The sequence below is a fragment of the Dipodomys spectabilis genome, unplaced genomic scaffold (assembly GCF_019054845.1).
Source record: "Dipodomys spectabilis isolate Male_0828 unplaced genomic scaffold, ASM1905484v1 ptg000014l, whole genome shotgun sequence".
NCBI lineage: Eukaryota > Metazoa > Chordata > Mammalia > Rodentia > Heteromyidae > Dipodomys > Dipodomys spectabilis.
In genome coordinates, this window is record NW_024870691.1 from 906565 (window position 1) to 978653 (window position 72089).

Sequence of the window (72089 nt, forward strand, 5' to 3'; positions counted from 1 at the left end):
TATTAAGCCTGGCTATCCATTAAAAATTTTACTGGAGTCCCCTCCACTTTTAGCGTTACCCTGGGTTCAAGGAGGGTAACTGAACCCTGAGGTCCCTATTCATTATTAGCAACATTGTTAACCATTAGTGTCCAGGTTCTATGCAGCTGGCACTGCTTTGTTCAAAGTTCCCTTTTCTTAGGACATTCTTTGGCCTAATGCCTATTTCTTGGCAGTAAGTGCACTGATCTCTGCATAGTCCTCGACTATTTGGGCCTTGTAGGGTTTCCTTCCTTGCAAGACCATGTATAATTTAGCCAAAATGGTATGATTGCAGACTGCTGCCCTGAGACCCGCCATTAGAATCTTGCGATAGACCCATTATCTCCCCCTAACTTCTGCTGTGTTTTAGTCCCAACCGTTGCTTGGAGCCTGGTTAATGGAAAAGATGCATTGATTAAATTAGGATTAGCAGTAGGCTGCCCATCATCACCAGGAACTAGTTTCTTGGCCTCGGTTTGAATCATTTCTCTTTCTTTCGAGATGAACAAGACCCAACATAACTGCTGGCAATCATCCCTGGTCGGCAGGTGCATGAACATTACACTATCTAGGAGAGAAATCAAATCTTTGGGATTATTTCAAAATTCTGCATTTTGTGTTTTCCAATTATATAAGTCACTCATTGAGAAGGGCCAATAGTGAAGTCGGGGGTCTCCAGTTTCATCCAGTCGTCCAATTTCTCTGAGCGGCAGAATCACTGTGGTGTCAGGGAGTCTCAGGCTGGCAGCTCTCTGAATGTGACCACAAGTTCTTACTGCTGGCCCTTCCAAGTTGCTGCTGGCTCCTTGATCCTTGCCTCCTGCTGCCTCCCCTTGCTCCATGGGGAGTGGAGGAGGCAGCAGTGAAGGATATGGGGGGAGATCGGAGTCTAATGAGAGAAGAAGATCCTCATTCCCTTCTTGTAAAATGGGGTATTTGGGGACTGAGGGGGTAGTTGACGTATCTTTTATTGATGCTAAAATCTTGTTTTTATCCACAGAAAGGGGTAGAAAGGGAGACAGACACTTTGGGGGGTTCTTAGACCAAATTCTGCATACTAAAGTATAGGGAATCTGATCAGGGTTCCCTGTGCTATCTGTTAAAAAAAAACCCTTCGTTTAACCTTCCAAATAGTATTTAGACCAAAAGTTCCTTGGTGGGGGGGCATTCAACCTCAAAAGTAGGCCACTCTGACTTATACAAAGTAAGTAATTTTTTCTTTTTTAACTTCAACATCTAAATTGTTAACTCTTTCCTTATCATCTTTAAAATTAGCTGTCAGAAAGGTAAGAGGTATACTTTGGTTCTGACCCATTTCAACATATATCAATCCACACACAAGACCAGAAAAAAGGAGGAAGGCAATTACAAATGTCACAAAATGAAACAACTTGTGCTTTCGGGGATTTAGGATATAACCACAACTCAGAGTGTCCCAAGGAGAAAAGTGTGGATTGGTTGGCCTGTCTACAATCCCAAAGGGGTAGAGGGAGATACTTGATGTTTCAGCAGTGTCATCTGGTAAAAGACTACCCTACTCCCTCTTTGCTTCAAGTGGGCCAACTTTCTAAGCCAAATTTCGCCCTTCGAGGAGGAAGACAAGAGCGTCTGAAAGAGAAAGTAATTATTGTTGGACAAGGAACAGAACAAAGAGTAACAATTTTAAATGGAGGCGAATAGGGTTTCCAGGCATCATTCATTTCACATTCATCAGAATGAATGTGAAAGAGGAAATGTTCCACGAAAGCCACAATACAGACAGACACACAGACATTAAGACAAGACACATTAACAGCATGTGAATGGTAGTCTGTCAGACAGAAAGTGATGGACTACAGACAGGAAAACTCCCAAATGTCCGCACTAGTGGACAGTCTACCTTGTAAGCTATCAAACAGAAATTGGTAGGCTACAGGCAGGCCCAAATGCCCGCACTAGTAGATAGTTTACCACCCCAGGGCATCCAGAGGATGTCTCCCACTGGTTCTGTTGGCTTTTTTGTGTCATTTCTGGGTCAAGCCCATGGTTATTTTTATAATTCATACTTCACAAGATGGTTGCTGGTGTGTAATGGAGTTACTAGGCCTTCCTTGTGCCTCTTTAAGCCTTAGGCTCTTCAGATTTCATATTATTACTGTCTCTTCATACATGCCTGAAATCACTATTTCAAAGTAACACAAACAGAAAAACAAAAATACCCTGATAAAACCATCACAAATCCTAAATTATGTGAAAAAATTCACAATATAAAAAATAAACCTGAGGAAGAGGAAAAACAATGGCAGAATAACAACAGAAAATTACACTAGCTCTCTCTAATGAAACAGAGATTTAGAGTCCTAGCAGGTACTCCACTTCTAGAGGATCACACCAAGTCAGCTATAATTATATGTAGATATAGAATCCAAAAGAAGATATTATACTGTCTTCACAAGCACACAAAAATCTAGGAAAAGTTACCCAGCCAGGAAAGTGACTGCTATGACTGTGTTGGCCAACATAATCAAAAGCACAAATGCAGTGTGGAAATAAAAGGTCCACGTGGGAAAACATCACGAACAGAGTCAGTCACATTTAAACACAGACACAATTCACCTTATCACTGGACAGTCAGAACTGTCATTGGAACCACAAGTATTAACATCACAACATCTCATCACAACTGATCTCTTCTCCTGCACTTAATGGTCTAGACAAAAACCTAATTCCAGAAAAAAAAATCACAACAGAAGACCAAAGCAACACCTGGCAAATCAACCAAGAACATAGATAGTCACCTATTAAGATCATAGATCCCCCAAATGAAAGCCAAGAAATCTTCCAAATGGACAGAACAAATCAGAAAAATATGAGGAAAGTGATGCCAACGTAATATAATTCACACAGTAAATAAAAAGGCATTAGAACAGACAATCAAGGACCTAGAAGATAGTTTTCAAAATACATTACAAATACTGCTGAAAAATATAGTTAATGAAAAGATACAAAACCTCTACAAGGAAACTTGTGAACAAGATTAGCCCTACCAAAGATTAGCAAAATAATTCATGGAGACTCCAAACAGAAAGAAAAATAAATTCTGAGAAAGCAAGAGTGTCCAAGGAAAAAAATAGATACCTAGTTACACGATATGAGAGAAGTCACAGCTAAAACCCATATCCTCCAACCCCCCACCCAAAGAATAGTTTAAAGAAAGTCCATACAAGATCTAAAAAAGGCTTTACTAAAGAGATAGAAGCCCTAAAAAATAACCAATTATAAAAAAGGAAATAAAAAACAAAATAGAATGTCTCCACAGAAAAAGATGATATAGAAGATAATCTCAGGGATCACAGACAGAATAGGTCTAACAGGAAAGAGGAAATAATCATTTAGAACAAATCCAAGAAATAAGAAATGATCTTGCTGGAAGTTCAAGATTCAGAAGATCAGATTGGGGGAGATAAGTATCAAGAAGATGAAGAGCAGGAAACTAAATGGATGGGAAACATATTACAGAATTCTAGCAAAGATCATTCCAAATATCCAAAGAGATAGGCTCATTCAGAGAAGAGAAGCCTTTAGAACACCAAACAGAGAATACCAGAACAGAACAAACCACCACCACGTCATAATCTATTAGAGGATCATTAGAGATCAAAGAAAGGATTCTTAAATCTATCAGGAGAAAAGACGGATTATTTATAAAGGATATACAGTCAGAATAAATACAGGTTTCTTAGCTGATATGGTCAAAAGGAGAGCCTGGCATGATATATGACAAACATTAAAAGCAAGCAACTACCAACCATGATTATGGTCCCAAGCCAAACTCTCCTTTACATTAAAAGGATATGTAAAAATATTTCATGACAAAGAAAACTTGAAACAATGTATCTCTACCAATCAGCAGTATAGAAGTTATTCAAATATATCCTACATAGAGAAGATCAAGAAGAACAGGAACTGGTTATATAAAATGTTCCCTACCTGAGAACAAGGTAAATATATTAAGAGTAGATGAGGCACAGCCCCTAACAGCAGGTGCATAACATAGCAGGACTTATCAGATATTTCACAGTCTTAACCTTTAATATAAATGGAAATAATTTTCCAATTAGAAAACATAGATTAAATATTAGTATCAAAAAAGATGCATTCTATCTAGTATCTACAAGAGACACATTTTATTGACAAAAACAAACACATACTTAAACTGAAAGGCTGTAAGGAAAATTTTCAAGCAAATGGACACCATGAAAAGGTCACAGAATTACTAACATAAGATAAAATAGAATTCAAATTAAAATTAGTAGGAAGAGACATTATATATTGATAAAAGCAACTCTCCATTAGGAGGATATAACAAGTCTAAATATCAATGTCCTGAATCCTAGAGCACCCCCACTTCATCAACCAAATACTACTTAACCTAAAAACACATCTCAACACATCATTGTTATCAATGGATAGGTCATCTAAGCAAAACTCAACCAAGAAACTGAAGACCTAAATAACTACATTGACCACCTAGCCCTAACAGATATCTACAGAATATACATTCAGTGTCAGAATATAAATTATTCGCAGCAGCTCATGGAAGAGTCTGCAAAATAGAACATATCCAGTGGAAGAGTGCTTGCTTTGCATTCATGAGGCCCTGGGTTCGATTCCTCAGCACCACATAAACAAAAGAAAAAAGCCGGAAGTGGTGCTGTGGCTCAAGTGGTAGAGCACTAGCCTTGAACTGAAGAGCTGTAGGACGACGCCCAGGCCCAGAGTTCAAGCCCCACAACCAGACCCCACCACAAAAAAAAGAAATTTTATCTAAATTGAAAAAAAAATTAATCAAATTCCCAAATCTTGTCAGAACACAACAGAATAAACATAATTAAACAGCTAAAGTAAAAAAAAAATTCTCAAACCCATGAAGACTGAACAACACATTGCTGAATGACCAATGGGGCACTGAATACATTAGCATGAAAATCTGAAAGTTTCTGAAATTTAACAAATTGAACACACAAAATACCAAGCTCTCTGGGACACAGAAATGCAGTAATTCGAGGAAAATTTATAGCTCTGAGTGCCTACATCAAGCAATTGGGGAAATCTCAAGCCTGTATATTAATTATATACCTCAAATTTCTTGAAAACAGGAATAAGCCCAAACTCATAGCAGTAGACAGAAACAAACAAAAATATTAAATCAGAAATAACTAAATAAAGACAAAATAAAGCATAAAAAGATCAACAAAATAGAGTTGGTTCTTTCAATAAATTAACATACTTGACAGACCCTTGACAAATCTGACTAAGAAGAGAACTCTTATATATAGAAAGATAAATAGAAAGTCCACAGATTGGGAGAAGATTGTTACTTGCTCTGCAACAGGCAATGGCCTCATATATAAAATATATTTAGATCCCCAAAAGTTAACCCCCCCAAAAAAACAAATCCTCAAAAAACAACAACCTTGGGCTGGGAAGATGGCTCAGTGTTAGAGCGCTTGCCTTGAATGCCTGAGGCCCTGGGTTGGATTGCTCAGCACCACATAGGCAAAAAGAAAAAAGCCAGAAGTGGCGCTGTGGCTCAAGTGGTAGAGAGCTAGCCTTGAGCTGAAGAACTGAGGGGCAGCGACCAGGCCCACAGATCAGGCCCCACGACCGGACACCCCCCCCCAAAAAAAAGAAACAACAACCCTCTGAGTAAGTGGACTTAAGATTTAAAGAGAGACCTCTCTGAAGCAGAAATATGAATGGCCAATAGACACATGAAGAAATATGCAACATTTCTGGCCATAGAAATGCAAATCAAAGCAACATTGTGATTCCACCACACCCCAGTTAGAATGACCATTATGAAGAAAACTAATAACAACAGATGCTGGGCTGGTGGGGATGTAGCCAAAAAGGAACATTACTACACTATTGGTGGAAATGTAAACTTGTTCAAAAACTCCAGAAAGAATTATAGAGATTCCTCCAAAGAGTTCCCCTATAACTCAGCAAACCCACTCCTGGGCATTTACCCAAATGACCACAAACAAGGACACACTAAAGCTACAATCCAACTATGTCCATTGTAGCATTATTTACCATAGCTAAGAAATGGAACCAACACAGATGCCCCTGTGTAGATGAATCTATCAAGAAAATGTCATATATGTTCACAATAAAAATTCTATGCTTCCGTCAGAAAGAATGACATTGCCCCATTAGTAAGGAAATGGAATCACTTGGAAAACATAATAAGTCAAACAAGCCAGACCTAAAGAATCATAGGCTACATGTTTTCATTCATTTGGAAAAACTAGAATATGCTTAGGATATTCTTAGAAAAGATCACAATATCTTAATAGCTATATGTATATCACCATAAAAAATGATGCTTATTGAAATGAGCTCCAAGAAATGAATACAAGATAATTTTTTGTTCTAATTTCTTTTTATTTTATTTTTTTGTGAACATACTGTACAGAGGGGTTACAATTACATGGGCAGGAAAATGCATACATTTCTTATCAAGCATTGCAGCCTCCTCCTTTGTTTACCCTTCACATCCCTTCCCAGCCTCCCCGCCCCCAACCCCTCAACTAATAAAGCTCGTTTTTGACATGACAACTTGTGCTTCTCATTATTGCAACAGGTCCACTTGTATCCTTAAACGACTTGTTTTTCTCCATCCCCTCCACAAGTTATACTGACATCAAATATAGTGAAAGCAAGAGTTATACTGTGGGTGAGGGACATACAAAGCAACAAAGAGATAATCTTATAATTGCCTTAGAAGCAAATGCATGAAAGAAAAAAAACATTAAAATACATATCTAAGGGTTCATTTTCCTAACATCACATTGTCTGACCTTTTCTGCTTGACTCATACATATACTAGATATTGAAAATAAGGGAAACCATGGGACCTATGTTTCTTTGGGCCTGGATTACTTCACTTAATATATTTTTTTCCAAGTTTTTCCATTTCCTAACAAATGGGGAAATGTCATTCTTTCTGGTGGAGGCATAGAATTCCATTGTGTATATATACCACATTTTCTTGATCCATTCATCTACTGAGAGGCATCTGAGTTGGTTCCATATCTTAGCTATGGTAAATAATGCTGCAATAAACATAGTTGTGCTGGTAGCTTTAGTGTGGTCTTGTTTGTAAACATTTGGGTAAATGCCCAAAAATGGGATTGCTGGGTCATAGGGGAGTTCTATGGGAAGTCTTTTAAGGAACCTCCACACTGCTTTCCAAAGTGGTTAAACAAGTTTACACTCCCACCAACAATGCAGTAAGGTTCCCTTCTATCCACATCCCCTCCAGCATCTATTGTTGTTAGAGTTCTTGATTTTTCCCATTCTAACTGGAGTGAGGTGGTATCTCAATGTTGTTTTAATTTGCATTTCTTTTATGGCTAGGGATGTTGAGCATTTCTTCATGAGTCTGTTGGCCATCCTTTTTCTTCTTCAGAGAACTTTCTCTTCAAGTCTTTAGCCCACTTATTTATTGGGCAGTTGTTTCTTTGAGAATTTGTTGTTGGGGGATTTATATTTTTGAGTTCCAAGTATATTTTAGATATGAGACCCTTATAGTGAACTGTTTTTAGTAATTTTTTTCTATTTACTTTTTCCCCTTTGGTTTATTCCCGTAAGTCACTGTTTTTGATTTCTGTACCCTTTGTCTTATATATAAGTTAATCTGATTTGGGGAAGGGAAGGGAAATCACAGAAATGGTGGGACAAAGATTAAACAAAGCAACAGTGATATACACTAGACACTATGTTAGAAATGAAGTTTACAACTTTGGGGGAATGGGATGTCAGGGTTGATGGAAGCAGGAAAAAATGAGGAAGCAGTAACAAAAAATGTACTCATTACTTATGTAACTGTAACGCACTTCTCTGAATATCACCTTCATAACAAAAAACACCGAACAACCAATAAGAGAACTCACCCAAATATAGAAAACTAGAGAAAAAATGAGGCATCACAACATAAATAAGGAAAATTGAGAATATTATAAGAAAATACTTTGAAAACTGTATGCCAATCACCTGGAGAATCCTGGAGAAATTGATGCTTTCCTATTCTCGAGCTGAGCTAAGAAGTGATACACAAGAAGTAATGAAAATTAAATTTCAATAAAAAATTTCCCATACCAGAAAAATCTAGTACTCAATGGATTTATCATGAAATTAAGGGCTGAAAAAAACTTACAATACTCAGATTTAACTCTTCAATGGAATAGAAAGGGAAATGGAATTATTAAACCTATTCTATGAAGCTAGAATTAGACTCTTTCCCAAATCGGTAGGGACTCATCAAAGAAAGAGAACTATGAACCCAACTCCTTGATAAGCATTGATGCAAACTTCTCAATAAATTTCTCACCAAACAATTTCAGCAACTAACAAAAAAATCATATGCTATGATCAAACAGTATTCATCCTAGGATAAAATTGGATTCAATATACTTGTCAATAAACATAACACACATCATCAGTAGAAGCAGGGAAAAGAACCTCATGATCATCTATATGGGTGTAGAAATAGCTTTTAACAAGCTCCAATACCCCTTTATGATTAAAGGTCTGAGAAGCTAGGAATGCATGGAAGTTTCTTAAATATAATAGAGTATATGTATGATAAGAGATAATAAGCGTGTTCTTAATGGTGGAAGCATGAAGACATTAAAACCAGGAATGAGAAAAGGATGTCCACTCTATCTACTATTCTTCAATATAGTAGTGGACTTTCTAGCAAGAGCAATAGGCAAGAGAAAAACATAAAGGGGATCCAAATAGGGAAGAAGTAAAACTATCCCTTTTTACAGATGAAATGATCCTGTATTTAAAGGACACTATAGCTTCCTCCCCCACGTTAGTAAAGGTGTTGCTAACCTTCAGCAATGTAACAGGGTATAAAACCCACAACAATCAGTAGTTTTTCTGTGTTACCAACAATGGGAAGATCCATGATGAAATCAAAAAAACAACCTCATATGTATTAACCTCAAAATAAAATAAAATCTATACAAAACAAAACAACAAAACTAGGAATTAATAAATTTAACTAAAAATTTGAAAGACCTCTGCTCTGAAAACTTTACAACACTAAAATAGGAAATTTAAGGAAATTCAAGGAAATGGAAAGTCTTTCAATGCTCCTGGTTGGAAGAATTAACATCGTGAAAACTGCAATACTGCCCCCAAACAATTGACAATGCAATACCCATCAAAATCCCAACAATATTCTTCAATGCAGTAGAGAAAGCAATCTGACTGTAATAAGAAATTACAAAATTACAGATGAAACCAAAGGCTTAGAAATGAAATCATGGGCCAATTTACACACACACACACACAATGGAATTCTATTCACCCAACAGAAAGGATGACTTTTCACCAGTCTTAAGGAAAATGAAAGTCTTGGGAAAATTATACTAAAAGAAAGGAATGCACACTCAGAGCAATATAGTTTTCATAGATTCATTCATTTATGGTAGCTAGAAGGTGCCTACAAATCTACAAGTACAAGACAGATTCTACATCGTCCCAGATAGAATGGCCATTTTCAAGAAAACTGACAATAGCGAATGCTGACAGGGATGTAGCCAAATGGGAACTTATTACAAAAGGTGGGAAATTAAACTTGTTCAACCACTCAGGAATGCAGTACAGACATTCCTCAAAAGACTAAACATAGATCGCCCTTAAGACCCAGTAATTCCTGTCTTGGGCAGTAATGCAATAAATAACAAGCAAGCTCACATGAAAGCTACCAGCATAACTATGTCCTGGGCCCCGACCCAGAGTTCAAAGACTGGAAAACAAGTTACCACTGCTGGTATTTTTTCCTGAAATAGGAACCTTTTTTTTGGGGGGGGGGTCTGGTCATGGGTCCTGAACTTTGGGCCTGAGTGCTGTCCCTCAACTCTTCAGCTTAAGGATAGCGCTCTACTACTTGAGCCACAGCGCCACTTCCAGCTTTTTTTCTTTTTGCTTATGTGGTGCTGAGCAATCCAACCCAGGGCCTCATGCATATAAGGCAAGCCCTCTACCACTGAACCATCTTCCCAGCCCTAAATATGAATCTTTTGACATAAGATACCAAATCATTCTATTTGTAGCAGCTAGGATAGGACTTAAATGTAGTGGGTGATAAAATGGCTTCTTTATTGAATGTTAGGAAAAGATGTAAGCAGTCCAAGAAAAGGGAGATTTGTTTTTGTTTTAGTTATAGGGGCTTGAAATCTGGGCTTAGGCACTGTCCCTGAGCTCTTCAACTCAAGGTAAGGGCTCTACCTTTTGAGCCACAGTGCCATTTCTGTTTTTCTGGTGGTTAAATGGAGATGAATCTCTGAGACTTTCCTGCCCATGAGGGCTTTGAACTACAGTCCTCAGATATCAGCTTCCTTAGTAGCTAGGATTACAGCTGTGAGCCACTGGCACCTAGCTAAAAATGGGAGACTTTTATAAAATAAAATCTACCACTTCACCTGTGTCTAAACCTCAGATATCACTATTAGAACACTTCATCGTTGACTCATTTCATCAGACATTTGTAAATTTTCTCTTTTCCTTCATGTTGGAATACTGCAGTCAATATCAACTCAGCTGTGGGACTGGATCAATTGTATGGTAATTGCTAGCACCTAAATCAAGAACATTTACATCAAAACAAATGAAACCCTCATTTGGAATAATTGTTTTCTCTTTTTATTACAAATCTGTGCTTTATTACTTCCTAATGTGATATTGGAACTCCTAACAGAGTGATGATATTTTCTTTTTCTTCAGCAATTGGCCTTCTCCCAAATGTGGTCAAATATTTAAGAATTCAAAGATTTCCATTAAGCTGATGTCTAAGAAAATGTGCATTTCTTGAATGTGGTCTGCTGTCGTCTTCTTACATGTACAGGACTTCTATGATTTATTTGTCCTACAAGGAATACTATTTTCCAATCTTTGTGTGACCAATTTTAATCTCTCTGATCAATCTTTCTGACCCTCTCTCTGGAGTCTCATTTCAGTCTGCCTCATCAAAAATATCTTATTTATCAACTAAATTACTCTCAGCTTCTGTTTTTTGCCTGACTTCATATAGGCTGTGATAGCAGCCTTGACTGGCAGTGCTTACTGGAGTTATTTGTTTGTTTGTTTTATTTTTAGAGGTCTAGGATTACTCTTTGATGTATTAGCTTCTCTGGGCCCCAGTGATCCGCTGGCCTAGAGTCAATGGGTTTTTCTCCTAAACATACAAATACAGCTGACTAAATTCCTGTTTTAATTGTCTCAAAATGAGGCAATCTGGCATCCTTGGAAATCCAGGAATAATCCATTGTACCACTTACAGAAATGGTCTATCAAGATGGCTTTTCAATGTTGACTGTAAAAAATGTTCATTTCCAACTCACCACCATAAAACAGATCACATCCCTGGGAACAAAATTTTGGAAAGAAGGTTCCCCTTCCTTCTTTCTCTTATGATAGATCAAACCATAATATTCTGCAGTTGTGGCCAGCCTGGAGCACATTTTCCCAAGAATATTCTGTAATGTAAAAGAGGATCAACTATCAAAATAAAGGTGAAAATACTTGTCTAATACAGACAGATTTATCTGGCTTATATCTGTTGTTATTTTCATTACTAAAAACACATGGATAATTTATATTGAGATTAGAAAAGTGGCAAAGGATGAATGGAATAAACATTGAGTTTATTTTCATATATCCAATATAATACACTTATCCTCTTATACAAAATTAAATCCAACTGTAGAAACAATGTCAGAAATATAAAATAAGCCTTAATATGTATAATCTGGCACACATACACCATCATCTACTCAGAAATTCAGTCTCTCTATAAATATTTATTTGGTACAAAACAATAAATATTTAATTAATGAATATGACTTTTAAGTATCATCTGAAATACTCCTCGTGTCTATAATTGCATATAATTGTATAGCTCTCACCTAGACAAGAATTTAACATGCATGTAGAAATCAAATTTCTAGAATATAAGCTAGATGAGAGGATTCATACCCTCATGAAATGTGTGGTGAATTTTTGCCACAATTCTGAACCGTTCCACCTAATACCAAGAGTCATGAGCAATAATTTATTATTTGATGTTAAGATGATTTCTAAGTGCAGAATACACTTTGAATTATTACATTAATTCACAGAAATGAAACAATAATGACATATTGTGTGTTAAAATTCTAATGCTTCTCAATTTTACAATTCATAAAATATATTATTAAAATTAATTTCATTTTCTTCTTTTCTGTAGGTGCTGAAATTAAAATTATATATTTAACATTGAATATTAAGAAATCAATAATAAGTAACCTACTATTAAAATGATATACTATTAAACTGTGATTTGAATTATATTTCTAACAAATTGTGATGTAAACAACATTTGTCATTTGTTATTGTTAGTCCAAGTCATCTCTTCACCTTAATTTTTTAGTTTTCTATTTTATCTCTATTGGTTTGCTGATTGTGCATTTTATTTTCCCTTTTCAGTGACTGACATTAGGCTGAAAATCTGTATGCTAGTTTATTACTTCCTATGGTAAAGTCAAATTATTGCTCTCCACGGCTGTTCTACTCTACTATACTACAGTACTTCTCCCACTCCCATTTCCTGTATTGCTGCTCTCATATATTTTATTTTTATTTAAATTTGATTGTCAAGGTAATGTACAGAGGGGTTATAGTTACATAAGTAAGGTAATCAATTCATTTCTTTTCTAACTTTTTTACCCTTTCTCCAATGTCTCTCCCTCTTCACTGCCAACAACCCCCCCCCCAAGATCATTTCCAACATATTGTCTTGTGAGTACATTGTTGCATAGGTTCCCCCCTTTGTCCTTTGTCTCACCATTTTATTTTTTCCCTTTCCTTTCCCTATTTCCCTAGTTCCCTAGTTTTAATACCCAGGGTATCAAAATCAAATACAATGACTACAGGGGATAAACCATTGCTGGGGAAAACACAAAAGGATGAAAAGAAATCACGTAGTACATTAAGAACAACAACAACAAAGAACATGTCTTGGAGTTCATTTCACCTTATACGGTCATATGAACATAGCTATTGAGTTATTCTGCTCATCTAATAAGATTATCCTTATGTGCACAATAATGCTCTCCTTTTTACCCAATAATCCTACTTCTGGGCATTTAACCATGTGACTACAAACAAGACCACACTGAAGCTACCAGCACAATTATGTTTATCACAGTATTATTTACCATAGCTAAGATATGGAATCAACCCAGATGCCCTTCAGTAGAAGAATGGATCAAGAAAATGTGACACACACATACACACATACACATATATGGAATACTATGTTTCCATCAGAAACAATAATACTACCTTATCTGTAAGGAAATGGAAGATCTTGGAACAAATCATATTAACTGAAGTAAGCCAGACTTAAAGGAACATAGGTCTCAAGGTTTCCCTTATTTGTAATAATTAGTTTACTTCAAGGAAAATTTCCTGTATTTTAATTTGACATTTTGTTCTATGTTGAGCATACATTATTGCTATATTGTTTGTTATTATTTCCTTTTTTTGAGGAGGCCTAACATTTATTTAACTAATAAAGTGAAGTATGTAGCCACTGTATCAGGTGTAATATAATATATCTTCTTAATATTTTTTATAGTGAAAATACCGTACAGAGGGGTTACAATTACATGGGCAAGGTAATGAGTACATTTCTTATCAAGCACTGTTGATTCCTCCTTTGTTTCCCCTTGCCATCCCTTCCTATCACTCCCACTGCCCTGTGCCAAAGCTGTAAAGTCAGTTTTTTGACATAACATCTTGTACATATCACTGTTGAAATGGGTCCACCTGTATCCCTATTTAAACAATTATTTCCTTCCCCTCCACAAATTATACCTACATCAAATACAGTGCAAACCAGGGGTTATACCGTGGGGGAGGGACATACAAAGCAGCACAGAAATAGCTTATAAAAATGTTAGAAACAATAGCAAGAAAGATAAAAAAAAAAGAGTTCTTATCTTGATGTACTTTTCACCTAACATCAACTTATCTGACCATTTCTGTTTGTCTCAGATATATACTAGTTATTAAAAATAAGGGAAACCATGGGACCTACGTTTCTTTGTGCCTAGGTTATTTCACTTAATATAATTTTGTTTTTTTTGTCGGTCTTGGGGCTTGAACTCTGGGCCTGGGTGCTGTCCCTCAGCTCTTCAGCTTAAGGCGAGCACTCTACCACCTGAGCTACAGCGCCACTTCCGGTTTTCTGGTGGTTTATTGGAGATAGGAGTCTCACAGTCTCTCCTGCCCGGGCTGGCTTTGAACCGCGATCCTCAGATCTCAGCCTCCTGAGTAGCTAGGATTACAGGCGTGAGCCAACAGCGCCCGGCTTAAATATCTTTTTTTTTTTTTTTTTTTTTTTTTTTGGTCCAGTCGTGGGGCCTGAACTCTAGGCCTGGCCCTTAGCTCTTCAGCTCAAGGCTAGCGCTCTACCACTTGAGCCACAGTGCCACTTCTGGCTTTTTTCTTTTTCCTTATGTGGTGCTGAAGAATCGAACCCAGTGCCTCAAGCATGCAAGGCAGGCGCTCTACCGCTGAGCCACCTTCCCAGCCCTTAATATAATTTTTTTCAAGTCTTTTAATTTCCTGACAAATGGGGCAACAGGCAGTTATACTTAAAGGCTTATGTTCATCTTATCCATTACTGAAGGAAGAACAACTGAAAGAGCAACCCCTATGAGGAAGAACAACTCCTACTTACTTATCTTCATTCCTATGTAAGGCCAGTGTTGTCCCCTGTATGTATCCTCATGTTGTATATTACAACTCTCTACTTGGTCATCCTGTATATCTACTATCTTCTACATTGTGACCTAAATGCCCCAGCAATTCCACTTTGCTTTACTTTTTAAAAAATTCTCTCTAAATGTTTGAGGTTGGTGTGTGTGTGTGTGTGTGTGTGTGTGTGTGTGTGTGTGTGTGTGTGTGTGTGTGTTGTTTTACAAAGATAGCAAAGACAATATTTTTCTTGATATGAATACATTTTTTAGGTTATTGTAAGTTGTGGCTAATGGGAGAAGTCTCTTGCTATTTTAAGTATGAAACAGAAAAATGTATTTGTGCATGCACCACAGTTGCTTTATTAGTCTGTACTTGAACACTTAACTTCGATTTTTATCTTGGCTGTTGTTGTGAATAATGTGAATAATAATGAACTACAGATACAATTATCAGTTACCCATAGAGAAATAATCACATTATCAGTGGATCAGATGATATTTCAAGTTTGCATTTCTTAGAAAACTACATACTACTTTCTATAATGAGAATACTAACCTGTATTTTGACCAAGAGTGTAGAAAATTTTCTTTTATTCTACACTCTCACCAACATTATTACCTTCTTAGTTTTTTGAAAGGGCATGTTTTTACTATGTGTAGTACCCTAGACTGGCCTTAGACTCAAATCCCCTTACTCCAACCTCTCAAATACTTGGAATTACAAGCCTTTACCACCACACCAGGTTCCTCTGATTTTTTAATGAGTATAATATTTATGAAGTAGTATCATATTAATTTTGAATTGCATTTCTCTAAGGACTTCTGTTCAGAAAGCATTAAGCCAGAATAGAAGTGGTATTAAACATAACTTTATAAAGCCACTGGCGATTTTCAGGCTATTGGAAAACATATCTATTCAGAACTTTTGTCTATTCCTGTACATGTAAAAGATTTGCCTTTTCTTTACCACAAATAAATCAACAAGTCCCTCATCAGTGCTTCCAATGGAATGTGTTGCCCCAAGGAATGATGAATTCCCCAACTATATGTCAGATATATGTTGATAAGGCCTTAAAACCTGTTAGACAAAAATGGCCTCACATTTATATTTCTCATTATATGGATGATAATTTATTTGCAGGACCAAATATGACAGAATTAGAATTGCTGTTACAGTGCTTACCCTCTATATTTAAAGATTTTGGATTAATAATAGCACCTGAAAAAATACAAAAAGATACGGTGGTAAAATATTTAGAATATGTTGTTTCTAGACAAACAGTGACACCTCAAAAAATGTCTTTACGACGTGATCAATTACATATGTTAAATGATATTCAAAATCTATTAGGAGATATTAATTGGAAGCCAATGGCCTTAGGAATTCCTACTTATAAATTACATAATTTGTTTTCATTGTTACAAGGGGAGCCTGATTTTCATAGCAAAAGAACTTTAAGGAAGCTGAAAGAGAATTATAATTTGTAAAATAAAAGTAATGTTTTTACATTGAGTAACACTGAATCATCCCATAAATTTATATATTTTGGATACATAAAAATACCCAACAGGAATTATAGGACAAAATGAGCTACCATTAGAATGGATTTATACAAGGCATGGATTTACAAAAAATATTATGCCTTATGAACAACAGTTGGCAATTATTATTCAACAGGCCTGGCAATGGGTATTGACCCTATCAGGGTATGATTTATTTGAAATTATTTTTCCTTTGCCAAAAGACCAAGTAGAATATTTGTTAAACATTTCTGAAATGCTATAAATAGCATTAGTAAATTTTACTGGGCAATTTTGCTACCATTTTTTCAAAGGTAGATTGTGGGATTGCTGGCGTAAACAACAATTTGTCATTAATGATATAATTACCAAGACCCCTATTCCCACTGTTCTTACCATTTTTACATATGGCTCCAAAACAAAAAGTGCTTACTGGACAACAAATAAATATTGAGTACAGACAACTACTTTAGCATCAGTTCAACAAAATGAACTTTTTGCTGTTATTAAGGTGTTGCAAGATTTTGTGGGAGATATTAATATTGTTACTGATTCTGCCTGTGCTGTGGAATTGTGACTAATGTAGTCACTGCTGTTACATACTCATCTAAACCCCAGCTAAATCAATTATTCAAACAATTACAAGCATTACTGCAACAACTTAATGCCAAAATATTTGTACATCACATTAGGGCTCATTCTTGGTTACCTGGGTACCTTGTATATGACAATAATCAGGTTGATAAATTAGTTAGTTTTGCTTCTGCTAAACAGGATCATGCTCATTTACATACAAATGCTGGCCATTTACACATGCATCATAAAATACCTTATTCTCAAGCTAAACAAATTATAAAAAGGTGTCTTATCTGCAGACCAATACATTTGAGAGTTGTACCTGCTGGAGTAAATCTTCGAGGATTACAACCTAATGAGCTCTGGCAAATGGATATAACCCATATACAAGCCTTTGGCTGTTTTTCCTTTGTACATGTTACAATAGATACTTATTCCAAATTTGTTTGGGCTTCTGCCCTTACAGGAGAAACTATTAACCATGTAATAGAACACTTATTGGAAGTTTTTGCCATTATGGAAGTGCCTGCCAAATAAAGACTGATAATGGATCAGCCTATAAAAGTATCAAATTTAAAAGATTTTGTGAACTTTATGATTTGGTACATACATTTGGAACAGAATATATCCCCCAAGGACAAGCCATTATTGAACATGTTCATGGCACACTAAAACAACAAATTAAAAAATGAAAAAGGAGGAAAAGGCTGGATGGAGGTATGGATATGTTGTGGTTTCGCATGCAAAATACTAAAATAATTTTACATCAAGCTCTTTTTGTTCTTAATTTTTTAAACTTAGCACAAGGAGATATATTTACTAGAGCTGAGCGCCATTTTGAACAAATATCAGAAAAACCTTATTTAAATATTCCTGTATGGATTAAGATTACATTGGACACAGAATGGCAACTAGGAACATTATTACATAATGGGCGATGATATGGTTTTGTATCTACACAGGATGGCAAACAATACTGGCTTCCTGCCCGATGGATAAAGATGCAGCCAGTGAGGACAGCCCTGTATCCTGTAAGGAATCGGCCGCCAGTTGAGGAAGAAGAAATCCCCACTGCCCACTTGGGGACAGGTAAAAAAGTTGACTGGAGAAGGAACAAAAGATAATACAACACACTGGTAAACCTGTCATGGCCGAGAACTTGTTCCTGGCCATGTGTGCCCTGTTTACTGTAAACTCTGTCCCTGCTAATGCTAGTGTAAGTTATTGGGCCTTTGTTCCTAACCCTCCTTCATTGGAACCTGTTGTTTGTGGAGACATGGATATAACTGTCTATACTGTTCCTGCTGTTTTATCTCCTCCTTGGAATAATTTGACATTTTACAGTAAGGATGATGGTAGCTTTTTTAATTTTACTTACTATACTCATTCCTTGCCTGTTTGTCTGGGGCCTCCTCCATGTTTAGTTATAAATTGGCAACATTTGGTTTTACCTGGGAAACTCAGTTCCAATTCTAGAACACAGCTACAGTGATTAACTACTTGGTCCATTAATAGTAGCTGGGAAAGTGTCAACTTGATGGCGAGTTATCCTTACCTATGTGCCCTGATTTTACTTATATTGATTTAAAATATCAGCCTTTTGTGTGGCAACATTGTAGAGGAACATTTGGAAAAACGTTCAATAATTTTACTAATTGGGGACCTTTTGGACAGTTTATTAACCCATGTTCAGAATGGAATATTACTAGAAGTGATTTATCTAATGTTACTAGGATGTCGGATACCGTTAATGGATCGCTTACTGGAACTCGATTGATGGCCTGGGGAGAAGGAGGCATTGCAGATTCTCGATGGACTTTCATGGCTGCATCCACTGCTGTTCAGATTCATCTTTGGAAGGTTGCAGCAGAGCGGAAACCCATGATGCTATCAAATGGATTGTTTTCGGGGACAGCTAATTCTGGGTCCACTTATAATTTTATTTTGTACAAATGTTATGATGTAACTGCTTGTGTACCTCTGCCTTATGTATTTTTAGTGGGAAATTTTACATTATCTCCTACTATTTCTTGTTTTAATTGTCGCCTGTATTCTTGTGTTAATTCCTCTCTTAATTTTAATGACAGTGATAGTATTATGATTTTACAACAAAGAACTCATATTTGGCTACCTGTTAAATTAGGAAGAGAATGGTCCCAAAATCCTTCGGATAATGTTGTTATTGAACTTTTTACCAAACTACTAAAACCTACAAAGCATATGATTGGAGCCATTGTAGCTATGATTTTAAGCTTAATTGCTATTACCATTGTTGCTGCGGTGTCTGGAATTGCCCTACACACTTCCTTACAAATTAAACACTTTGTGGAAGAATGGCACCAGGAGTCACATGAATTCTGGGTCTCACAGGTAGAAATTGATGCTCGATTACAAACACAGATTAATATTCTTAAACAGACAGTGGGATGGTTAGGAAAAAAGTTATTGATTGTGGAAAAACAGTTATTGTTAAAATGTGATTGAAATTCTACTAACTTTTGCATTACTAAAGTAAAATATAATGAATCTATTCAAGATTGGAATGTAATACAGCAGTATTTATCTGGAAATTCTACTGCTGCTCCATTGATTGCTTAGTTACAATTTAATATACATGATATTTTTTGTAAACAATTTGCAAATGATGACGCTTCTACTATCACTGATGATGCATTTCTTAAACATTTGGAAGGTTTGGATCTGAAAGGAATACTACAAACTATTTCATATACTACTAGTGGCATGGGAATTATGATTGTTATTATTTTGTTACACTTGTACTGTTATATTTCATTTTTATGAATCCAATGCAAGCTTCTATGATAACCCTGTGAAAACCTTTACTTTTAAAACAAAAGAAAAAAAGAAACTGTGAAGAATCAGCGTTTATGTTGAAGAGGCAGAATGATGCAGGCTCCAGCCTCAGGATTATCTGAGGACTGTGTTTGAGAATTAGGAAAGCTCTTGGCATGCCGGGCTAGAGAGGGAAAATGTTCTCTCTCCCTATCTCAAAACACATGTCACAGACTCCTGGGAGCTGAGGAAGTAGCTCTTCTGCTTGCTTAAACACAGATGAACAGCTGGTCAAACATGTTCCTGAGATTGGAAAAGTGGTTTGAGCTTGCTCTAATATAGTTTAGATAATAATATACCAAGATATTGTCTCATACTTTAAGTAAAAATGTATCTGTTGAAATTTTTGTGTGAATGTCTTGTGACTAAATCTTGGCAAAGATCCTGCTTGCTTGTCTTTAAATACCCACTAACAATAAAGCACAGCATGCAGTGGCAATTGCTGTTTGTACTCTGCATCCCTTGTGTTTTGGTGATTTCGTGACCCTTACCCAGGGACCCCAACGCACTAGACGTTGACTCCCCATGACTGACCAAAGAAGAGAAAAAATATATATATACACACATATATGATGCGATGAATTACATTTAAATATAAATGAATATTTATGGTACACATTTAAATATAATTAATGTATATTCCCTTATATAAATATATTTACATATATAAGATCATATTATATTTATATATTTATAAATAGATTTGTAATTAATATCCAAAGAGTACATCTGAAGATTTTGGGAAAAATGTAGAGTTTCTAAAGGCTTACTACTGACGCATCATATTTTCAAGCAATTTTTCCACTTATTACAATGTCTGGAGTACTAAGATTGGATGATTATGAAACAGAGTAGCTGTTTTATTCCTTATGATTTTGGATTAGAAACATCTACTTACTTGATATGAAACCTACAAAAATGTGATCTTGAAATCACACTCCACATACTGGACATATACATCAATTTAGCAACTTACAGGTCTGAAACCTTTATTTGAATCCTGTATCTCACATAAATTCAGATTCCTTAGAGTCAGATACATATAAAAATATGCATGCATTTTCATGCTCACATACATCCCCACACTCACATGACACGCTAAATGTATCACTGTAATAGGTAATAATATACATACTGAAAAAGAACACCTTTTCAAATGTAATTACATTTTATTTTTTAGATATAATACATTATTGAAATAGTTATAAAAAATCAGCTGAGATGATGTTTCAAATACTAGAGTGCCTGCCTAAAGAGCATGTTTCTCAGTCCAAACCTCATTATTTCCTTTCTTCCTTCTCCCATATAAAAAACATAAATAACTACAGAATTAAGCTACATGTTCCTTAATCATTAATTGAATAAAGAAATTGTAATGTATATGCATATATACATAAGATATATTAGTTAGCCAGACATAATAATGAAATTATAGCATCTTAAAGAAAATAGATAAAACTGGAAACCTTCATATTTAAGCAATAAGCCATACTGTGAAAAACAAATACTAGATTTCTCATATGCAGACTCTAGACCTAGAAAATAAAATGAATGACTAAGATAAAAAGTATGGAACTGATTCAATTTAGAAAAAAGTAAGAGAGGAGATAAAGAGAAATATTGTGGAGTATATATTTTCAAATAGTTTATGTTAGTATGATGGCATAATAAAAGCATAAAAATAGGATTATGAAATTAATAAAATGAATAAAATTTATCAAGCTACATTATATGAACCTATGTGTATAACATAATAAAATACTTTTTGAAATTAATATTTGCTAATAAAAAGACAAAAATTCATTCCAGTTGTTATAGATTTATATGTTAATTTCCAATTTTTGTTCAGTTTTTTCCCTGATAAAGTGAAAGGAGAAATTGGTTTTGCTCTTTTAGAAAGATAATCTTGTCGATTTAGCATTAAAATATTCTAGTTAGTTGTTGTCAATGTGAAATTGGTCAATCCAATTAATTATTATATTAGAATATTTTCAATACACTCTTCAAAATATTATCGCTATAAGTATATACTTTTTGCTATTGAATATGTTTTCATTACTTAATCGCTACCATTTTCTGAATGTAGTTTGGTATATGCAACTAGGATATGTTATACCTGACATGGAAATCAATTAATCAAACATTTTTTATCCAAAAAGCCTATAATGAAATAAAGAGGTACATCCAAATTATTTGTATGCAAAGACAATACTTGGTTAGTCTTCTTCTCACATTCCCATTTCCCGTCTTGAGAATAATACACATTGTAAGGAAATGATAAGAATGTTTTGGGGAAATAGGTTGACTTTAAACCAATGAGTTACTCTATGCTGGATTTTTCTTTACTTTATATTCAGAAAAGCTAAATTCTTACCTTATCATTTTCCTTAGGCTTTATATTCAGGTTAAATCTCTGATGAGTGACAAAGATATAAACATTTTTTAACAGTGATTAAATTTAGGCTGAGGAACCTATGTACAACTATACTCATGCAGATCTGCCTCATCAGTCATGAGACCATGATATCAAAATGTTAACCTATGCTTAATGAAATCATGCTTATGAGATTCTGTGTATTATAAACAGTGGTTATAAGCATTTGTTTTGTAATCAACATCATTTCAGGGGTTAGGAACTGAAGTGAGACATTATACTCAGAACAAAATTTAAGGAAGCATCCAAAATTAGTTACCAAGTTATACACCATTTAACACAATGTTTTAAAAATGCAAGCTAAAGGAAATAATTTATGGAAAAAATTATTTAAAATAAATACAGAATTAGTATGATTGATTTTTCTTATACGCCAGTTTGCAATACAGCTTGCATGATAAGTTTTCTGATTATATGTTTAGTTAGGTCTTGATATGTAGTTGGAGAAGTTATGTTCTTTCATATCTTCATTTGTCAGATCAAAGAGGAAATGAATTCCATGCCCGAGTCAAATGCGTAATAATGTTAAAATTGTATCCTGCTACTTTGCCAAAGTTTCAAATCAGCTGGAGTAACTTGGGTCTTTTTTGGATATAACCAATTAGGTGTGCAATTTTGTCAGTGCTAGAAAGATTTTGACCACCATTTATTAAAATAATATTTTTTCCAGAAATTACTTCTATTGTCTGTTTTCATTAGATTTTTTAATTTCATTTATATCATGTGTTTATGGTTTCCTTTAGGTAACCCACATTCAGTCTTCTACACTGTAATTTAGAGTAGTTTTAAATTATGTACACTCATGTATGCTCCTCAGATTCTATCATTTGCTCATTTGGTTCTTGTTACATCAGTAGATAGTTCTCAGTATGGATACTGTTGGACTTATTCATTGCATTTCTGAACTTTTCAAGTAAGTCATGCTGTTTGTGATTTGATACTGTAGCATCTTTTCCCTTTTAAATATGTGCAGATCTTACTTCACATACAGTTACTTTTGTTTTAAACAATTTGATCCATTCAAGGGATTTGACATATTACGTTCATCTAGATGAATTTAATTATAAATTAACACAACCTTATTTCTGAGAGATAGTTATCCTTATACTCTACTCAAATTAGCATGTATTTGAGGTTTTAGTACTTTAAAAAACTGGGTATAACATGTTTTTGTTCCTGGGGGAATTCCAATCTCTTGGTTGTTTTTCCAGCTGTGGTGACTTCAACATATGTGTGCATTTTATTTCAATTGTTTTGTGTCTAAATTTTGTCTCATATAACACAAAGTAGAAAAAGAATCAGTGACTTAGAACTTTTCCACATAGAATTCGAAGAGAGACACTTGAAGTTTTGTGACAACTGGGACCAGGGAGGTCTTGTTAGTGGAAGATGAGGGAGAATAACAGATAATGTTTGACGTGATTTGAATTCTGCTTCCTCTTGCCTCATTATTTCCAATGGTAATAATTTTGTCTGTATGAACTCAGAATTTTTGGTTTATTTGGAACACACTTCACATTTTTATTGGATTTTAACTCTAAAATCTTCTTTCCTTCATTTAAAACCACAGATGTGACTTTATAATGCTAAAATAGCATCTACTAATTTATATGAAATTATTCAAACTATTTTCTATTTTCGCTTCACATGATATGCAATATAGAATGTAATAATAATAATGTGAGATAGTATGAAATAATTGACTTTGGAGAAAATCAATTACACTGGATTTTTGTGAGATACTTAGTAATAGTAAAAATTGTATTTGTTTCTATTAAAAAATTCCCAGTTACATCTAAAAATAACTCATAGTTATAAACTAATGTTGAAAAAATAGATTTTTATTGGAAAAACGCCAGAAGTTTCACTAAGATTGCTGTTTAAAATTGACTTGGATCTGAGATTTGGTGGCTCATGCCTGTAATCCTAGATACTCAGGAATCTGACATCTGAGTATAGTGCTTCAAAGCCAGTGTGGGCAGAAAAGTCTGTGAGACAATTGTCTCCAATAAACAACCTAAAAACCAGAAACAGCATTGTGGCTTAAGTGGTACAGTAGTAGCCTTGAGCTGAAGAGCTGAGGACAGTGACCAGGCCCAGAATTCAAGCCCCACAACTAACAAAAAAAAAATTGACATGGACTTGGACTTTATTATTCATGATTTTTTACGAGTGGTTGTTCAGTGAAAATGTAATTAGTGTTTATATTTTGTGTTGGCATAAAATGAGCCCACTATTGTGTTAATTTATTCAAAAAAACTCTCTGATTATATGACAGCATAAATTTGGTGGATAATGATTAAAACCAGGTTGCTTTTCTGGAAAAAAATATTTATATCACCACCACAAAAAGAAGTACAAAAGAAAATATATGCCAGGAAACTTATTCTGTAAATCACAATGGACTAATATTCTGTTATTGGTGAAGATGTTGCCATTTGATTTTAGTATGCCCCAGAAAGACCTATGTGTGAAAGAAAAATGGCTTTCCATTCCCTCCCAGACTGTGGAGAATACCTGAATAGTTATTCTGGAGATTGAGTTCTTCAGAGTGAAACCCATGAAAACATAGTCTCTCATCTACTTTCTTCTTTTATATTTTAATCATTCTAGGTCACAAACATTTCTCTTTGACATACTCCCCACCTTGACATAGTCTTGGCACAGGCCACCAAAGCAATAAAACCAACTGAACATACACTGAAATCTTCAAACTTGTAAATCTGAGTAAGCCTTTCTGCTTAATACATGGACAATATCACTTATTATGGTAGGTTACAAAGCTAACAGAGAAGTCTAGTCTTTCTAACAATGTAGAGTACATAAAAATGTGCCTCATTATAAAATATCTAACTGCATGTTGTATTATGTGTTTTTGTTTCTTTTGATCCTAGGGCTTAAACTCAGGGTCTGAATGGTGCTTTTGTGGTCAAGGCCAATGATCGACATACAATTTGAACTGGAACTCCATTTGCCTCTATGGTTAATTGGAGATAAGAGTCAGAAGAACTTTCCTACTCTTGCTGGCTTCAAATTGTAATCTTCAGATCTCAATCTCTTAACTAGCTAAGATTAAATCCTCGAACCACCAGTGCCTACCCATGTTGCATATTGTGTGTAATTCCAATTCTCAGGATTGTAGAGATGTTCCTACCACAATGTAAAAATACTTAAAACATACTAAGGGTATGTGTAAAGTATATTATGAAGAAAGAATTTTCATCCTTTAAAAAATCTATGCAAAATCTATGCTAACTATTGATATTTTTCTGTACCTTTCCTGCAACCAGTTTGATATAATTTAATAATTGTCAGGTCAAGTTTCTCTATATTCAAATGGAGATTTACTATTTCATGCATGCAAATAAATGTATATGTATACGTATCTATCTATATATCTCCCAATGTGGATCATCAGATTTGATACTTAGCTTTGTTTTGCTGTTCAGCAGTTGAACCTGGTTGGCTCATTCTGTGACAATATCTGTGCTCATTCTCATCATTCCTTATTACCACACCATCAGCCTTCTAAAATCAGCCTCATTTCCTGGAGAGGGTAACCAATCAGTCCAACCCACAGGGTTGTAATAAAGGAAGCTTTAAGAAAGGAAGTTAACATGAAGTGACAACTACAGAATTTCTACAGAGACTTAGTAGGTTATCAAAATTATATCTGACATCCTTCCATTTCTGCCTTTCTTATCTTCTCATACTTAAGAAAGCATTGACTAACACTATAAATACATTGCATTTATAACTTAAGGATCAATTTTTTTCCAACCTGCAGCCTTTTTTCCAGGATTTTTGACATAAACTTTTGGGAGATTTTTTTTGGATTCTTATGGAATTCCATCCAAAACAAAGCCATGTATATCAAGTAAACCAATGTTTTCAACTCAGAGTATTAAACAAAAGAGGGAGAAATTTAAGGTTAGTTATGTATGTTAATCACAAATATAGGCAATATCATGATATTTTCAAATAATATACTTTTACTGGATAAAGTGGCTCAAATCTGTAATCTTATCTACTTGGGAAACAGATTAGAGATTCCAGTTCCAGGCAAGCTTAGCACAAAAAGAAGTTTCAGAAACTCTAACCATTTGCTGGATGCAATCTTTTTTTACTTGTGTTAAGATTACCACAGTCCAATCAGGCCCAGGCATAGTGATACTACCTCAAAATAAGCAATCCAATTACAATCTGCAAGTATGGCAGTAGTAGAAATGCTGTTTCACAAGTACAGGGTTTTGGGTTCAATCCCCCAGTACCGCTAGAAATTTAAGTGTGTGCCAGGGTAAGAATTTGGCATGTCTAAGGTCAAGACTTCATACTGGTTTGACAAGCTCTAATAAACATTTACCTCTCTTGCTAATTGTTTTAAAAGTACAAACATAACTTCTGTGTCCAAACCAAATAATTTCTTATTAGAGATTTTCTTCTATCCATTAAGTAATTTGTTATGAGTTGGATACTGTCCCACTGACATCATACTAAAGATCAAAAACCCATTGCCTCAGAAAGTGACTGTATTTGGAAACAGAATCTCAAAGGTAGCATTTAAGTTGAAGTGTCCTCCAAGAGAAGCAGAAGGCCTTGAATATGCCAAGGAAAGAGGACTCAGAAGAAGCCAACTCTGACGTTGGAGTTCTAGTTCCACAAACTCAGAGGCAATGTATTTACAGTGTTAACGCTACCCAATCTATGGTAGTTTATTATTACAATTACTAGCAAACATGTGGAATCTATAAGACATGAAAAGTCATTGCTTCTTGGGGTCCATGACTCATCTCTATAATCCTAGCGATTAAGAAGGATGAGACTTGGAGGATAATGGTTTTCAGGCTGGTAGTAAAGTTCATAAGGTTCTATCGCCAATTAACTACAAAAATTTCTGGGCGGGAGACATGGTTCAAAGGTAGACTGACTACTGTTAGCAAACAAACAGAGCATGAGGTATGTTGAAGCCTAAAAGGGAAGAAAGAAAAAGTCCTTAGAAGAATAGTATGAGAAACAGAGTTATGAATAGGAAAGCAGAACCAAAAGAAATAAACTTATTGATACAGACAAAGCTTCCCAATGAAATATGGCACGAACTGTAATATTTAGGGTTTTCCTTCCTATACAGTTGAAATAAAGGTATTTTGACAATGAAACTAAAGTGTAATACTGTAATCGCATTACTTTTATGTTTCCATAATTTAACTGGTTTTCCTACAAATTTATAGAATACTGTAGCTATGGAAAAAAATCAATAAATATTGCATTTCCATATAAGATTACATATTCTTGCAAGTGTTGTCTAAAATTGATCTACACTGAAAAGATTGCCATTGATATCTTTCTGATGATTCCAAATGTTTATAATTTCAGCTGACCTTTCACAAAACTCATACCCCAAACATAACTTTTTAGTTTTTTCATGCATTCATATGAACACAAACATATGGCACAAAATGTTAATTACTTTTATCTGCTGTCATTAATGTAGTATACCTAATAGAATTTAATATATACCCTGAGCATAATAAGATTCTTCCTTCTAAACACAGACTTGCAGGCACACACACAGACACACAGACACACACACACACAAACACACAAACACACACATATTTATCACTCTGATTAGGTTCCTTACATTGGATATCAGACAATGTTCTAATAATCAAACTTTCCTGCCCAGACATAAAATACATTCATAATTCCACACATACAAAAAACACCAGATCATTCAAAATAATGAGAATATTTAACAAACCACCCAGCTCCTGAGCCATCTACTTCCTGATTTCATTCATTCATGATGATGCATTTTTCATATCATATTTAAAAATCTTTTTGAGTCTCTCTGATTAGCAGATAAAAATATGCTATCATATAATAAGAAATGTAGGTAAAATTACTTGTCCCTAGATAATCTTTAATATCTTATCAAAGACTTCTGTTTATTTCTTGCAGATTTTTTTCTGGCATTTTGCTCTAATGTCTAATATTAAATTACAAAGTACATGCCATATTCCTTAATTCATTTTTCCTAAAGGTTATGCTATGGAGTTGAATCTGATTTGTTTGCTGATTGTAAATTAAATTTTCTCAAATACTGGAATTATTGTTTACGTTACTCATAAGCCATTTGAAATATCTAAAAGAACTGCAAATTCACCTTGGCAATGATTTGTGAATGGCAGTAATGGTTGTGGGGAGATGAAGGACTTGAATTGTCTAGAGTGCCTTAAAAATGGCACTGTTGTTTAAAGGGCTGATCGTTTAGTAAGCTTTTAAAGTGTGGTCTTCATATTTCATCTAAGAAGATAACAGTATGCTTTTCATCACATTCTTGCCTGCAAAGTAGTAGAATTATTTCCTTTGCACATTTTATGCCCTGCTGCTACTGTAATGAAACCAACAAGCAACTGCACAGCTGTGTTAGCTGCACTATATTTTGAAATTTCCTTCCAGTAGCCGTAGTGATTTTAGCCGAGATTCATGGGATAGTCACATAATCCACAATTACAAAGAACCACAATATACAAAGACCATTTCAAAATGAGGTTCAATTTTTATGTTTGTTGTTTCCTTTCTTATTGATTGTCTTTTAAAGAGCTAGGGACTGATTATTTCTCATTATTATTGATGTGACTTAAATAAATTTACCATATTTTTGAAATAAAATAAAGAGATATAAAAACACATATTTAGTCACAAAATAAAAGCAAATATTTGAGTGATTCTTTCCATTCTAGTCCTGTTCTCAGTTATCTTCAATTAACGTTGAGATGAGCAAAGCATATGTGTAAATTGACACGTATTAAGCACACAGGACACTGGAATCTTTGGGCTTTAATTTCTTTATCCACTTCTCCTAGAAAAGAAAATTATCACTTGTTTCATGTGTTAAGTAATCTCGTTAAAACAAGTTGTATTAATTTTATCAATAGTTCTCATAACCTATGGAATTGATGCATTGCAATTGTATTTGATTTATTACTTCCACAAAATTAATATTACATTTTTTTTACCTTTTTGTACATGAAGTTATTTAATTCTTGAGGATAAAACTTTCCTGTTTTTCATTTTGGCTGCCAAAATAGAACTATTAGACATTTTGAAAATTTAACTTTAAACGTAAACCTTCAGATTACACTAGGACTTGAATTGTGTTACACATTTAATGTTAAAATAAAAAGCATTACTTAAATAGAAAGCAAACTTATAAGTTATCACACTTCAATCCCTGAATTGACTTTACAATAAACAATAATTATATTTATATAACATGATTTACATAACTAAAACAAACTATGAGGTATGGAAACAGAAGACTCCTTTTTTGTTTTGTGTCTGTTGTTGTTGTTTATAGTTTGTGATGATTCTGTCTTCTTTACCTTATGTCTGGTATATTCATTTTACGTCTTCAAGAAGGTGGAGGGTGGGCACAGAGCTTTAGGGAAATCGGTGACAAATGGCACCAGTGGAGTTCATTGAACATTGATGAAAGTGAACGATCTAACACATGGGTGAGGACAGTAGCGTAGGACTGGGAACAAGTAAAGGAACTGAAGACATTCCATAAAAGGAAATGTACTCATTACCTGACTCATGTAATTATAATCACTCTTAAATCACCTTAATAATAAAAACAGAATAAATCTATTTAAAGGCAAACAAATCTTTGTTTCTTAGAATCCTAGTAGTTTGTTTTGTTCACTGGTTTGAGCGGTTGAGTCTATCTCTGAAAATAGCTACACTGACATTCATTGGACAAATTTGTGAGCTACTAGTAGATAAAAGTCAATTATGATTATTTGTATGTTTTTTGAGACTCTGATTCATGTATTTCTTTAATCTAATTTGTATTATTTCTGTCTACCGTTTTTGGTTTAGTTTGTTCCTGTTTTTCAAGGACCTAGTAGTGCATCATTAGTGTTGATTCAAGATTGTTCTAGTTTGTTGCGACACATACTCAAAGCTATAAATTTTCCTCTGAGTATTGCCTGTGTTGTTGTGTCCCAGAGGAGGCAGTATTTTGTGTGTTCACTTTCACTGAATTCCATAAACGTTAGAACTGCCCTCCGTATCCCATCAGTGACTCACTGATGATTTAACAATGTGTTATTTAGTCTCTGTGAGTTTCAGAATTTTCTGTGATGCCTTTTGATGTTGATATCTAATTTGGTCTCATTGTGGTCTGTCAGGATTCAAGGAGAATTTCATTTTTATTTTTGAATTTCACAGATTTTCCTTGTGATCTAAGATATGATCTATTTTGGAGAACATACCATGGGTTGTGGAGAACATTCCATGGGTTGCTGAGAGGAATATATATTGTGATGCTGCTAGGTTAAATAATCTGTAGATATCTGTTAGTTATAGCTTGTCAATGCAGTTATTTATCTCTAAAGTTTTTTTGCTAAGTTTTTACCTGGATGGCCTGTCCAGAAGTAAAATGATGTGTTCAATCAACCAACAATCTGTTTGGATGTATGCATGATTTTAGGGTAAGTGGTATTTGTAGAAAAACTTAGAAGCTCTAGGATTCAGGGCATTGATATTTAGAATTCTTCCTTTGTTGTTGTTTTTTGGGTCCAGTCATGGGTCCTGAACTCTGGGCCTGGCACTATCCCTAAGCTCTTCATCTCAAAGTGAGTGCTCTACCACTTGAGCCACAGCGCCACTTCCGGCTTTTTTCTGCTTATGTGGTGCTGAGGAATCGAACCCAGGGCCTCATGCCTGCAAGGCAAGTCCTATACCACTGAGCCACATTCCCAGCCCAGAATTCTTATATCCCCCTGATGGAGACTTTTCTTTATCAATATTTAAGGTCCCTCTTTACCTCTTTTTACTTTCATAGCACTTTTAATTTAAAGCTTATTTTATCTAATATTAGTATAGCTACTCTGGCCTGTTTATGAGGTCCATTTTTAATTTGTAAAAATGATGTACAGAAGGGATACAATTACATAAGTCAGATAATGAGCACCTTTCTTTTTGAACAGTGTCACCTCTTCCCTCATCTTCTCCCAGTTTTTCCCTTTCAACCTCCCTGCCCCCACGTTGTATAGTTCAATTTTAATGTAGTGTCTATTGAGTAGCACTGCTGCATTTGTTCACCCTTTGTCCCATCATTTCTGTTCCCCCTTGCACTTTTCAAACTTACATATAAGACCAAAGGTGCAAAAAAACAACCAGCTTCAGAAGACAGAAGGAAAAATCAAAACAATGAAAGAACTCTCATTATCATTTCTTGAAAGTCATTTTGATGAACATTATTTTATATGATAATATTCATATAACTATTGAGAATTTGTGATCCTCTCCAAGGAGCATCCTCCTTTGAGCTCACTGTATAAATGTTTAGAATCTTTTGTAATTTATGATGTCTAAGTGTAATGTTCTTTCTTTTACCATCCAACTGTGTTTACTTGTAGAATTATAGGCACATTCTAATACAACAAATGAGGGAAATCAGACAACCTATATATATATTTGAGTCTTTCTTTCTATAAGTTTTGTTTTCTAAAGTTTCTTTCTATAAGTTTTTTCCAAGTCTTTCCATTTCCTTATGATTGGTGTAATATTATTTTTTCTGCATCAATGGAGTTGCTTCATACTGAAGTTGTTTCTTCATAGCAAAAGAAAAGTTAGCAGGATATAAAGAGAACAGAATGGAAGAATATTTTTACTAGCTAAGCATCAGACAAGGGTTTTCATAACTAACCCATAGTTAGAGATCAATAAGTTAAACCCAACAAAAATAAACCCTCAAACAAACAAGAACCCAAATAATATATGGGATAAAGATTTAAAGATAACTTCTTAGAAGTAGTAAGAATGACAAATATACACATCTCTCTCCATAAAAGAAATGCAAATCCAAACACAACTGAGATTCATCTCACCCCTGTTACAATGTCATGAAAAAATGAACAATCACAGATACTGATAGGGTTGTGGCCCAAAGGAAACTCTATTACACTGTTTGTGGGAATGTGATCTTGTTCACCCACTTTGGAAAACACTGGAAGTTGCCAACAGAACCGAATAGAGAGCTACCTATGATCCAGCAATTCCACTTAAGAACATTTATCCAATAGAGCAGAAACAAGGCCGCACTGAAGCTATCAGAACAAACATGTTTATGTTACATTATTTTCTGTAGCCAACATATGGAATCAGCTCAGATGACTCTCATTGTAAAAAGAGATCAAGAATTACATATGTATATATGTATTATATATACATATAAGTTATATATATATAATTTTATTGATCCCTAATCACAAGTATGTATGTATATACATATATATATATGTATACATACATACATACATATATACATATGTATATCTACACATAAATGCATACATATATACATACATAATGGAGTTCTGTTCATCCATAAGAAAGAATGATATAGCACCATTCGTAAGGAAAATGAAACACTTAGAAATAATCATATTCAGTGAAATAATGCAGACCCAGAAAAACTTAGGTTGCATGATTTTCCTCATTTGTGGTAGGTACAAGGTGCCTATTAATGTAAAAGTAAACACACTAGATGGTATGCAAGGAGGTACAAATGAATTATCTGAAGTGTCAGAGTTCATGGAGAGTGAAAATACCCTAAGTTTCTTAAAAGACTAATCAAAACCCAACAAAATAGTTTCCAGTAAATGTGTACTGCAAGAGAGGACGGGGGGGGGGCAATTTGAGAGGGGTAGGAAATTGAAGGTGAAAAGAATAGAATACAGGCAAGAATCCATTGTTTACTTCCCAGAATTGAAATATACAAAGGAAGGCATTGTGTTAAATGAGAGTGAAGATGTTGAATTGATAACACAATTCCAGGTGCTTGTACACATAAACTGCTTTGCTAAATGGCAAGTAATTCGATAACATAATATTGAGATATATAAGGACTTTTGTTGATTCGGAGGGGTGGATGAGAATGTTTAAAGTGATGACATTGATCAAGATGCACTGTATCCATAAACTGTTTCAATGAATGGCAACACCTTTGTACAACTACTTAAAGATAATAAAAAATATTTGGAAAATTAATTATGATAAACTGTTTAGTGAATGGCAACTCCTTTGTACAACTACTTAAAGATAATAAAAATATTTGAAAAATTAATTATGATAGTTGATTAGAGTTGAACCTCAATTTAATTCCCATTTAAGAATATTTTTAACTTGGGGACTTGGAGAATAAATTTCAAATAATAAAATATTATGAATCTTTTTTTATCAGAATTTTTGATATTTAACTCAAACTACTGTGCTTTCTGTCAACCATTGGGCTTTTATAAGTGAATTCTTCAAGGTATGTGGCCATCAGAAATATATTACCTATATTCTAGAAGCTTGAACATTGATTATAAAAATGGTTGTTCAAAGCAATTCCTTGTCTTATGGGGTTCTACTTTCTGGTTCATCTTAATCTATTTGCTGGACATCCACATGGCAAAGTAATTATATTGGGCTCCTTTTATCAGGATGATTATTGTGGTGTCATCTATGAAAGGCTGATTCTAATGTCACCAGAAAGGGAAATAGAATTTCAACATGTGTAACTGAAAGGAATTACATCGTCCAATACACTTTGCAACTTTTGCTTTAACTCAGTGTAGTGTATCATTTGGATATTTTTTCATAGAAGATAATAACTTAAGGACAAGCTTATATCATGTGACTTAGTGAATGATTCTTCTTACAATGGGAATAATTATCGTGATGGCAAGGTGAAGTATGATAGTTTAGTGGCTCTTGAACCACATTATATGTAGCCATGTTATGCCATGTACAGCCTTTCTAAGGTCCTTCAGATGTATTTGAACAATCTCCGATGAGTTAATTGCTTTCAGAAATATTCATTTGAACCAACAAATACAGATCTCCTTTGATTGTAATTACTTTCTACTATTAGGCCTCCCACAGACACCAAAATCAGAGGATTCTAATTTCTCTGATAAAATACATAATAAAATTTTTATAATTAATATAATATGAAGAGTGTAATATTAATAGCATTATAAATACAGTATTCACATTATATAATATATTAACATCCTTTGGTTACATCAATTTTTAGAATATTTATAACTAAGTGTAAATTGCTTGCAATGTATAGAAAATGAGAAAAAGATTCGCATACATATTACTACAGATGCAAAAAGATTCACCTGGTTATTTATGATGCTTCATTTGTTGGTTTCATTCATGCATGGAGAACATGAGAAGAAGTGAAAATTGCAAACTTAAATTTACTAAAGGGTTAATTACATGAAGTTTATGTTGGACTAATAACAGATTTTATAAATTAAATTGTTTTGTCCCTTCCTTTCTCCCTCCCTCCCTTCGTTCCTTCGTTCTTTCATTCCCTCCTTCTTTCCTTCCTTCCTTTTTTCCTTCCTTCCTTCTTTGTTTCCGCCCACCTTCCCTCCATCCCTACCTCTCTCTCTTTCTCTCCTTTCGTTCTTTCTTTCTTTCTTTCTTCCTTCCTTCCTTTCTTTTTTTCTTTATTTCTTTTTTTCTTTCTTCCAATCTTCCCTTCTTTCTTTTACTCAGAATATTTCTTATGGCTATGGAAAAAATACCTACTGTTGTACTCCAAGGTGTTATGAGTAATTATATATATTAACTAGTTTAATATTAATTTTAATAACCTATGTTTATCTTAAGACAAATTATACTAAAACAACTTCACAAACATTGCAAGATATATGACAAATATTACTTTTCATGATATTGTTTATTTCTTCAAACTAAAATAAAAATTTTGGTATAATATTTTGTTGTGTGTTTCTTGTGATTTGAACTCAAGATGTATCCCTTAGGTTTCTTTTTTCCCCTCAAAGATATTGCTCTATCATTTGTGTCACAGTTCCATTTTTGGCTTTGTGTATGTGTGTGTGTATGTGTGTGTGTGTGTGTTTGTGTGTTGTGATGCATGTGTGATTTGTGTGTGAGATATGTATGTGTGTTGTGATGTGTGTGGGCTTTGAACCCCAGCGTACTGAGTAGCGAGGATTACAAGCTTGAGACACCCATATTCAGCACAGATTTAATATATCCAAGACTAAATTAAATTTCATATTATTTGAATTCTAGGGGCTCAAATTAACAAATTAACATTTAGATATTTATTTAGTTATTAAACCTGAACCTGCAATTTGAAAAATAGTTTTCATTTTTTTTAAAAAAATATACACTCAAAAGTTGAAATGACAGAATCTTTGGACAAATTGAAATATTCTATTATTTAAAAGCAAAAAAGGGATAGTTAATCAAATTTTTCATGTCAGCTAAAAGCAATAGGCTCTGTCATGCTGAATGAAGCAATTTTACATTGAATTAAATATTATCTACTGTGGTCACATGATTTTCTCTTCCTTTAAACCTAAACTATATTTGACATAAAAATGTAGATTCATAAAATTTTTGAGTATACAAAAATCTCAGTTATTGGTCATGTATTTCTGAGGTTTGAGTAACAAATAATTTCAGAGAAACACTGAATTTTGTGTATTTTATGTCAACAGTTATTTTTATAAATTGAATTAATCTCAATATGAGATAACTAAAGCAAAATAATCCATCACTTATCCAATAATTCCAATAGACTTGAATATAGCTTATTTTTGAATGGCAGGAAATTCATAATATGCCTGCTCTCTATAGAATAACTAAGAAATAAATGATCGTGATAATATTCACTTTTGTTTCAACTGGCAAGAAAGAACCTCACTATAGAGGACAAATACTTGATTGGAAATGCCATAAAATTATGAAAAATTCAAGTCTTTATGAGTTAGATGAAATAGTCATTTTTGAAGGTTAAAAACGAAATCTCTTGAAGCTTCTTTATCTGTTAAATAAAAGGTATTTGCACTCAAAATATTTCATTCATCTCTCCAGCAATGGTAAAACCAAACCACCTCTATGCCAAATAGCTTCTCTGCTTAATTCAAGTAAATATTTAGGTGTCCCTAAATATTCTGTTGTAGTTATCACAATTGTATAGAAATATTATGCACCACTCTAGAAATTAAATCTGAAATCATAAAGGATTGGGATTAATAATTAGCTTTCACTATGTTGCCATAAAGAGGTGAACCCTTTCAAGTGGGCATAGTCGTGGAGATTTGGTCACTGAGAAAGAGTGATCAAAAAGGATGCTAAGATCAAAATCCTTTCTTCCTCTTCCTTCTTTTACTTCCCTGTCTCCTTCTACCTTTCCCTCTTCCCCTCCTCCACTTTCTCCCTTTCCTGACTTCAATTCCTCCTCTTCATTACTTCCTGGTTTCCGTGAATACACATACTCCATCACATGTTCCTGACATTGGGTAATGTGCCACCACCAAACCAAAGCAATGATGATAAGAAATATAAACTGAAATGTATAAAAGCAGAAGTCAAGATTAATCTTTCCTTCTTTTATATTAATTTTATAAAGTATTTTGTTATATTATTAGGAGATTGACACAGCTTGCTTTCATTTATTATAAGGGATAAAATTTACTGGAAAAAAATCTGACCAACATCGCCCTAATGAAATGATTGATTAAATTAATATTATATTAGGACAAATCTACTTTAAAATATTAGATATACTTCAATAAGAGGCAAACAATTCAACACTATTGTTTGCTATGAAAAGACAGCAGAATTCACCCTGTTCCTCAAGGAAATTGACCTATTATTGGCAGTATTGTCAATTTAATAAATGATGTAAGAAGACTGAAGAACATTTCAACCCAAACTGCATGATATAAAATTTACTTTGTCCCCTGTAAACAAACTTTTAATTCTATGTCTTGTTCCCAAAATGACTTGTATTTTATTCTAATCACATTTTTTAATTAACTTGAAGTGGTTTTATGGAAATTGCTGTTTGACAAAGCAGTTTATGAATAGTGTTTATTGAGGTGTTTTTTTAATTTTTTTCTCTCCTGAGGTTTGAACTTTGGGTCTGGGCGATGTCCCTGAGCTCCTCTGAATGAACGCTAGAACTCTACCACTTGAGGCACAGCAGCACTTTCAGATTTTTCTGAGATTTAATTGGACATAAGAATCTCACAGACTTTCCTGGCTGGGGTGGCTTCAAACCTCAATCCTCAGCCTCCTGAGTATGTAGGACAGCAGGTGTGAGCTGCTAGTGCCTGCTTAATACAATGCATCTTTTTTTTATTTTTAGGCTAGCCCTGGGGTTTGAACTCAGGGCCTTGGCAATGTCCTTGTGCTTCTTTTCCTCATGCTAACACTCTACAACTTGTGTCATAGTGCCAATTCCATCTCTTTTTTTTTGTTTAAGTAGTACTGAGGAATCAAACCCAGGGCTTCACACATGCAAGGCAAGCAGTCTACCACTAAGCTACATTCCATGGCCAGTACAATGCATCTTGATGATCATTATCCCTCATCCCTCTCAATTCTCTCTCATCCCTATATTTACATAATTTTTTAGAATATTCACTCACTCACAATATCATGTATAGTCACTCAGAGAATATATCACAGATCATATTTTCTTGATAGTCTCATTCATCAACATACTAAACTTATACATTACAGAATTCTGTGCTTTTAAATTCTAAATTATCACTCAGATTCACTGACTACTATTCTAAATTTTTTCCTAAGGTTAATGCAAATATACTCTGTAATTCTTCGATAAAATACAATGATTCTTAGAATGTTAAAGAGTTGGTGTAAGAACATCACCCTCAGTTCTAGAACATTTTATCATCACTACTCTCTCAAAGTACTGCAATATTTATCAGTAATTACTTCCTGTCATCATTTCAACCTACCCTCCCCTTGAGCAGCTATTATTTCATATTCTACATCTACAGATGTGCCAACATTAAAAAGCTCATGTGATCAGAAAATATAATCTATTTTATCCATTTAGCCCATGTAATATTAATGTTTCCAAAGTAAGTCCATGCAAATTTTTCTCATGGATAGAGCATATTGTTTTATATGCATGTGTATATTGGTATAACATCTTCAATGGGGATTTCAATATTTTATTATATGGTATTGTAAAAGGTTTTGCTATGTATATTCTTGTACATGTGTCTCATTGGACTTATGTTGAAACATATTTTGTATATAAAATTATGATTCAACATCCTGGATCATAGAGGCAACTCTATGTGTACTCTATGTGTAATATCTTAAAGATCGCCAGTATGTTTAAGAAACTGACTGTATCATTTTAAGTGTCAAGCACCAATGTATAAGGATTCCAATTTCCACATAGTGGTTGTGCAGGGCTATCTTATTGTTGTTTCTATTTCCCCTAATCTCTATAAGTATGCAATGTCTAGGTATGTTATGATCTTTCCATGTCTCCTTTTGTTGTTGTTATATTACTATAGAGATATGTCTTTGGACTTTTTGATAACTTATTCAGGATGGCTAAAGTTTTTCATTGTCATTAATATGCTCTTAATATATTTCTGATTCGTCTCTTTAAATAAATGTATATGTATACATATTATGTGTACATATACATATATTCATACTTAATATGTGTATATATACAAATACCTATAGATATGTATACATATATATGAATATACAGATGTGTATGTACATGTATATAGACATATGTATGTTATTATTTTCATTTGTCTGTAAGTTATCATTTAATTTTATTTGCCAAACATATCCTTTATTGATTTTACTTTATTTTATTTTATGGTTAAGATGTTGTACAGAAGGGTTACAGTTACATGAGTAAGGCAATGAGTACATTACTTGTTGACCATTGTTACCCCTTCCTTTCCTTGTTGTTGTCCCACTATTCCTTCCTTCCCCCAGCTCCTACATTCCTATCATCCCACCACTCGCAGCATGAAGTGGTGAGTTCGTTTCCAATATACTGTCTTTGTGGTCATCTTTGTTGCAGTGGGTCATCCTGTGTCCTTGTTTCAACATTTTGGAATTCACCTTCCTCTCCCAAGATTTTATATGTGTGTGTGTGTGTGTGTGTGTGCGTGTGTGTGTGTGTGTGTGTGTGTGTATACAAGATGCACGGTATCAAAATCGAGTATAGTGGCAACAGGGGATATGCCATAGGGGAAAGAACATACAAAGGAAAAAACAAAAATGAATAAAATGACGTTGTACATTACAACAGTAACAATAAAGACAGAACGCTCAAACATGTTCTTTACTAACAAGGTATTTACTACAGTCATGTCCTTAACATTTTTGGAATTCGCAAAAATGTTTTTTAGCATTCCATGTGGACTTATATGTTCAATTTTTGCTAAATCTATGTACTCATAAGGTACCTGACAGCTCTCTTCTGAAACCAAAAAGACAGTCTTCTATAGCTTGGTTCCAAACCACTTGTATTTTTAACTTATACTAAGAATACTGTCTCAAGCCCAGTGCCGATCGCTCACACCTTTAATCCAAGCTACTCAGGAGGCTGAGATGTGAGGATCACGGTTCAAAGCCAGCCTGGGCAGGAAAAGTCCATGAGACTCTTATCTCCAATAAACAATCAGAAAACCAGATGTAGCGCTATGGCTCAAGTGGTAGAGCTCTAGCCTTGAGGAGAATAGCTGAGGGACAGCACCCAGGCCCAGATTTCAAGGCCCACGACCAAGACCACCACCACCACCAACACCACCACCACCACCACCAACAACAACAACAAAGAGAATACTGACTCTAAGAAACAATAGCATTAAGCAGTCTTAAAGATAGGCTCAAGTTTAACATTTTAGTATTATCTTAGATACCAACAGACTTCTAGTCTGATGAGCCATGAGCCCTCAGAATGTTGACCAAATGTTTTAGTTTGTTTACACAATTACTATAAGTATTTGGACTTTTTGATAACTTATTCAGGATGGCTAAAGTTTTTCATTGTCATTAATATGCTCTTAACATATTTCTGATTCGTCTCTTTAAATAAATGTATATGTATACACATTATGTGTACATATACATATATTCATACTTAATATGTGTATATATACAAATACCTATAGATATGCATACATATATATGAATATACAGATGTGTATGTACATGTATATAGACATATGTGTATTATTATTTTCATTTGTCTGTATCTTATCTGTATCTTTCTTTCATTTCACCACAGAAACTGTATTTATCCTTTATGTCATATTGAATACCTATGCCTTTGGAAGATATTTATTAATTGGTGTATATTAATTGTACAAAGAAATCTTATTGAAATATTTTACACACTCACATATTGATCAAGGGCCTGATTAACCTGTTTCTGTCTTTCTCCATTCCCATTGTCCCTTACTTCTCAACTGTTTACTGTGAATTTCTTTGTGCTAACTCTACACACTGTCAAAATGTATTAAAGTGATATTCACCCACCGTCATTGAAAATTATACAATGCTGAATATAAAAGCAAAATTAAAAAATCTAAATAAAAATCTGAATAAATGGGGACATATCATTTTTGTGGATTGGAGTATACAATTGAACAAAGATATAAATTGCCTCCCTACTTTTTTGATCATTTATGGGGCTTGAAATCTGGGCCTAGGTGCTGTCCCTCAGCTCTTCAGCTCAAAGTGAGGGCTCTACCTATTGCGCAACTGTGCCACTTCTGGCTTTCTGGTGGTTAATTGGACGTAAGAGTCTTTCAGACATTCTTGTTCCGCAATCCTCAGATCTCAGCCTTGTATACAGCTCGAATTACAAGCATGAGCTAACAGCACCCAGCATCACAGTTTTATTTATAGGTTTATGACAATTTCTAAAAACACCTGACCAGCACTCTTTGACTCATTGACAAAGGAAAATAAACTGGAACATATTTCTCTGTCGAATATTAAACCTGTTAGCGTAAAATGTTGTTTGTAGAGGAAAGATTACACAGCTCAATGTGTCTGTAAGGCACCCTATTAGAACCACATAATTATTATCAAGGAATATTTAATAAGGGGTAAAACTAAGTATTTGTGGAATGAAATTCTCTTTAATAAGTGGTGATAGGTTAAACAGTATTGGGGAGAATTAAAGAGTGAAAATTGACTTATTGAAATATTACCTTCAAGCAGGATTTAAACCTGAATATAAAACAAAAGGAGTGATGTAAACGTAAAGCAAAGAAAGATGTCTTGACAATTTTGGAGATGAAGCATTCTTAACTTACACATTAAAATTATAGGAAAGGAAAACTTGATATAGTCGAACTCAATAAAAGTGTAAAATAATTTGGTCTGTGAAAGCTCATATACAATTAGTGAATAGAATTTGGGAGCAGGGTCTCATCAATTTCGTCCTAGCTACTTGGGACGCTGCGATTTGAGTATTGCTGTTTGAAGCCAGACCACAAAATAAAGTCCCTGAGAATCTTAACTCTGATTAATCAGCAAAACACAGATGTGAGGTATGACTCAAAGGGTTAATTGTTAACAAAATGCAACAAATCTCAGGGACCCTGAGTTCAAGCCCCAAGACGGTACATACATGTACAAAAGTAATGGTAGTAATTCTAATAGTGAGGAAGATGATGATGATGATGTTGATAATGATGATGAAGGGTACTCATAGTCAAGGATAAAATATTTGCAAATATTATAACTGAAGAATGCCTCAAATCTAGACTGTGCATAGAACTCTCAAAAACTAATAAGAACATCAATTCAAAACCAGCAAAATACATCTTGTGTAAAAGAAACACAAGAAAAACATCATCAATCCTCAAATAAATGCACATTAAAATAAAATGACATCACAAAACATGTATGAGAATTACTTAACATAAAACAATAATGACCTTAATACTGATACCAAGAAACAGAGAAACTGAATGCTGGTAGAAATGTCAAATTGGAAAGCTAATTCTGAAAACATTTTGACAGGTTCCTAGAATATGAAAAATGCAACCACCCACACCATAGCACAGGAATTGAGCTCTTCAGGCTTTGTCTCATAGAAATAAAATGTAACATTCACCCAAAAGCCAAAACATAGGATAATAACAGCATTATTTCCTCTAGTAACAGGATAATAACAGCATTATTTCCTCTAGTCAAAGAAATGGAAATCAATTCAGGCTTTCTTCAGGTAAATGGGAAACGAATTTTGCTACATTCTCTAATAACAGAACCCAAAGGCAACTCGAGTGAGTACAATACAATATTAAGGCATAAGATAACTGGGAATAATCTACCATAGATTTGAAGGTAATCTTAAAAGCTTATTTATTGCATGGTATAGAAGTCGGTTGCCAGGATGAAACAGGTTTGGGTTGGGACAAAGAGAAGTAGTGGGTTTAATTATTAAAGGGAAGCATGAAACAGACTTATTTTTGGTAAAGTAACGTATCTGTAGATATGGAATATTCATATAATTGATAAAAATATATTGGACTTAATATGTGCACAAAGTAATTAAAATAACTAAGTATTTGTGAAATATTAATGTCATATTTGTGATGTCTTACTATATATAAATAAGTTGGAAAAAGTATTCAACGGATTTATCTGTGTTATCATAACATCATAAAGATCCATATTAACCTCAGTAGACTTTAATGATATCTAGAAAACAGAAGTCAACATTGAATGTTTACATTGAAAAATAGTCTAGGTTCAAGTTTCAGATGAATCATACCTTGCTAATCAGAAGACAGATTTAGAAGACTGATATCAGGGCCAGTTTTGACAAAATTCGTGAAAAATTACCAAAAAATAAGCTAGATATAGTGTAAATTCCCTGTTATCTCACACTTTTGGAAGCCATAGGTAGATATCACCGCTCATGGAGATTTGGCCTGAAAAATAATCTAAAGTGGTTAGATCCTTAGAAACTTCAAGCACCAGTAGTGCCAAAGGAACAAAGAAAAGAAGAAAACAGAAAGGAAAGGATAGAAAAGGAAACTATTTCCTCTTCATACTTGTAGTTTCATGTCGTCATTAGGTAAAGAATTGAGAGTATTTGTTTACTGTCTGAGGATTCAGGCCTCTCTAATATGAAAGCATTTATTTCAAATAATTATTGTATTAATACTATTTATTAACTTATTGTTCTTGGAGATTGAACCCATGGCTTTGTACATATTAGTCTAGTTCTACAACTGAGCAGTATTCCAGCTCTAGTACAGTTTTGGAAATTGTTTATGAATTCTTCAATAGTTAGCTATTCTACTTTTCATTTTATCTTTTCTCTCCCACCTTTTCCACTACATATTTTAGTTCATGTGTTGAAAACTTTCCTCAATTTTATCTTCTATACGTAGAATCTTGCTGCTGAGTTTACAGAGAAGTCGGTTTTTTATGACACCTTTTAAAAATATATACATATATATGTAATTCACATGTATGATTGATTCTTAGAGTTCATTACAATAAGCAACATTTATCTCATCATATGCACATTGGTATTGAGCCATTGTGATCCTCTCCTAAGAATAGCTTCCCTTCTTCTTGCCATGCGAATGCTTAGAGAGCTGTTAGTTAATCATGTCCAAGTGTAATTATTTGTCTTTTACTATCTGTTGTATTAAATTGTAGATTTATGGACATGGTGCAATTATTACAAATGAGGAAAACCATGCAGCATATATTTAATTGGACCTGGCTTATTTCACTTAATATCATTTTTTTCCAGTCTTTCCATTTCCTCAGGAATAGTGTAATGCCATTCTTTCATATGGAAGCACAGAATTCCATCAATACAAGAGAATTGAAAACCCAGAAATGAATCCACTCCTATAGGCACTTAATCTTTATTAAGGGAGCCAGAAACACAGGATGGATGAAAGACAGCCTCTTCAAAAAATTGTGCTGGTAGAATTGGCTTTAATCAGAAAACTGAAGTTAGATCCTTATATATCCCCCTGCACCAGAATTGATGCCAAATGGATCGCAGACCTCAATGTAAGTCCAGATACCTTGAGAATGTTACAGGAAGAGTTAGAGGAAACTCGAGGGCTCCTTGGCACAGGTCACAACTTCGAAAGTAAGTCTGGATAAATGAGATTACATCAAACCAAATCAATCATTTGTCAGACTCAAAAGCCATGAAGAAAAAAGTGATAGTGTAGCACAGATTTATTAGAGAGCAAACCTATAGATGAGAGTCTCAGCCAATGCTAAACCCTTACTGCATTTTATAACTAGGTTATTTATTATGGTTTTACATGAATACAAGTGTTTTCTGATGGGGATTAGTAAGAAAACAACTAATACTAAAACACAGATAACATATAGAATTAGTTGTAGCTGGAGAAAGGGCGGGATTAAGGCGGGGGGGGGGGGCGTGTAGTTCAAAGACTTGGTTTGGTGCCAGCGAAGTAATGTAAAGCTGCACAATGGAAGAGGTGTAAAGCAGGAGTGGTTATAAACAAAAGCACTGGTCTTAAGCCTCAAAATAAGGACCCCAGTCGTGTGAACAAAACAGTCTCTAACATGAGATTCTTTTTAAATTAACAAGAACGATTTTAGATTTTTAGAATGGGATGGTGCATAGTCACAGGCAATGTTTGCTATGTCAGGTAATCCAGTCTGCTCTTTCAAATATTACCCAATAGCCAGGTTTCAATTGAAATGACTACAATGAGATTGTACAAATGAGACTGTGACTTTTCCCTCTCATGAATCAAAATTCTGTCAAATGATTTCTGTCTTCCAGATGTTTGCACAACATTTCTCATGAACTTTTCTACTATTTTGTCTTCATTATTGATGTTCATAATATTTTTTGTAGTTGTATTGTGTGTGTATGACATTTATAGGGCTTGAACTCAATGTTTATTGTATCCCTTGTATTTTTTTGTTCATGGTTGATGACAATCTATTCCTTGAGCCACATCTTCACCTTCTGCTTCTTGTCTATTTAGACTGACATTTAACCCAAATCTTCAGGTCTTAGCCTCCTGAGTTTCTAGGATTCTACACATGAGCCACAAACACCAAGTTTTACTTTACCATTATTTTAATTATGTGTTAGAAGAAAGTGGAAGTATATTTGTGTTAAGTGTTCAATTTTCAAATATAAGTTTGAATCAATTTGATATAATACAACTGTTATCAATTTTAAGTTAAATCAATGAATATTACACATTCCCAAAGAAATATAATTGGAAACAAAAGGCATAATTTTGTTCTTAAAACAAGTAATGGAACCATTAATTTCTTTCACTTTACAAATCATGTTTTATATAACTTTAATTAGCAGACTTCCATGACAATAAGTAAATCTAATTATTGTATACCACAAGATGTAAAATGATTATAGTTAAGAGTAGATATTTCATCAGAGCGAGAAGATAAGGTTTTGAGCATTCTCACTAAAAAGAAATGTTACACAACATATACATGAATGGGATTACCATTGAATACTTCATAAATATGTAAAAACCAATTGTGTAGCTAGGTGCTAGCGGCTCATGCATGTAATCTTAGCTACTAAGGAGGCTGAGAGCTGAGAATCATGGTTCAAAGACAGCCTAGACAGGAAAGTCCATGAGACTCTTATCTCCAATGAGCCACCAGAAAACTGGCAGTTGCTCAAGACAGAGAGCACTACTTTTGAGCTGAAGAGATGAGGGACAGTGTCCAGGCCCAGATTTCAAGCTCCATGACTGAAAATGAACTAAAAAAGTTAAAAGTAAACATATTTTGACATAAATATTAAAATATATTCTAAAAAATTTAATTTCCTTTTTCAAGTTTTTAAAGTTTTCATCATAGAGGTCCTTCACTTCTTTGGTTAAGTTAATTCCAAGGTATTTTGTTTTGGAGGGCTATTACAAATGGAGTTACTTTCCTAATTTCAGCCACACTTTTCTCATTGTTGGCATACAGAAAAGCCATTGATTTTTGAGGGTTAATTTTATACCCTGCTACTTTGCCAAAGTTTTGAATCAGCTTGAGTAATTTGGGAATGGAGTCTATGGGATACTTTAAATACAAGATCATGTCATCTGCAAAGAGGGAGAGTTTTATTTCTTCTTTCCCTATTTGGATACCCTTTATGTCTGCATCATGTCTTATTGTTGTAGCTAGGCATTCTAATAGTAGGTTGAAGAGAAGTGGAGAGTGTGGACATGCTCCTGGATTGGAAAGATTAACATCGTGAAAATAGCAATACATCCCAAGGTTATCTACAAATTCAATGCGATACCTATCAAAATTCCAACCTCATTCTTCAAGGAAATAGAAGAGGCAATCCAAAAATTCATATGGAACAATAAAAGACCCAGAATAGCAAAAACGCTCCTCAACGGAAAGAACACTGCTGGAGGAATATCAATACCAAATTTCAAACTCTACTATAAAGCCATAGTAATCAAAACAGCTTAGTACTGGCACAAAAACAGACCTCAGTACCAATGGAATAGAATTAAAAACCCAGAAATGAATCTACAGACCTATAGCCATCTAATAGTTGATAAGGGAGCTAAAAAAATAGAACGGAAGAAAGACAGCCTCTTCAGGAAATGGGGCTGACAAAATTGGTTAACTACTTGTAGAAAACTAAAGCTGGATCCTTCTATATCACCCTGTACCAGAATCAACTCCAAATGGATCAAAGACCTCAGAGTCAAAGCAGACACTCTAAAAACATTACAGGATGGAATAGGAGAAACCCTAGGTCTCCTTGGCTCAGGTCGAAATATTCTTAAAAGAGACCCGGAAACACAACAAATCAAAGAAAGGTTGGACAAATGGGATTGCATGAAGTTGCAGAGCTTCTGCATGGCAAAGGACATAGCTAGCAATATTAATAGAAAGCCCACACATTGGGAGAAGATCTTCACTAGTCATACAATGGACAAGGTCCCATATCTAGAATATATTGGAACTCAAAAAATTAAATCCCCCAGGAACAAATCCTCAAAGAAACAACTGCCCAATAAATAAGTGGGCTAATTACTTAAAGAGAAACTTCTCTGAAGAAGAAAGAAGGATGGCTAATAGACAAATGAAGAAAAGCTCAACCTCCCTAGCCATAAAGAAATGCAAATCAAAACAACATTGAAATACCACCTCACCCCAGTTAGAATGGCAAAAATCAAGAAATCTAATAACAACAGATGCTGGAGATGATGTGGACAGAAGGGAACCTTACTGCATTGTTGGTTGGAGTTTAAACTTGTCCAAACTCTTTGGAAAGTATTATGGAGGTTCCTCAAAAGACTCCACATAGAGCTCCCCTATGACCCAGCAGTCCCACTTTTGGGCATTTACCCAAATGTTTACTCAAAAGACCACACTAATGCTACCAGCACAACTATGTTTATTGCAGCATTATTTACCATAGCTAAGATATGAAACCAACCCAGATGCCCTTCAGTAGATGAATGGATCAAGAAAATGTGGTATATATACACAATGAAATTCTATGCCTCCATCAGAAAGAATGACATTGCCCCATTTGTTAGGAAATGGAAAGACTTGGAAAAAATTATATTAAGTGAAGTAAGCCAAGCTCAAAGAAACATAGGTCCCATGATTTCCCTTATTTACAGTATCTAGTATATGTATGAGTCAAGCAGAAAAGGTCAGATAAGGTGATGTTAGGAAAATGAACCCTAAGGTATGTATTTTAAATGTTTTTTTTTTCTTTCATGCATTTGTTTCTAACGCAATTATAAGATTATTTCTTTGTTGCTTTGTATGTCCCTCCCTTACAGTATAACCACTGCTTTCACTGTATTTGATGTCGGTATAATTTGTGGCGGGGAAGGGGAAAAACAAGTCGTTTAAATAAGGATACAAGTGGACCTGTTGCAACAATGAGAAGTAGAAGTTGTCATGTAGAAAACGAACTTTACAACTTGGGGTGGGGAGGATTGGGTGGGGAGGGAGGGAGCATGGGAAGGGATGGGAAGGTTAAACAAAGGAGGAGGCTACAATGCTTGATAAGAAATTTACTCACTATCTTGCCCATGTGATTGTAACCCCTCTGTACAATATTAAACTAAAATAACAAAAAAAGAGAAAAAAATATTCTAAAAAATTTAAATCTTCACTAGATATAATAGTTTATATAAATGTAGAGCAGTGTTTTCTGGTTTTAGTTGTCATTGAATCAATTGTGTAAATCACACATTTCTCAGTCAATTCATATTTGTATGTTTATACACTTATATGCCATAAGTATAATTAACTGATAAGCGATAGGCAGTGCTGTTTTATTAATCTCCCTAGGGTTTCTAACATTAACCCATCTACCCTAAAATCGATATGTCTTCAAACCTTGTAAAAGGTTTCATCTCATTAGATCAGAAAAGTATAAGCCATAATCATTGTTTGGAATAAGTGTAACATTTTACATGCATTTCACTTAGTTTAAGAACCAAAACATTCAAATCATCTTAACCATACCAGTAATAGCAAAATGTCTTCTGAGCTTTTCCGTCTCTTAAGAGATGAACATCTTTAATTATACATCTTTTTTTCTGTCCAACATCTTATATCTTAGGAAGATCTTTTTGTGTAACCCTGTGTTCCTGATTAGAAGACTGGAACAAAGGCAATAATGAAAATAGCCAAGGAAAATACTTGAAAACAATGAAAAACAATCGCATACACTCCTGTCTTCACCGGTTTCAATGAGAATATGCCTTAAAGTTTCATGCTTTTTATTATCATTCAAAGAGCAATAATTAAACTTGAATTAGCAATGAAGAAGAGAAAAGAAAACTTTGTTTGAAAACAGCTTGACTGAACAATCCAACATAAGCATAATGAATTTATATTTTTTTTCTATGTTGTTGCCAAAATAATAGAGAGCAACACCCAAAAGCAGGAAAGTAACTAAGCCAAAGCAATAACGTTTTGCTATAAAATAATTGTGAGGTTCTGACTCTTTCAAAGTCAGGCTTGCAAAGAGGAAAAGTGTATTTGATTTAGTGTGAATGATAAAAAATATAAAATTCCTTTATTAATGTTTTACATATCTTGACTAGGATTTCTCATGTTGGAGAAGAGGAAAGATATGTAAAAGTTAAGATTGTTTGACTATTCCCCAAGATCTTTCTTATTTATCAGCTATAGCAACACAAGTAGCTTTGGTTACTCTTAGAATCATGCTTGTTTACATTTAGAAGCTTTATTAGTTGCTGGGTTATAACTGCAAACCCTTGAGTATTAATAAAAAGTCATTTCCTAATGTGGAAAGTTGCTGTGAAAAGAAACATAAAATATCAAAGACTTAGCACAGTGGAAACTATTTTCTAGCTATATCACAATCTGTAGGTGTAGATTTTGTTTCACATTGTTCCAGGGGACCCATTTTTGTTATCTTCTTTTTCAACATCTAGTGATCCTATAACATCCTATGACATCCTGGGAATCTATATCTTCACTGGATTGTCTAATTTCTGTTGGAAAGTTAGGAAGAATAGGAAATTTAGTTTTTGTTTCTGTCATCATATTTTGTATTACTTTGCACACTATAATTCAAAATGACATAAATTTTCTTTATAATATTAGGAGACAGATTTCATTTCCATATTCTTACGCTAGCCTTCTACATAAGTTTAGTAGTTAGTAATGCCAAAATGTGAAAATAAAGTTAGGGAGCTTCTTATTTAGATATTATTTAGAATTTCCAGACTTCATTAATGAAGGCCTTTAGTAGAATTTACATCATACACGTGTACAAAGCCGGTGGCAACTTTTTCTTATTCTCAGAAACTAGGACATGTGGTGTCCCTGTAGTTGCATCAGGAAAAGGCCGAAATTTAGTTAGTTTACAAAACCAAATCTCCTGCAAAAAAATTTCTACAAGTTAATTGGCTTGAATAATGAATATTTTCATTTTACACTTCTAAAGGACAGAAATCTAAAAGAAGTCTCACTAGATTAAAATCAAGCCATCTACAGAGCTAAAATATTTTTCAGATGATTCTAGTGGAAAAGTCATTTACTTCCTATTCTGCTTTCCACAAACTTCAGAATCTGGGTGGTTTTCCTTTATCGTCTAATGTAGCATCTTTACATCTTTCTGATGGTTCTTACCTAATCATGTCCCTTTGAACTACAGCTGGGACTTTAAAGTACCCGTTTGAGTATACTTTCCCCATCGGATAATTATTCAAATTTGTGTTCCTTGGGTAATGAAAGGTGATTGTTTTACAAAATTATATATAAAATGTAAATCTACATTTGAGGGATTAGATGTATGGGGACTATGTATATTTTGGGAAGGTATTTTACTGCCTACCAAAATGAGTGTGTAAGCATTCTTTCTACTATCATATGTTATCCTTTCATTAATTTTGAACAACATATTTCTTCAATGAAATATAACTAGAAAAAATTTAGTTCCTGAAAGCATTTAATCCTGATTAAAACATTGTCATGTAAAAGAAATCTTAAACGCTAAAGAGCAGCTCTTGAAACAGTTCTGGAACTATCACTTTTTATACACTTTGCTTAAAAATCTCTTTTCAAGAGCATTTTATTGTTATTATTTTGGAATTATGGTTAATATTTATTTGACTGCTATTTTTAAAGAACGCACCACTCAATACTGGTTCTTTTCTTCTAACATTTTTGGGACTAATCTAGTTCTGAAAGAAACACAGTTATTTGAATTACATGAACTGCTTGTTGAAGTTGAATCAGTGTGGAGAAGAAAAGAAGAAAAAAGATGTCTCTGTGTGTATGTCACGTTAAAAATGTATCTAAAAACTATGTATATTAAAATCATCTGTTTTTCATTATGTTTAGATTTTGATAAAATTTAGCCTCTCAACTCACACAATGTTAATGCAGTCTTATTTCATACCTCCTAAAAGCAAACGACAAATTACTATTTATTTTAGAAATATTCTTTTTAATTTTTAAAATTCTATTTATTTAAAAAACTATATTTTTAAAAAGTTAGCCAAAGCAATTGGTGTATTAGTTATTTAGAGTCATGTTCAGACTCTATGACGGAAGCCAGAAAGGGAAAATATTCATGTTTTTATTCTTCCTCTTGCCACTCTGATTTACTTCATCTATTTCTGAAAGAATGAAATTCTGGCTTTGAAGCCTTTTGCTTGATATCCACAATGTGTCATTCTTCCTTTATTAATAGGAGAATTTGGAGATAGGATGAGAATTCACACTAGAAAAAGGAGAAGAGCAAAAGAGAAGGTGAAATCTAGATATTTTGTTCTTCCTCATCTCAATTACAAGGTCTGGATAATGATTGTGGATATTAGATACAGTGGTCTCAAGTGATTAAACACATTTATAAAAAAGTTAGCCCCACAAGTGATCACATAGATAATGCTTATTTATTAAAAAATGTAATAGCATAAAACAGAAAGTGTTATCTATTTGTTTAGTACTTATTTATTATTTGTTAAATTTTGGTGTGCTGTAGTCAACTATCATAAAGGTATACAAGAATGGTGAGAAACTAATATCTTATATATCATATTCTAATATTAGCTTAATTCTTGCTGTGTTTGAGTTTTGCCTCAATTTCACATACTATATTCTCCCAGTATATAAGTTGAAAGAAGATTTCCTCTGTATATATGCTATTTTTATAGCTAAGCGAAAAGAAGTTAGTTCTTAGACAGAGACAAGGGGATAGAAATCTTCCCCTAGAAATAACCTTTGACCACTTCTGGTTCATTTTTGTAAGCTTAAATATGTCACATGACCCATCTTGACATTGCAGAGTAGAGGTAAATCTCACCTACAGGAAGCTGATGCAGGACAGTATAATATGCCAAGGTATTCAACACTTGAGATAAAGAAGAAAAAGAAGAGAACTATAATACAATCAATCATACTCGCCATCACATGTCTTTGCAGGAAGGGAGGTATTATGTACCTTTGTTTCTAAAATTACTGATATCTTCAAATTATGTCTTTTATGCTTGGATATTACTAGAATTAGAGAATATTTTGATACTGAGACAGCGTAAAATATCAAAGAAATCTGGAGTAATCATTTCAATATTACATTTTTGTTTTGCTAGGAACAATACTTTGTACTTTCTTACCTAGTCTCTTTTGTTTCCAGAACTGGATTTTGTTAATATATGTGACTATCCACCAGAAGAAATATCTTCATTTATCTGCATCTTGTGCCGATAGCATAGTCAACTATATTTATGTGCGAATTCATCAGTAGCACTTTTTAAAAATGCAAAAAATGTGGACAGGGAGCCAATATACATATTTTCCCACCATCAACTTCCACATCCTCCTTCTTCCTTCCTTGGAATCACACTCAATCAATAAAAGGCTGAGATATTTGACTCTTTTTTATTTTTTTATTGTGAAAATACTGTACAGAGGGGTTACAATGACATGGACAAGATAATGAGTATATTTCTTATCAAGCATTGTAGCCTCCTTCTTTGTTTCCCCTTTGCATCCCTTCCCATCCTCCCCTAGCCCCCCACCCAATCCTTCCCACCGCCCCACACCAAAGTGGTAAAGTTCATTTTCCACATAACGACTTGTACATCTCATTGTTGCAAAGGGCCCAGCTGTATCCCTAGATAAACGATTTGATTTTGCCCTTCCCCTTCACAAATTATACCAACATAAAATACAGTGAAAACAGGGGTTATGCTGTGGGGGAGCGACATACAAAGCAACACAGAAATCACCTTATAAATATGTTAGAAACAATTGTGTGAAAGGGAAAAAAACATTTAAATACTTATCTTGGGGTTATTCACCTAACATCAAGAAAATGTGGTATATATGCACAATGGAATTCTATGCCTCTATCAGAAAGAATGGCACTTGTTAGGAAATGGAAAGAATTGGAAAAAAATTATATTAAGTGAAGTAAGCCAGGCCCAAAGAAACAGGTCCCATGGTTTCCCTTATATGCAACAACTAGTATTTGTCTGAGTCAAGCAGAAAAGTTCAGATAAGTTGATGTTAGGGAAATGAACCCTAAGATATGTATTCAAATGTTTTTTTTTTTACTTTCATGCTATTGTTTCTAACACATTTATAAGATTATTTCTTTGTTGTTTTGTATGTCCCTCGTCCACAGTATAACCCCTGCTTTCACTGTATTTGATGTCGGCCTAATTTGTGGAGGGGAAGAGGAAAAACAAATCGTTTGGCTCTTGACCTTGAAAGTGAAGCAGTATGTTTTGGATATCGGAGATGACTGTTAAATGTTTTTTTCCCCCCCATAATAATGTTACATGAAACAGCCTTATGAGTCCTGCAGTTCTTAACACTGTACTTCCTTAGTGATGTGATAGGAATGTCAACCTTACTGGACTTAGTATTGGTTTCCACTTCCTTTTCTACCATCCAGTCTAAATTAAAATAATGGAATGAAAAAGTAATGCCATCTTAAGAAAGTCATTTAAGGCTATGAAAATGTGGCTTCATGGCAGAGATTGCTTATCATGCATGAAACCCTGGGTTCAATTCCTCAGTACCACATAAACAGAAAAAGAAGTGGTGATGCGCCTCAAGTTGTAGAGTGCTAGACTTGAGCAAAAAAACTGAAAAGCTCCGGGACAGTTCCATGGTCCTGAGTTCAAGCCCCAGGACTGGCAAAAAAAGTCATTTAGCTAGTAAATGACAAATAAAGAAAGTATACTTGAAATATATAAATGTTCTTCCCAACTATGTCTAACAATCGTCCTTAATTCATATACTTTGCCTATATTAGAATACTGTGTTGAAAACAAAACAAAAAAAGGTTTGCAAGTAGGTCACGACAATTAATGTTAGGAATGTGCTTAGATATCAGGTGAGGATTAATCCTGGAAATTCAAAGATTCCAGGCTTCTGAGTGGTTACTGCTAATAACAATGAGGATAGTCTAAGTGAGATTTGGAAAACTTTTTGTTCAGTTATGGCACCAAAAAGGACAGGATAATTAATAGTTTTGACAGAAGTGAAGAAATAACTCCAGATGGAAGAAATAAATGATAATAAAAAATAATTATACCGGAAACTGTTCTAGGGAACCAGTTTTGGTTATTGAAGAACTAGTTATCAATTATGCTTATTCCTCATTGCCTTTAGCATTCTAATCTCTTAAGCTAGTTCTTAATCTCTGTGGGATAAGTTGTATCTATTTCTATGTTGTTTTTTCATACCGGATCTTCTTTGCTTTCTAAAAATCTGTCTTTCTCTATTTCTCTATTAACAATTATTGATACTAAGTCCACATTCACAGACAGCAGAGGATGCTAATGTAAGAGTCCCATAACTCATGAGTCATTAATGTAACAACATGGAAAAGGAGGACATATTTATTGCTACCTCAATTTTTCTGAAAACCTGCAATGTCACATCATTTGATTCAAATTTCCATTCTTTGTCTACATAGTGTCATTAAGTGCACATAAATGCAAATATGAGCCGGGTGCTGGTGGTTCACACCTGTAATCCTAACTACTCAGGAGGTTGAAACAAGAGGATTGTAGATCAAAGCCAGCCTGGTCAGCAAAGTCCAAGAGACTCTTATATTCAATTAACCAACAGAAACTCAGAAGTGGTGCTGTAGCTAAAGTGATAAAGCACTCAACTGGAGCTGAAGAGCTGAGGGACATTGCCCAGAATCAGAGTCCAAGCCTCACGACCAATAAACAAAAGTGCAAATATGACATTAACTTTCCCCAAAAAGAACTACAAAGTCAATAGTAATCTTCCCAAGCAGAAAAACTAATTCCAAAATGATTCAGTGTACCTACTTTTGCTGTTATTTGTTATGGCTTCTTTGTTGGACATATTCTCTTCTTTTAAAAATTGTCAAATATTAGCTTTATAATAAACTTCATCTAATATTTCTCAAATGAGAAGTCCATATAGTTGATGTCACTTGGCTTTCTTACTATCACAGTTCAAAGCCAACCCTGGCAAGAGAGGTCTGTCAAAATATTATCTCTAATTAAACACCAAAAAAAAAAACAGAAGTGGAGCTTTTGTTGAAGCAATAGTGTACTAGCTTTGGGGTCAGGTGGGCAGGACAGACAATTGTTCAGGGACAGGGTTCAGCCTCTGAGTTCAAGCCCCAGAACTAGCACAAACTAAACAAAAAAAATAACGCCACATATTTCTTTGGGACCATCGTTTAACACTGTTTGAGAAGAGGCTCTTTTTGCTGATCATACACGCTGCATCCTGCTTTTTGGAATCTTTATTGCTATGGCAAACTCAGGACCAGATTAGAGGAATGGATAAAGGACTTCTGCAACAAGACAATCATGTCAGGAGTGAAATATCCATGCATAAGAAATTTTAAAACCTCCATGTCTTTCTTTCTTTGCAGTAGAACACTTTAAAACAAAGTTATTTCGTTTTTTTTTTCTATGCTGGCCTGCGAATGGCATATTGTTTCTTTTTGTAATACTCTCAACTAGAAGTTTACAGAAAAGTTTTATATGAGTAAAGAACACACTCGAAAAAGTCAGGGACAGATTTTCCTTCCAGTCTTGGATTATTTTCTTGTTCAGTAAAAAGAACAGCACAAATTATCTTGAACTTTGTCATTTCTCTATGTTCAATTCCTGTCTTGGAATCATTTACCACTGCCCATAACAGTTCCTTCCATCTACTTCCAATAACAATCTATGATGCTGCTCCCAGTAAAAATGAATATTTTCTAGCTTCATTGAAATAGCACAAGTACATCTTTGGACATGAGGTAACACATGTTTCAGAAACAACTTAGAAATGAGAAAATATGGCATTTACATGGCTTATAAAAATTATCCATGTACATATCGCCATAGAAGATGATGTTAAATGAAATGAATCCCAAGATAGGGACACAAATTTTTTTTTCCTTTCTTGCAATTTTTTAATGTATCTAACATGTACTATGTCTTTTTTTGGGAGTGGGTTCCGATGGTGGGTCCTGAACTCTGGGCCTGGGCGCTGTCCCTCAGCTCTTCAGCTCAAGGCTAGCACTCTACCACTTGAGCCACAGCACCACTTTCGGCTTTTTTCTTTTTGGTTCTGTGGTTCTGAGGAATCGAACCCAGGGCCTCATGCACGCAAGGCAAGCACTATACCACTGAACCACCTTCCCAGCCCTACTATGTCATTTGTTTCTGTTCTATTTTCATCCTCCACGGTATTTTTTCACTGTATTTGAGTTTGGTGATCTGCTTCTTGCACTTACATTTTCCTAATGTGGGGATGGGAAGGGAAAAATCAAAATGCTGAAACAAGGATAAAGTATGATCCATTGTAACAATAAGATGAACAAGACACCATGTAGAGAACAAACTTTACAACTTGGGGAGGGGAGGAAGGAGTTGGGGAGGGGGAGAGAAAAGGGATGGCAGGGGACAAATAAAAGAGGAGCTAACAATGCTCGTTAGATAATGTATTCATTAGCTTACTTATGTAACAAACCCACAATAAAAAACATGAAAGAAAACATTATCCTGGAGTACATTAAGTATAAATTTCCTAAATGCTCTGTAAATTAAGCCCAATTTTAATTGGGAAGAAGGTTCTCAGAAACATTTTATTGTGAGTGTGGGTGTTGTTCATTCTTTCCCAAGTGTACATAGGTTAACATTAGGAGAAACAATAGGAATAATAGGAGAAAGAGAAGTTCTGTGTTTAAGTATAATGGTTCAAAACACTATAGAAGACTCTGCAAATAAGACAACTTTGAAACAATAAGGCCAAGGCCAACATTTCAATCTATGACTGTGATATAGAGAAAGCATTACTACTAAGTGGAACATGACTTATGAGGCTCTTTCATGTCTTTCATCATGGTAGCTAATCATGTAAACTAGTGAAAATTACAGTGGAGGTATAATTTCGGTTCCTAGCAAGTCAGATATAAGAGCATGGACATAACTGGAACAAAAAGGCCATGTTAAGAGAGCAGGAATGATACTAGCAATGAACTGGTGGCTAAGATCACTTTTCTTTTTCTTTTTTCTTTCTTTTCCTTTCTCTCTCTTTTTTATGGTAGTGGGGCTTAAACTCTGGGCTTGGGAACTGTCCCTCTTCTATTAAGCTCAAGGCTAGTGCTCTACCACTTGAGTCACAGTGCCATTTCAGGATTCTGGTAGTTAATTGGAGAAAAGAGTCTCTGGGCCTTTCCTAGCTGGGCTGGCTTTGAACCCCATCCTCAGATCTCGCTGCCACCGGGCTTAAGATCACATTTTTAACAGTGTACACTCAGGATATGTAATGTGTATGTTCATCTTTCTTTATATGTATTCTTGAGTTAAAAATTTGGGCTACAGCTCAGACTTTATACTCACAAAAATGTTTGTCGTTTAAAAGTTGATACTCCTGGAGAAATAAAACCTAAGAATATAAAGGAGTCTGGGAAGTTCAGTTTATATCCAGCCTGGGAAGAACAGGCTTTGAGACACTAGCTATAATTATCCAGTCAAAAGCTGAATTGGAAGAAGGGCTCACGAGATGGAATACCAGTCATGAGCAAGATGGCTGAATAAGAGATTGAGGCTTTTGCATACATATATACAAACATACATATACACATACACTCAGAGGCACTTATATGTGCACAAACAAATGCACAAATGAAACAACTCTCAGAATATGTAGAAAAGTTAGAAAACAATAGAAAATATTTCCTGAGTAAGACTAAATCAAGTGATAATTTTTAATATTAGAAAGTATTCAAGTGAACTTTCTTCAAAAAAGTTTGAGACTATTACATAGGTAGGGACTAGAGATAGTAAGAGAGTCAAATAATCATTATTAATGGGATCAGATCCATGGAGGAATGAATCAGAGACCCCTGCAGGTGCATCTGAAAATGTTCATATCCTGTGTCAAATGTTAGAACATCTTTCAAAACTGTACATAAACAGTCTGAGCAGTCAATCTCATGGATAATATCATCAGAGAAGTTCAGAATTGCTAGTCTGTATCTAGATTAAATAAACCAACAAACCCAGGTAGGACAATGTGATACAAGACAAAAATTCTAGCACTGAGACTAAGACAGGAGATTAGAGAGTGGAATTACATAGCAATACCTTCCCTGGACCAGGTAGCATAATTTTGTCTCAATAAAACAAACCAAACAACAAGAAAGGAATACACAGTTTGAAGTTTGGGCTAATTTTGTCACTATGTTTTGAGATAAGTTTCCTATTGACATGCAACTCATATATAATCCTCAGTTGTGTTTTAAATACTCTTTTCATTACAGAACAATCCCAGATGTAAAATGGCTCATGATTTCCAACGAAAAATTTGAAAAAGTAAGCATCATTCTGTTGGATTCCAAAGAAATTATGAAGGATTATGAAAGCCTAAGCCTGGAGAAATAGCAAAGTTCATCTAATGTTGGACTTAGTAGACCTGGCTAAATTAGAATTTAGATTTAAAATAATGTTTTTTGTTTGTAATTTCATATTCTATAGGATATTACAAAATGCTTTTCAAGTAGATGATTTAATCCCGTCCCTGGCCCCTGGCTCCTGAAGGCTTCTGGGTACGGACAGGAAAGTTCATTTATATCTGTCCCCAAAGGCCTCCTCCCCTCCCAGCATGTAGGGGCATGCCCCAGCCATCACTCTGGGCCTGGAACTGGCTCCAGAGCCGGGCCAACCCACCCCTCCTTCTCTCCTTGTGCCAGGACTCGTGTGGGAGTTAGAGTCCACCTGGCCTTCTGTTTCCATGGCCTCATGCTCTCCAGCCATTCCCACCCCCTGTCCCATGCCCCCGAGCCTGGATGCTAACTGCTCCCCCCTTTCCTGTTTCTCCAGGCCCCAGTTCCTGCACGTCCAGCAGTCCAGGCCATAAGTGTACCTGCCCCTAAGACAACAGGCCCACTGGAGCCTTCCCACACTTCTGTGCCCAGCACCAGATGGGGTTTTTCACAACTCTCTCCCTCCCCCCCCTGCCAGCTCTTCCCTGCTCCACTGCTGAGCCAGAGGGTGCTCCCTGTACACCATGCATTCATCCTCCATTGCTCCTTTCTGGGCTTGATTCTGCACTGTGCTCTCCCTCTCCACCTTCCCCGTGCAGGAAGGACCTCTCCATGGCTGGATAAGGCTTGTGGGACATGCCCCTGCCCCCTCCCCACCTAGGGAGCCAAAGGCACAATCCCACCCCTCCCTCCACTCCAGGGAGACAGCTCACTAGGAGAGATGGACTCCCTGGTGGGGCATGGGTAGGCCCAAGCACCTGGCTCACGTTTCCCCCTCTTCCTTCCTGGCCTGTTTCTGCTGTGGTCTCTGCAGGTGCACGTTGCCTCCCCCAACCCCTTTCCTCTGGAGATGCCTTTCCTCACCCCACCTGGGGAGGTCACCAGCTGATTCCCCAACCCCCCCCCACGCTCATCCCCAGCTCCTTCTTGGCTCCCTCTTGGCTGCCCAGCCCTATGCAACCAAGTCTGATCTGTGTGGGAAATCCAGAAGCTGGGCTGCATTCACGTGGGAGGCTCCCCCCTCCACTGCTCCCAGATATGACTTGAGTTCACTCCCCCAGGCTCGCCCATTTCCCCAGGAAATGACCTCTCAATGCCATAGCCACACACAGAGCCAAGGCTCTCTGTTGGCTCCTGGGCCATGTCAGCCACAGTGGGTCTGAATTAGAGAGGCCTCAGGAGTCAGAAGGGACCCACAGGTTGAGGGCAGCCTTTCCTATCTCCTACATTCCCCCTTCCCAGGATGTTTTGCTGGGAGGAGGTAGGCCTCACCCACTGATGCTGCTGGTGCCCCGTGGCCCCACTGGTATGGTCGGATGTGCTGTAGCAAAGCCTGCTGGAGGCCTACCCCCCCCCCCAGGCAGATGGCAGCAGCCCCGAGTTCCCCCTTCCACACTGCTGGGTTGGCCTGCTCCCCATTTGCTGCCCCTCCCTGGCAGCCCTGGTTGGTTCTCATTGAGAAAGGCCAGAACTCCTGCCTTCCTCTTCCCCACTTAGTCAGCCCTTTCTCGCTGACTGCTCCTGCCTCTCCTGCCCCACCAGTCCCTCTCCTGCTTCTCCGAACCATAGGGGCCTAGGGGCCCAGCAGGCACAACACCAAGACTCCCTCCCCATCTGCTCCCTCCTTGCTCCTACATTTCCCCCATCGGCCCCACCTCCTCCATTCCTGGCCTACCCCTGTCCTAAGTTTCATGCCCCTTCCACTTATCCCAACCCTCCTGGGCAGCCCGGCCCTCTCAGAATGGCAAATGCTCCATGGGCCATCAAGAGTCCTGGAGCTTGCTCCAACCTCATCCCTTCCGGGCCTGCTACTTCCAAAGCAGTCTTTCCTGGGGCAAAGTTTCCAGGTGCAGGCCCCCGTTCCCCCTTCTACTCCCAACCCACAAATCTCTACTGAGGGCCCCGCTCCCCAAGGGTGCAAAAGCACACTTGGCTGGCTCAGCTCCTCATTCCTCTGTCAAGGGCTCTGTACCAGTTCTCACTGGGTCTGGATAGGAAAGCCCACGGGATTCAGAGGCCATGCAGGACAGTAGCACCATGGATCACCCGTCTTACCTTCCAGCTTCCCAGCCTGTTCCCAGCATGACTTCCTGTGGTGCAGGGCCATACGCTGCTTTCCAGAAAATGACTTCTGGAACTGTCCCACTCTCATGGGCTGACATGGGAAGGAGGAAGAGTTGCTGGGTCCTCAGCCTGGAGGTCTTGCCTGGGGTACCAGGGCTGCAAAAGGCCTCCTGGGAACAAGGCACTGGTTTGTGGGTCTTAACTGAGATCCGAGCAGCAGCAGGAAAAATGGGGCGGGACCAAGCTCAGGAAACAGATGTCAGCAAGCCTGAAAGGGCAGGGCCCTGGCACAAGTCTGTCCTGTGATGCAGGTGGGAGCAGGAGGAAGTGGGTGGGCCCGGTCAGGCTCCTGCATCTGTTCTGCCCTGAATCCAGGGGATGGCGGGAGACCTAAAGGATGAGTCCTGCACAAGGTGCGGGTACTGGTGGGCAAACCGATGGGATGGGGCCCTAGTTCGGGTGCTGCCCAAGGCACTCCTGCGAGAGAGTCCCATGGCAGAAACCTCCCCAAGCACCTCTGCTGGCAGGCGAGCTAGGAGGCTGAGCCCTGGGGCTGGTCTTGTCAAATGATGCTGGTGCCTGCAGGCAAGAATGGATAGGTGGAGCCCAAGTGCCAGCAGGTGCCAGCGAAGGGGTGGAGCCCCATGCTGACTCCTCCAAGGCAGGGGATTCCGGAGGCTGAACTAGGGGGTGGAGCCCAGGTGTAGTTGCTGGTCCCTCCTAAGACACCTCTGCTTGTGAATGAATTGAGGGGCAGAGCCCGGGTGCAGGTCCTGCCCCAGGCAGGGGGTGCAAGCAGGCAATATTAGGAACAGAGCCCCAGTGCCAGCGGGCTACATAAGGGACAGATCTCTACTGCGGTTCCCACCCTAGGCAGCCGAAGGGGCAGATTCCAGGAGTGAACCTCCTCGAAAGCGCTGGTGCTGGTGCTGGCAGGCGAACTAAGGGGCGGAACCCTTGTGCAGGTCTCGCTTACTGGGCAGTGCAGGAATGTGAACGAATGGGCAGAGCCAAGGCGTGGATGTTGTCAAAAGGGCCGCTGCTGGTGGGCGGTCTGAGGGGCAGAGCCCCAGTGCTGATGTCGCCCAAGGCACCACCACCATCAACTGATTAAGGGGCGGAGCCCACTGGCCGTCTCTCCAGGTTGCCAGTACTGGGGGCTGAGCCAAGGGGCGGAGCCCCGATGAAGGTGTCACCCAAAGCACCTCTGCCTGCAGCCAAACAGAGGGGCGGAGCTCCTGTGTTAGTAACACCCAAGGCGCCAGTACTGGCCATCGAACGGAGGAGTGGTGCAGGTCTTGCCCAAGGGTCAAGCCCCAGTGAGGGTCGTGACCTAATGCAGGGAGCAGGGGTGGTTGTGACCTAATGCGGGGAGTCCGCGGTTGGTCTTCCCAAAGGCCTGGGGACTGGTGGGCAAACCAAGTGGTGGAGCCTCCCTGCAGTTCTGTCAGAAAATTAGAAAACAATATAAACTTGAAAGGTTCATGGAACAGGGACTTTGAAGCCCCGACTGGATTCAAACTGCGATCCTCTCCATGTCAGCTTCCTGAGTAACAGTTTGGGTAGCAGGCCTGAGCAGGTTCAAATGTCTTTCCATACTACCACTTCTTTGAACTCCACTCTGCTGCTGGAACTCCCCTAATGTGCATGACACCAGGGCCTGGGTCCTGGGACTATGCACCTCTCTCCTCTCTCTATGTATATTCGCATCAATATATTTGCCATATGTGTATGTATTTATACATGCCCTTTTTCTGTACTGGACTTTTTTGACTTTGGTCATGCAGACTATAAATACACACGAGTATATATACATACACACATTCATGCATTTTGTCTCCGATGAATGATAGAAAAGTGAGGTTGCCCAACATTAGTAAGCTAGGACCCGACTTGGGTAGGGCTTTTCTCCCATAGAAACTCTGTAGGGGACTCAGGTTTCTCCTGAGATCTAAATATTGACAGGGAGAGAGTCCAAGATGACTGTGGACCTAGATCTTCTCTTGGTTCCATAATTAGGAATTCAGATGGCATTCTGAGGCGGTTGCCTGCACCTGCACTAGCCACTAATCCCAGTTCAGAGGAGAGAAGGCACTCAGACCTGATTTGCATGAGCTCCCCCTTCCCCTCACCCCTCACATTGGCCCCTTTCAGTGGCCATGTCAAGTGGGTGCATTCCTTTACACCGGAGGAAGAAGGTCAGGGGTGGGGATCTATGAGGAATGTGCCTTTCCCCTCCAGTGACCTGAGCCCTGTGGCCAGCTATGGGCTCCCGAACAGGACTGAGAAGGGCTAACACAAAGGGTCTTGCTCCTTGAGTCCTTCCTTCAGCCAAACAGACCTGTTTCCTTCCATGCTAGCAAGCCAACTGAATCACTTCTGGAAGAAACCCCTTAGAAGACAGTCTAGGATAGGGGCTTAGTTCCTTCTGGAAGAGAAAGACCAGCCCGTTGGAACACTCCAACTGGAAAGGCAAATGATAGAGAGATCCAGGCACCAGTTCTCGTTTGAAAGGAAGGGAGAGTTTACACACCAGAGATGTTGGAGGTCTTTTCTCTTTCTCTAAGAGTCCCTAGTGTTAGGATGGAATGGGATTGTATGAAGCCAAGCCTGACACATCTCTGAGAGGCCATGAATGTCTGAAATCAGGAATGGTATATCTCTAATTTCTGGGCAGGGTGCGTGTGTCTTAGCACCTCATTCTGCACAGACCCCCATGGATAGTTCTTCACTGGCCTCTCAAACTCTTCCACATGGCGACGCCGTGCTTGCCGACTGCTCCAGTGCATATACCAATCCCATATCAAGTAGCCTTAACTGGAGAAACCTGAGGCATCATGAGACCAGGAGGTGGTTCATGGTTTCTGAGCCAAGAAAGGATTTTAAGCTGAGTAAACCCAACAAGGAAGTCTGGATATGAACACATATGTTCTCATGAGTTCATGTGCACATGTGCACATGTGCTAGTACTTGGACTTGAACTGAGGGTCTGGATGCTGTCCCTGAGCTCTTTTGCTCAAGGCTGGCAGTCTAACACTTGAATGATACCTCCCTCCACCTTTGGCATATATATACTTGGTGCTTCATTGAAGAAGAAATACTTGTGAACTTCATTCCCTGGCTGGATTTGAACCACGATGCTCAGATCTCAGCCTGCTCACTAGCTGGGTATTATAGACACGAATCATCGGTGCCAGGCCACGTACATATGTTATAAGGGAGAAGCCGGTGGCCCACTGAAAAGATGCCGTTCAGGGACAGAAAGCTGAAATGAGATGTGCAGCCTATTAGAGTGCATGGGAGAATGTTCTAATCTAGACACCCAGCACAGATAGAGAACAGGCCCTCTTAGAACACTTGAGAGGAGCTTAGGGTTGGCTCAAAGGGCATGGACCATGCACTACACACCAGCAATCTGGTGAATGCAAGAATACTGAAGAGGGAGGCCTTTGGAATGAAAGCCCTGATGTAGGAAACACAAGAGGGCAGGGTGGGGCTCTAGAGTACCAGGCAAGGCTTCTGGGGGGACCAAAAGGAAAAAGGCCCAGCCACTAGGGCAGGATGAACTTTTCTGCCAGGGGCCTAAAAGTGCTTGCTTTTGAATTTCCACCTTGTGAGCCACATCCCCAATACAGCTTCTCAGCCAATGTGTCTGCCCATCTGTGTGACTGCTGATCATGGTAGTCACTCTGGTTGACTGTCATGTCTTTTTGACTGTTCAGGTACATGAGCCTTGGTCATGTCTTTTTGACTGTTCAGGTACATGAGCCTTAGGTGTTAGCTGCAGGTTCCTTAAGCTTCCTAGCTGAGCTTGGTCTTACACGAACAAGGTTGGCACTGACTGGCAGTGTACCTGGGGGAAGCATAGCCCCACCCTAGGGAGACATAGAGAGGAGGTAGTGGCCTTCAAATGGCTTCTGGGGGTTCTGCCTGGTTGTCTTCCCAGAGCCCACTGGGCCCACTGTCACCAAGAAAAGGCACCTTATTTCCCTCTCTCCTTCTTGAATTTTCTGGGGCTCTCTGAGTCTTTCATGACATGCACCTCTGCCATCTCTTGCTCTGTTTGTCTCTCCACCTGATTGTTTCTGATTGGTCGGCCAGTGCTTTTTCTCTCACTGCTCTGGCTGTCTTTGTCTGTGTCTCCCTGTCTGAATGCCTATCCATCTATCAATGAATGTTTTTTGTCTGTTCTCCTCTAATTGTGTCCCATCCATCTTGCTCCTGGGCCTCTGTTCTGTCTAGTTCAGTATGTGTCATGGTGTGTGTGTGTGTGTGTGTGTGTGTGTGTGTGTGTGCGTGTGTGTGTGTGTTTGTGCGTGTGTATTTTTCCCTCGTCTTTCTCTGTCCTCTCTCTGGGTGCCTGTCTGTCTCTTTCTGACCTCTGATGGGGCCCCACCTCCATGCCGACCTTGCCTTTAGCCCCCTATCAGGGTCTACAATGAATCCTAAATTGCCAGAGACCCGCATTCCAGATATTCATTGGGGTCCAAGTCTGGCCTGTCCAAATCATGGGCCGCCTCCTGGAGATTCTGGGTCAGCAAGGCCAGCTGGAATTAGGGTATCCCTGGGTCTTGGCGTGGGGCTTAGTCATGGGATGTCCTGTCCTTTCCTCAGCTGGATTTTTGGCTGCGCAGCCCTCCCAGCAGGCTGGCAGTGGAGTGGGGGAAGGCAGGGGGATTGCCAGGGGCTCTAGTCAACTCGATCTTGATAGCTGACTGAAGGCAACCCAAGCAAATAGGATCCAGTGCTACATGGGAGGTGAGGCCAAGGTGGCTTGGAAGTGTATCCGTAGGTGTCTAGGAAATGTCAGCATACCTTATCACAGGCAAGTCTATCTCCTGGCCCCAGCTGGGCCTCTCAGGTCCTTCTAGACATTTCCAGATGCCCAGAATACAGAGGCACAGACTTTAGATTCCAGGGCCATTGAACTGGGGAATGAGAGAGTGGTATGGACAATGCCTTAATTTTCTGGGGCATTTGCCTTGACCTGGCTATGCTCCCCTTGTGTATGCTCACTTCTTAACCCAGTGCTGGCCACACACCAGCCACTTCTGGCAGTGCTATGGAAGTGAGATCTAGGGTGACTGAAGTCTGGATTTATGGCCTGATTGGGGGTGGGGTGGAGGCAAAAGGTGTCTTAAAAATAATCTTAGAGCTGGAACTCAGGCTTGAGGCACTGTCCCTGAGCTTCCTTTTCTCAAAGCTAACACTCTGCCACTTGAATCACAGCTCACCTTTCATCTTTTTTAGTAGTTTAGTAGAGAGAAGAGTCTCACATACTTTCCTGCCTAAGCTGGCTTCAAGTTGCCATCCTAAGAGCATGGTTTCTTGAGTAGCTAGGATTGCTTTTTTGACCACTTGGCACCTACTAAGGATGTCCGCGTATGTGTGTGTGTGTGTGTGTGTGTGTGTGTGTGTGTGTGTGTGTGTGTGTGTGTGTGTTCAGTGAGGCTTGAACTCAGAACGTAGGTGGGTATCTTTTAGGTTGTTTGCACAAGGATGTTGCTGTACCACTTGAACTACAGTAGCTCTGCTTCCCACCTTTTTGATGATTTATTGGAGATAAGAGTCTGCCCAGGCTAGCTTTGAATCTTGATTGATCCTCAGGTGTAAGCCTTGGATAGCTAGGATGATAGGCATGAGCCACTGGCACCCAGCTGCAAGGATGTCTTTTCATCCTCTCTTCTGTTATAACAGCTGTCTACTTGCCCTGGCCTAGATCAAGGATGCGTATGTTTCATCTGAAGCCTGGGATAGGAGGGGTAGCTTTAGATGGGTGCTCGGCTGGGAGAAAGGTAGTTTGTTTTAGCCAAGAAGGAAAGCATGGCAAGATATTAGTAGCTCATATTCTCATATTCCTAGCTCCTCAAGAGGCTGAGATGTGAGGATTGCCATTCAGAGGCAGCCCAGCTAGAAAAGTCTGTGAGACTCCATTTTGCAAATAACCACCTGAAAGCTGGAAGAAAAGCTGTGGCTCAAGTGGTAGAGTGCTAGCCTTGAACAAAAAACTATGGGACAGAGCTCAGGCCCTGAGTTTAAGCCCTAGTACCAAGATGTGTGCACAAGCACACACACACACACACACAGAGGAAGGTAGTAATGATGAGCTGAGCTAGAACTGTGGGCAGTCCTGAGGCATAGACATAGTAAACTCTCAAGGCAAATCAAGTAGTTTCTCCCTATCCTTTTTGGGCTGAGGGTTCTGGGCCATGGCAATTAGTGCCAAGGAACCTGCCCCTCAATCCATGCATGGGCCACAGGACCAAGGGAAGGACACTATGGATGCTCTTTGTAGTCGGCCCACCATTGCAGACCTTCATATACCCCCAAGCACTGGTGAGGAAAGCAGGGCTCTGAGCTCTGGGACTCCAGAGATAGCCACTGCTACAAGTAGCAGCCAGCTGGCTTTAGATTCCTGAGCCTAAAAGTCTATCATGAGCCCAACTCAACACCCGCTCAAGGTGTGCTTGATGATTCACACTGTTATGATACTCATGTGAGTGGATGTTATCTGCTGTGTCATTTTGCAGCCCTTGCCCCTCCTGGCCCAGAACTATGATCTGAGATGTCAATTGCATGGTCTGATGCACACTGCACCCATGACAGATGCCGTTCTGATGACCCGACTGATGACCTCCGTACCCCAGGGCTCGATCCTTCCCTGATGCTGTGGCCTGCTCTATAGGAAAAGGCTTCAGAAGAGGCTGCACTCAAGACTTGTAAGACACCAAGACATTGGGAGTTCCTCAGGGGCCCACTGGAAAATACTCTGCTAGAGTCACAGAGTGAGGTCCAAGAAGGCCAGGTGTTGGTCATGGGGCTTGAATGCTGGTCCTGAGTGCTGTCCCCCAGCTCTTCAGCTTACCACTTGAGTTACAGGGCCAATTCCAGTATTCAGGACGTTCCTTTTAGATCATAGTCTCCCAGAATTCCTGCCTGGGGTTGGTTTTGAACAGTGATCCTCATATCTCAGCTTCCTGCGAAGCTAGGAGGAGAGGTGTGAGTCACTAGCACCTGGCTGATCTGACCTTTCAGGAGCTCTTGAAAGTTTTATTTTTTAGGTGTCAATGCTGGGCTTGAACTCAGGGTCTGGCCTCTGATCTCAACATTTTCCCTCAAAGCTGGCACTCTACCATTTGAGCCACAGCTCCATTTCTGGCTCTTGGTAGTTCATCGGCAAGAAGAGTCTCACTAACTTTTCTCACCTGAGCTGGCTTGACCCATGATCTCTGATCTCAGTCTTCTGAGTAGCTAGGATTTACAGGAGTTGAGCCACTTCTGGCATTGTGTTAGAAGCTTTTCTTAAGCAAGCATTCTTCCCTGTGTTTACTTTGAATCCTCCATGCAAAGGAGGCCTGAGGGTCAGGAGGTGTGAAAAATAAGCTTCCAGCCACAGGAAATGGCTGGGGTCCATGGTGAAAAACCAAGCTAATCTTCCCCCGGGCCCCATTCTGGTACCCCACCATTTGCCCTACCCGTGTCTCAACAAACCTTGACCCAGCCTTGAATGTTCTGCCAGAATGTCTGAAGCCACAGAACCTTCATTCCACCTACACCACTTGCTCCATACGACACCTAAGGACCGTTGTCCAGCCATGATGGGCCTTCTGCCTGAGGCTCTCTGTCCCATTCCATGCCTTAGAACTCTTGTGGAATTTTGGCATTGGTTATATCACCTCCTGGAGCAAGTCGTTCCTTCCCTTCTACCTCTTTTTATTTTTATTATTGAGTTGCTATAGATGGAACTTTGTGCAGGGTGACTGGCAAATGCTCTATCTTTGTGTGTTGAGTGTGTGTGTGTGTGTGTGTGTGCACGCGCACACACGCGTGCACAGGTGCGAGCATGTGCGTGTGTGTGTGCCAGTCCTGATGTTTGAATTTATGGCCTGGACATTGTCCTATCCCTAAGCTTTTGTGCTCAAGGCTAGCACTCTTCTACTAGAACCACTGCTCTATTTCTCGGTTTTTGGCTGTTTAATTGGAGAAAAATGTCTCATATAGACTTTTCTGTTTGTAATTGGGATCCTCAGATATCAACTTCCTGAGTAGCTAAGATTACAGGGGTGAGCCAGCAGCACCTGCCTTCTACCTTACCTCTTACCTATAACCTCGGCCCTCCTCTGTGTCCCAGAAGAATATGTCTCACCAGACTCACTTTTTTTTTTCTTTTTGCCAGTCTTGGGGCTTAAACTTAGGGTCTGGGTATGTTCCTGAGCTTCTTTTGCTCAAGACTAGCACTCTCTCACTTAAGCCATAGTGCCACTTTTGGATTTTTCTGTTTCTGTGGTACTAAGGAATGGAACTCAGGGCTTCGTGCATGCTATGTAAGCATTCTACCACTAAGCCACATTCGCAGACCAAGGTTCACTTCTAACAGGAGTTATGACGGTGAGATTTATTGACTTACCCCTTTTGGCAAAGAAATTGCTGATTATTTCATGTGTATGCCAAGATTTGGGACTAGCCTTTGACTTGGCAATGAGGAATGATAGATGAGTGATAGCCACCAGGCCCCAGAGCTCTAGGCTCACATCCTGCAGAGGGATAGAGACTATGGAGAGAGAACCTTGGACAACTCCTACAGTTTAGGGACTGTGGACTCTCTGGAAGCAGTGGCTGGCTGCAAAGTGTCCCAATGGGATGCTTCAGCCAGAACATTATGCACACGTTCCACACACTAGCCCAGGCAAAGCCTTCAGGGCTTCAGTTATTAAATGGAAGAGGGTGCTTTGTTCAAGCTGCCAGCTCACACTTAGTTCTCTATGAAGGCTTGTCCCAGTTTGCCCAGGTTGGGGCGGCTGGGCATGGGCAACCTGCTGAATGCCCATCATCCATACAGAGATCCATGCATGGAGTTATTGCAGCCTTTTGGGGGGAGGGCATGTACACTGTTGTACTATGATCCTAGCCCCTGTTCTTGAGTTCTTTTTTCTCAAGGGTAGCGCTCTGCCCTTGAGTCACAGCCCCATTCATGTTTATTTTTCCGGTGATCTCTTAGAAAGAAGAGTGTCCTAGACTTTCCCACCCCAGCTGAATTTAAATTGGCATTTTCTACATCTCAGTATCCTGAGGAGCTAGGGTTATAGGCAGGAGCCACTGGCACCTTACTTTCTTCTTGTTGTTCTTTTTTCAATCATAACAGTCTGAAATTTTCAATGGGTCATTCCAATGGTTTGCATTCAAAGTAAACTACCCAGGCCTGGAGTTCGAATGCTAGGACTGCCACCCACAAATGGAGCGAGATCCTGACAAACTCATTCCTGTTCCTGTGAATGCTAATGGAATGTTATAAAAGTAATAAATGTGGGGCTGGGAAGATGGCTCAGTGGTAGAGCGCTTGGCTTGCATGCCTGAGGCCCTGGGTTCAATTCCTCAGCACCACATAAGCAAAAAGAAAAAAAAGCCAGAAGTGGTGCTGTGGCTCAAGTGGTAGAGCGCTAGCCTTGAGCTGAAGAGCTGAGGGACAGCGTCCAGGCCCAGAGTTCAGGCCCCACAACTGGACCCAAAAAGAAAAAGTAATATATGTGCCATTGATTCATGATTTTATTTTAGAATGCCACACAAAAAAATAATGGATTGATGTCTTCCATTCTAGCACCATGGTATGATTAAGGATATTGAATAATTTTTAATTAATATTTTTATAAGTATTCAACAGTGATATTTCATTAAATGGAGGCATAATTTAATAACTAATAATTGATAATAATATATATAATTTAATTTCCTCACAGTCCCTCTCTTTGTGTATATATATATATACATATATATATATATATATCCATGTACGCATATCTCTATCTATATCTATCTATCAATCAATCTATCTATCTATTTATCTATCTATCTAAGTATCAGGCACTCCTGTGGCTTGATCACAGGTCCTCAGAACTTCCTGGCAGCTCAGTTTGCCAGAGGCTGGTCTGCTAAGACTGTGACCCCATTTATGGTTTGGGCATTCTAGGCTGTGAGTTGAAATCCCAGGATGGCCAAAAATTTATTCATGCAATAAGAAGCCAATATTAGCACATTGTTTTCCTTTTCTGTGAAAGTCCATGGTCTCAGAATGATGTGTAATCCATATTGACATATATCCTATGTGATATGACATAATAAAAGAAATGTTATATGTGTAATAATGCTAAATAAGTAAGGGTAATAAATGTCATATTTCTACAAAATTTTGGTCAATCGACTTCAACAATTCATCCAAAACATCATACACCACGATCAAACAGGATTCATTTCAGGGATGCACAGCTGGTTCAATATATGCAAATCAATTAATATAATTCTTCACATCAAAAGGAGCAAGGATAAGAACCACATGATTATCTCAATAGATGCAGAAAAAGCATTTGCCAAGATCTAACACCCCTTTATGATGAAGGTTCTGGAAAAATTAGGAATCCATGGAACATTCCTCAATACAATAAAGGATGTATATAACAAACCTACAGCCAGCATTATACTTAATGGTGAAAAACTAACGCCATTTCCTCTTAACTCAGAAAGGAGACAAGGAGGTCCACTCTCTCCTCTTCTTTTGAATCTAGTATTAGAATACCTAGCTACAGGAATAAGACCAGATGTAAACATAAGGGAATCCAAATAGGAAAAGAAGAAGTAAAACTCTCCCTCTTTGCAGATGACATGATCTTGTATTTAAAAAATCCCACAGACTCCACTCCCAGATTACTTAAGCTGATTCAAAACTTTGGCAAAGTAGCAGGGTATAAAATTAACCCTCAAAAATCATTGGCTTTTCTGTATGCCAACAATGAGAAAAGTGTGGCTGAAATTAGAAAAGCAACTCCATTCGTAATAGCACCACAAAAAATAAAATACCTAGGAATTAACCAAAGAAGTGAAGGACCTCTATGATGAAAACTTTGCAAAACTGAAAAAGGAATCAAAGCAGAATTTAGAAAGTGGCAAAAACTCTGATGCTCCTGGATTGGAAAGTTCAATATCATGAAAATGGCAATACTTCCCAAGGCTATCTACAAATTCAATGCGATACCCATCAATATTCCAACCTCATTCTTCAAGGATATAGAAGACGCAATCCAAAAATTTATATGGAACAATAAATGACCCAAATAGCAAAAACGATCCTCAACAGAAAGAACACTGCTGGAGGAATATCAATACCAAATTTCAAACTCTACTACAAAGCCATAGTAATCAAAACAGCTTGGTACTGGCACAAGAACAGACCTCAGAACCAAAGGAATAGAATTGAAAACCCAGAAATGAACTTACAGATTTATTGCCATCTAATCTTCAATGAGGGAGCTAAAAAATAGAATGGAAAAAAGACAGCCTCTTCAGTAAATTGTGCTCGCAAAATTGGGTAACTACTTGGAGAAAACTAAAGCTAGATCCTTATATATCACACTGAACCAGAATCAACTCCAAAAAGATCAAAGACCTCTGAGTCAAAGCAGACACTCTGAAAACATTA